This window comes from Simochromis diagramma, unplaced genomic scaffold (genome assembly GCF_900408965.1).
Source record: "Simochromis diagramma unplaced genomic scaffold, fSimDia1.1 OVJJ01000715.1, whole genome shotgun sequence".
Lineage (NCBI taxonomy): Eukaryota > Metazoa > Chordata > Actinopteri > Cichliformes > Cichlidae > Simochromis > Simochromis diagramma.
In genome coordinates, this window is record NW_024387128.1 from 2,233,876 (window position 1) to 2,305,964 (window position 72,089).

The window sequence follows — 72,089 nt, forward strand, 5'->3', positions numbered from 1 at the left end:
TATTATCAATAAATCACCCTCACACCTGAATAAGTGCTGCACTTTGAGTCCTCCTTCCACTCTCCACACGGCCGCTGCCCCGGACCGTGACAGTATGACGCGAACACAAGATGGACCCAGCAGCGCTTAATCCATCCAGGGAGCTACGGGAGACGCTCATCGACGCCACACAGGAGCTGATCGACCTGTGGCTGGAAAGCCCGGGTGGCACGTCCCAGCGCGCTATAGAGAGGCGGCTACAGCGTCTGGTGACCGGTCTCCCATGGCTTCTGGACTCGCTCTGTTCGTGGGAGCGGGAGTTTCTCCTTTTGGACCTCGGACTTCACCCCCCGTCTGCTTTTACTTTCGAGCAGCCCGAGGCGGTGAGCGAGCGACATGTTCTGGCTTCCCCAGATTCCGAGACTCTGTTTTCTGGCGCTATTCAGAGCGGGATGGGAGACTGTTCGGATCGCTTACCTACCTTCGTGGTAACGGATCCTTTGCAAGTGGGCGTGTACAGACCCTCTGTGAAACCGAGAGACTGTTTCTCTGCCGCTCCTTCTGAGCCAGGACTTTATCACCATTCTCCGGCTCAGTTCTGTGTCCAGCCACAAGCTTCCCAGTCTGTAGCTCAACCATTAGCCTCCCTTAAGCCACAATTTTCACACTGTTTTTCCACCGCTGTTTCTGAGCAGGGAGACAAACTGTTTCATTACGGGCCTGTTCCTCAACAGCTGGCAACATTAGTGACTGTTACTCACTCCGGGGCTTCCCCAGAGGTGGGGTTGCTGCCCTCAGCTTACTCTGGACCCCTGGTGGCCAAGATGCCAGCTGTGAACTGCACCGGGCTGTCACTGCCTAAGCAGGGTCAGTGCTCTGCGCAGCTGCAGCCCTCCGTATGTGTGCCGGAGGCCCACGTGCCTACTGGTTTTGTTTCATGTGTGCCAGAGGCCCACGTGCCTACTGGTTTTGTTTCAAATGTGCCAGAGGCCCACGTGCCTACTGGTTTTGTTTCAAATGTGCCAGAGGCCCACGTGCCTACTGGTTTTGTTTCAAATGTGCCAGAGGCCCACGTGCCTACTGGTTTTGTTTCAATGTGCCAGAGGCCCACGTGCCTACTGGTTCTTTTTCATGCGTGCCGGAGGCCCGCGTGCCTCCTAGTTTTGTTTCATGTGTGCCAGGGGCCCACGTGCCTCCTAGTTTTGTTTTGTGTGTGCCGGGGGCCCCGGTGCCCGCTGGTTCTGAGGCTGTTTTTGCTGGGGGGCCCGAGGAGCCCGTCCAGCCTCCTGCTTCGCCTGCTGGGGGGCCCGAGGAGCCCGTCCAGCCTCCTGTTTCGCCTGCTGGGGGGCCCGAGGAGCCCGTCCAGCCTCCTGCTTCGCTAGCTGGGGGGCCCGAGGAGCCCGTCCGGCCTCATGCCACACCGGCTGCCACGTCGGCTGGGGGGCCCGAGGAGCCCGTCCGGCCTCCTGTGGCTGCTTCTCCACCTGTGGCTGCTTCTCCACCTGTGGCTGCTTCTCCACCTGTGGCTGCAGCGCTGCCTCCTGCAGTACCACCACCGGCAGTGCTACCGCCTGCTACGGCCACACCTCAGCCTGAGGACGCATCATCGCCTGGCCCGGCTTCATCATCGCCTGGCCCGGCTTCATCCACGCCTGGCCCGGTTTCATCCACGCCTGGCCCGGTTTCATCCACGCCTGGCCCGGTTTCATCCGCATCGTCTGGTCCAGCATCATCCGCATCGTCTGGTCCAGCCTCATCCGCATCGTCTGGTCCAGCATCGTCTGGTCCAGCCTCCTCGTCTTCATCGTCTGGTCCAGCCTCCTCGTCTTCATCGTCTGGTCCAGCCTCCGTGTCTTCATCGTCTGGTCCAGCCTCCGTGTCTTCATTCACACCTGGTCCAGCTTCAGCTTCAGCTTCAGCTTCGCCTGGTCCAGCCTCCGTGTCTTCATTCACACCTGGTCCAGCTTCTGCTTCAGCTTCGTCCACGCCTGGTCCAGCTTCAGCTTCAGTATCCTCATCAGCTGCTTCGCCTGGCCCAGCTCCATCGTCTTCCTCGTCTGGTCCAGCCTTCGTGTCTGCATCCTCGTCTGGTCCAGCCTTCGTGTCTGCATCCTCGTCTGGTCCAGCCTTCGTGTCTGCATCTTCGTCTGGTCCAGCCTTCGTGTCTGCATCTTCGTCTGGTCCAGCCTTCGTGTCTGCATCTTCGTCTGGTCCAGCCTTCGTGTCTGCATCCTCGTCTGGTCCAGCCTTCGTGTCTGCATCTTCGTCTGCAGTAGAGCCTGCAGCATCCGCACCATCGCCTGCAGCAGCGTCTTCCGTGCCTTCAGCCTCGCCTGGCCCAGCCTCGTTTGGGTCTGGACCTAAACGGCCGTTTTCTAGACCGCTGGCTAGGCTACTGGCCGGGCGCCGTCGCCTGACTGGCCGCCGTTGCCTTCCGCACGGCCGGCCCCCGGACCGCCATCGCCTGAGCGGCCGCCGTTGCCTTCCGCACGGCCGGCCCCCGGACCGCCATCGCCTGAGCGGCCGCCGTTGCCTTCCGCACGGCCGGCCCCCGGACCGCCATCGCCTGAGTGGCCGCCGTTGCCTTCCGCACGGCCGGCCCCCAGACCGCCATCGCCTGTGTGGCCGCCGCTGCCTTCCGCACGGCCGGCCTCCTGAACTCTTTACGCGCCGCCGTTGCCTTCCGCACGGCCGGCCTCCTGAACTCTTTACGCGCCGCCGCTGCCTTCCGCACGGCCGGCCTCCTGAACTCTTTACGCGCTGCCGCAGCCCCTTTCGCGGACGGCCTCCTGACCTTTTTACGCGCCGCCACGACCTTCTTCGTGGACGGCCTCCTGAGCTGTGCTTTGGACTCTGCTCCCCTGTGGGTTTTGTGTTCATCTTTGTTTTGGGACTCTGGGGCCTCCGTCCATGGTCGTGGCCCGGTCCCTCCGTCCTGGGCCCCCTGCCGCCCGCCCGGATCTGGTGTGTTTCTGTGGCTGTCGGGGGCCAGCCCTTGAGGGGGGGGTACTGTCATGGTCCTGCGACCATGACTCAGTGACTTTGTGTTTATGTACTTATTGTTATTACTTTCATTATTATTCATGGCTGTTTTGGGATGGTTTGTGTTTGGGATTTTAGACACTGGGTTCTGGGTTTGTGCTCCCTCTGTTGGTCCCTGGTGTTAGTGTTCCCCTGTCTCGTCAGGTTAATCAGGTCCAGCTGTTTCCCCCACCTGTGTGTGATTTCCCAGTGTCTCTTTGTGTATTTATAGTGTGTGATTTCCTCCGCTCCTCGTCGCGTCGTCTGTGTACATACCCTGTGTTCATCCTCTGTGTTATCCTGCGTACTCTGCATCTACCCTGTGAAATCCTCTGCGTGCTCTCCCTGCTGTTCTCCCTTCGTGTTCAGGTTTGCCACTCCTTTGTGTAGTTTCACCCAGTTTAGTTCATCCGTAGTTCTGTTTTGCCATCTCCTCTTTATGTTTGTTATTATCAATAAATCACCCTCACACCTGAATAAGTGCTGCACTTTGAGTCCTCCTTCCACTCTCCACACGGCCGCTGCCCCGGACCGTGACAGGTTTAGGAATGGATCAGGTGAACTTAAACCATTGTATAGTTATGCTGCAAGGCAGCTGGTAGCGATAGCCAGCTCTGCATCCCTGTTTTTGTTTCCTCTCTCTCTGCCGTCTGCATCGCTTGCTGTTCCAGACAATAACCCACAAAGCACCCAGTTGGGTAGGATACTGTCAGTCCAATCCCAAGTCAGGGTTCAGGCTGATGTCTATTAGTTCGACGACTGTATGTGATCAGCACGTTAGGTGCACAGTAGTTAGGGACGCTGTGCTGCTGCATACATCTGTATGCGCTGCTATCTTGTTTCCATCAAGATTGCAGCAATAAATGCTTAATTTACTGCTGGGCTGCATATGAGAGAATTTACTTTTAAAAACCGTTAAAATGTGAAAGTTGTCTTTGAGCTTCCTGGGAGTTTCCAGGTTCAGGACAGAGAAAATAAAAGGGCCAAAACATAAAAGAGATTACGCCCATGGCCTTCATCCCACACTAAAACATGATCTGAAAGAACTGTGATGACATAAATGCACAAAATTAAATTACACATGCAGAATGCAGAATTAATTTTGACCGTTTTTTTTGTAATAAAACAAATATTGCATCACTCCACACAGGATGAACAGCAGCATTGTCAAATGCAAATTAGCAAATGACTTGTACTAGTTGCTGTTGTCTGCTGTGTTTCAGGTATCATACACACACCACAGCATGTATGCTACACTATCTGGAGAATTTTAACTGTGATCTCACCATTTTGTGAGGACTGCAGTTCCCCTCAGTGTGATTGTCACTTCAGATGTCTGCTAGTCTGTGTGATCCTTAGACATGTAGAGAAGTCATGACCCCTGCAGGTCCACATGGATATGGAGGTAGAACTGAAGAAGGTTCTGCAGCCTCCACGTGGTGGAGATGTTATTTAGTATCTGTGATAGTGACAGTAAAAATTAAAGCTGTTCTGAGTTTGTGCTACACTCTGCATAGCATAAAATGTAGTAAAAATAAATAAATAAAAAAGTGTTGCTATATTTAGCAAAGGCAAACTGCATATCAAAAAAGATAATCAGAACAGATTATCTAGCATGTTAATTTTGGTTGGTGTAGTTAGATATTTGGTTTCTGATTGTCAAGTATTGTTAATAAAAATATAGACCATTTAAACACTCTTCATTTTAGAACAAGCACAGATTACCTTTATATAGGTTTTTTTTCCTATAGGTTAAATCTTCATTAATAAATCCTACACATTTTTGTATTATCATGCTAATTGGTGTGCCTTAATAGTAAGTTTTTATTCCAGTTGCAGAAAACGCAGATCAGTCTTTGTGGCTGTTTTCTGTCGTTTTTGGTTTTGTTTTTATATGTAGATTTTAGATCATTTTCTGGCTGCTACAGGATATTCAGCAGTAGCAGCATGCTTGATGCTGACAACCTCAAGACATGTGATGGACTTTTTTTGTTATTATTTTGCATGATTCAAAACAATACAGTAAAGTGATTTGCATTTGAAATTGTATTTTATTTAATGGCATGGATAATGCTTTTCAGATATGCATCAGAGGGAAGCATTATTAAAGTAATTAGCGTTAATTAATTGCATTTAATACTGTCAGGGTGGGTGTGCCAGTAGCGCCATGAAAATTAGATTAACTGTTTGTTCTAATATGACAGCATATATGGAGCAATGCACATTTTTATTTGAGGTGGTATCTCATTGGCAGTATTGTCACTACAGCCGCTCACACTACTTCTATTTAACTTAACATAGGTGTGACTTAAAATTGAAATTAAAAAGCATTAATGAACTGGATCCTAGCATCAATAAGGCTGCATTATTATTCTGTCTTAACACTCATTTAATTTTTCCTTTATGACATACTGATCATTTCTCTCTACTCCCGCTCCCCCTCTTCCATTTTATCCATGAGCCTCTCATCCATCAATGCTTGGTACCATAATTATGCGAATACTGCTTGTTTTGACAACACCAAGTGTGCTGCATTGGCTGTCCACATATTGACTTAATGAATAATCACTTTTGTTGAAAGGAGCATATTCAATCAGTTACCACAGTCCTGAGCTCTTTCAAGCAGCTCTATTGTGTTCATTACAATAGCTGTTTCCACTTTCTTTTTTCACATACTGACAAAATTGTAATCATCTTTGTAAAGGATTTAGATCTTTTTAAAACATTATACAATTTAATTTTATGAAATAGATACACACCTTTTTTTACATTAAGACATAAAAGCACAAAACTTAAAATCAGTTTAGAAGAGACATCTATTTGAGATGACACAAGAATATTCACATGTTTTCTTAATTGTTATGAAATATTAATAGTTCTTCTGATCTCCTGACTTATTAACATTATTGCAATGCTTAAGAGCAAAGGAGGCCTATTAACAGCACCTTTCCACACCAGTTAGAGGTCGTCCTATGTTGGGGGTATGGGCAAATCAGTTACTCAAAGAGCCTTACAAAACAACATTACAAAAGACAACCAAGATATTCGTCCCAGTGATGAGTGAAATGAAAGTGTATTTGATGGACCGGCAACCTTTCCAGCCTGCACCTAGCCTCTTACCCAGTCTCTCCCTGACCCTGATGGGTGGGGGTACCATCAGATGCAGATGGGCAGCTAAAGAATTGCCCGAATTACTACACTATTTTAAAATAGTAGCCTTTGTACTTCATTTCCCTTTTTGGCCATAACGATAAACTCTGTCAACAACCACGTCAAAGTGTACCATACCTTTCTCCAACTAAGAGCTTGGATAGCCTAAAGCCGCCCACATCGAACAAGTGGTTAAGAGGATTGATGGACAGACAAAGTAGCAATTAGAGTGGTTAACAAGGAAATTTTGTTGATGTTACTATAAAACGTCTTCTTTTTTAATGATGTCCAATTGATTTCACATTGCCAGTGTAAACCCGAGGTATTTTGGTATACTTTTATTCTGCACTCCTAAGTAGTATCTGTAACCTGCATCAACACCTATCACCAGTTTAGAATCAGTAGTTAACCAAAGCATGCTATCGAACTATGGAAGGAAGCCAGGGTACACATTGGAAACACAGATCAGAGATTTACATCCGGAACCTTCTTTCTGTGATGCAGCAGCTCTAAGTATTATACCATAGTTCACCTTGTTTCCACTGAAAGGTAGAACTATGTCCACAATTCCATGAATTCTGTTAAAGCAACAAAATCATTATTGCTTTAATCCCCATGCTTTTGACTTGATGACCTTGACCTTTTGAGCTGTTGGTCACAACATATATTTGTTTTTTGTTTTTTTGCCATATAAATGAAGAGTCATGAAACTTTGAGATCACGCCTCATATTTGGTCATAATCCAGAGAGTATACACAATATATAGCTGTGTTTACAGACTAGATTACAATTATTAAAGGATCATAGAGGGATTAGAATTCATCCTGAGGTTAACATGAGTGGACCATGTTTAACAGTAATCCATCCTGTTGATGTTGACATAATTCAGCCTGGACAAAACTGAGGACCAATAGTGAGACAGTACCATCCCTAGAGCTCTGTTTACATGGTAAAAACTGTCAACTGCCCCTATGCCTGGCTGATTCCAGACACTCCCAGGAGGTTCCTGGCACCTGCCCCTGCCCCATTGTCTCCTCTGGGATGGCCCTAGTGGGCAAAAGCTCTGCAAAGCACAAGGATCCTACTTTGTCTCAACTTGTCTCTCTGTCTGATATGTATCCCTGCAGACCCTAAATGGTGATGTGGTTTCTCCAAACAGACAGGCTTTTTAAAGTAGGGAAATGTTAAATAGGTATCTCTTTAGCCTTACACTGCGCTTTATTGATCAAAAATACTCGCACTCACAACTGTGTGCGTCTGAGATACTTAAGGGTAAATATACTGACCTTCCAATTAGTGAGCAACTCACTCCTTTTGAGCTGTTGCTGCACATGGCTAAAACCCAGCTGGTTTTGTAATACTACATCTAGCTAGAGAGTTGCTGTTGTACTGTTTCCAAACGTAAATGGGTTTTGCGTGAGTTAAGGCAAAATGCCCATGGAAAGCAAACACTGATGTTAAAATGAAAAAGAGTTGCCTACTGCTATTCCTCCACTGGGTGTATCTCCGTCTGTCCCACTCCTCTCTGTTCTGGCCTGTGTGTCTCTCTGCCCTGGGCTACAGTTGCTTTGATGGGCAGCATGGGAGGGGGTTGGCATATTTAATTCCCAGATGAGAGGTTTGACATGGGATGGAGGCAGGGTGAAGAAAACGAGACACTTCAATCATAGACTGACAGTTTTCACTATTGTGGATTTGTATACGCACATTCTTAGGGTGTGTATGTGTGTGCATGTGCATGTGCAGCATTAGCTGTAGAAATTCAGTGACATGCTTAAGCTTTTCTAGTATCTTCAGTGTCTTGTTTTGAAAGCGATGTTTTGAAGTATGTATTTTAGTTTTCTGCGTGCATTGTCTTTTTAGGGCCATAAATAAAAGCTATCTGTTCTAGCAATCTGTTCTTAAAAAATATAATAATAATAATTATTATAATAATGATGGGGCCCTTGCACCCCAGGGTTCAGGGCTTTATGTATCCATTCACATGGGTGTCAATTAGAAAATGTATGCGTGACACCTAATTTTAAATTTTATGATTTGAATTTTTAAAATTTGCTGTGGTGCACTACAACAAAAGCTACACAATTTAGCATGGCTGAGGTCTGTAGTTCAGCCTGACCAAATTTAAAGTTGAACTTTAAAGGGTTCACCACTAGATCACTTCACCACTAGATCAGTAGATTGCAGCCTAGTGAGAGGAAAAACAGTGTAATCAACATTGTACCACTGTGCCCCACAATGGCTGCAGCCACCAGGTTTCCATTACTGTTTGGATCCTCCTGGAGTTTTTCCCCTATCCGTAGAAAGCTGTTTACTCACTGTTTACCTCAGCTATCAATGCCGGGTGAGAAGCACCAAGTTCTGTTTAGGCTATAAGACTTCTGACCAATGACAGCAATATAGCGATATCAATACAATGATAGAAAATTGCTCCCAGCATGACCTGGAAACACCTTCAAACACACCGTTCCTGTTCTTCAAATTAAGTCTTGCCACAAGAACTCTGTGTTGCTTGGTAGACCACAATAAATTACTTGTTGGCACAATACCAGCCTTAATTTAGCTGAAATTCTGAATGTTATCTAATAACCAAATAAAAATGGTGAAATTTAGCTTTGATGACTTCCTAGTCCCAGTCTTGTTACATTCTTGTGTGCAGGTATTCCCCCATGCTCCATTTCTATGTAATCTGATTTTAGAAACATTAACTTTGTGGTTAATTTATAAGTTTTGTATCAGGACTTATGGTGAGGCCATATTACAGAAGACCATGGGTGGGCCCTTAATGTCTATTGACATGGTCCCTGGGATGATTAACGGACAAAAACAGTGGATAGCGGTGCCTAGCCCATTAAGCTTGATCTTAAATCATTCACAGAGAACTTTGGCTAAAAGAGGATTACAAATGTCCGTTATTTAACTATGATTATTCTAGGTAATTTCTTGTGGTGTGAGTTTTTAATTAGTATTCAGGGATTTGTATTTAAAATGACTTGCATTTATACATATAGAAGGAAATCATGGGTGGCTCCTTTTAAATATTCAGGTCATCTGCTTTCATAATCGCATCTCAGTGTATGCAAGCAAACACTTCAGCATTGACCCTCCAGTTTATGAAGTTTGAATGCCTACAGTCACCCCGTCCACGGACCACCCAAGAGAAAAGCCTGACAGTTGCATAGACTCATCTCATTCAAACCAAACTAACAAATGAAGGGATCTCTGTATGTCTGTCTGACATCTGTCTAGCCTATCTGTGTAGCCTATCACTACAACCGTTCATTCAATTCTATTCAGACTTCAAAGGTGTGTTACTAAAGACGAAAGAAGTGTGTGGATATTACGCTCCTCTGTGACCTCATTAAAATCTCAGCAGTTTGGAAGTTTTTATATAAACCTCAGATGACGGTGACATCTCCCTTTGCCGATGCCAACAAAGGACAGTGTAAATAATGGCTATTGCAGAAACTGTTGGGAAATGCGATCTGATAGTGAGACAAGCTCTTATAGATACACAATTTATGTTTCTGCTGTCTAAAAATGGCATTTGGCCATAAAAAGCTAGACCATATTTGTAACACATTATTGTTTTATTACGCTTTTTCTGGTATATCCATGCATGATAGAAATTGTTCACTTTTGGAAACACATTATTGTTAAAATATATTTTGTACTAAATGTACTAATTCAATTTAGAGATACAAAACAGTTTAAAAGAAACCAGATTTATGTGCACTACACTGTACATCGCTTTAATTGTTTATCCAAAATAACAACAGCTAAGGAAAGAAACTGTTGTCTTGATATCAATCGCAGAGAGAACAGACACACTGTGACTTTGGTGGCACTTTGACCTGGTGCATCTAGAAATTCCATTACATCCCATAAGTCACTCCAGGTCCTCTTAACTAAAGCTATTCATCTATTTGGCAGTGTTGAAATGCACATGTGTGCAAGGTTGCCTTGGGTCAGGAGATACAAGTAAAAGAGCATTAGATACCAGTTGGCTGGAAAAGGGAGAAATTTACTGAGGCTTTGTAACAGCTACAGCTGGAATAAAACAACTGACACCAGATAAAGGAAAATAGAAATAGTTGATGTTTAGCATAGGACAGTTACTAGTTGGAATACTAACGCATTTTTAAGAAGTCCTTTGCATAATTCATTTTTCCACAAAGGGATATACTCATTATGTACACCCTTCACCCCAATTTCCATGCCCCATACCCGATTCAGTTGTACATGGTTCCCTATTCTAAGCATTGTCTAATCATAGAAGAGGATAAAGGGTGAATTGCTTGTCTCATTTCAGAAGGAATGAGGCAATGAACAGTTTATACTCTTACCTGAAACAATGTCTAAACACAGATAATTGAATAATTACAACATTTTTGTTTGGCTGTAGCTTTATAGCCATTGCTGGCCTGTGTGCACAGGATTATCTCTGCTGTTGAAGGCAGAATTTCAACCCTGGATTCCTTTTCCTACTTGTACTGTTATTTACAATAAAATATAACCATGGTTGCCACAGAGCCAAGCTCATCTGTAACCGGAAGGTTGCCGGTTCGATTCCCCTGCTCTCTGTCCTGGTTGTTGTGTCCTTGGGCTAGACACTTTACCCTACCCCCTACTGGTGTTGGCAGCGATATGGCAGCCTCTATCATTATTATTATATTTTGAATACTATTTAAAATGTTAAGCCTAGAAGAGAGAAAAACAACACGTTTATCTGTGGAAACATCCTGCAGTGAGGAGCAGAGAACTCTTTTCCAGTCCGATGAGCTCTCTTGCTTCTGTGCAAAGATGAGACCCATGGGACGGCAAAGGTGGCAGTGGGGTGAGAGAAGCATGTATGTGGTGGTGTGTGTAACTTACACTAAAAGGTATACTGTAATAATATGGACAATCAATACTGAACACAACAACTGTGTGTTCACTGTTGATGATTTTCTTGATTTTCGTGTTACACTTAAATTGTCGGGCTGGGTGTGGTTCAGATCTACCACTCAGGCAATTTGTTTTTTGACCTCTGGCTCCTCCTCTTTATGTATCAAAGTATCCTTAGGCAAGATACTGAACCCTGAGTTTCCCCGATCCATCTGTCAGAGTATGAGAGATGAGATGAGATAGCCTTTATTTGTCAGTTGCAGGTCTTTTGCAGGTCCTAACCCTAGAGTATGTTTGGATGTTAGATAAAAATGCTTAAAAGGTACAGATAAATGCACCACCTGAATGTTTGTATGATTGGGTGAATGAGACTTGTAGTAGAAAGTGCTTTGAGAGCTCAAATTCAGTAGAAAGGCAGTATATCAGTACGAGTTTTCATACCTTTTCTTTTGTGCATACCCCTCTCATGTTTGTAAGCAAAGACTTTAAAACACACAGGTTATTAGGGTTCTTGGCAGAGAGAGTACTCGTATCTCATGTGAATTAGTTAAAATTAATTCAGTTCACCATATCACTGGATATTTCCACTGATCCACTCATAGCTTGTTTTTGGCCTTGCTAAAAAGGGTGTAATGGCCGTACATCTATTTTAGTTTGCTTCATCATTTCCCCTTTTTTATAAGTAAACATCCACCTGTGTCTGGAGACTTGTTTTACACCATGTAGCATTTTGAGAAGTCATTTTCACAGAGCTTTCATAGTACAGATGTCTTTGAGTTATTGCTCAGCTTAGTCAAATTATCTCTAATTGTATTTGTAGGAAGACAAGGCTACTTTTTAATGGAAGTTAATTCACAAGTCCTAGTGATGCATAAAAAATTTCCTTGTACCTGTAATTTATTCTGACTCATTATGTGTAACAGAGCACTATCCGGGGCCAGTAAAATTCACATTTTTTGGTTGAGTTTTACATGATCTTTTCTGAAAAACATTTGTGCAGTTTTTTGTACTGTATGTAATCATAAACATGTATGTTGATATTGAATGTGTCTTCCCTCCTCTTTTCCTCTCCTCAGTCTTTATGGCAGACACATGCAGGCCAACCCAGAACCACCCAAAAAGAACAACGATAAGAGTAAGAAAATCAGCCGCAAACCACTGGCTGCCAAAAACAAGTGAAGAAGAAATAAGAGGATGGAAAATCAACACTTATTTAGCAGCCAGATTCACTGCATGTGCCTTTTGTGCTCCTTTTTTGTTAAAACCCTGTATTGCAGTTAAATATATGAAGAGTGTTTCTGCCTACAATGTGTCATTTGGGCTTGTTAACTCTCAGAGTCTCTGATTTTATGATTTGTTACTTACAGGAACTTGACATGTTACAATTGATAAAGATTGCAAAAATGCGTAAATTGATTTAAGTACAAAAAAAATTACTGTAATGTTATCTTTTAGGAAAAAAGGATTTGCTATATACCAAAGGAAAAAACTGAATTAGGATGATTCTACTTTTGTGTGAAAAGAGCTTTTAGGTATTTCAGAAACATTGTTAGGAGAGTTCAGATACACATGTTCTGTTACTTTCAAACTTTCCTATTTAATTATTATAATCTAGCGTAATATTATGGTGCATATAAAAAATGCATTAACAGCTTATTTAGATGTTGTCATACATTTCGATACATTTGTTTTTATTCGTGCCTAAACTACGGAAACCGGTTAAGCCATTGTCAGTATATCTATCATGTTGCCTGTTGTTTACCAATGCCTTGTAATGAAGCATCAATTTTTTTTCTGTAGCCATCTTCATCTTTGGAAAAATGACATGACCTGCAAAGGAGATCTAACTATGAAACTGAGAGACACTGCAATCATGCATGCCAGCCCAAAATCACCCCCTGATTTATCATGCTTTTTACAGTATTAGGGACCATAATGTACAAAATTAACACCGTGTTATAAGACTTGAAATTAACAATTATTAGTGTTAAAGGAAATGTTGGCTGAGGATATCTATCAAGTGATCAGAATGATCATGTTTATGATCTGGCTTCTCTTTGCAATCTGAGGACCTGATGTCCATTAGAAGGAATACAGATTTAAGGTATACACTAGCTTTAGCCTTGGAATTATCGTCCGTCCACCTATGGTGAAATCTGCCATTAACTGTGTTCATTCCACTAATGAGAAGAATTTCAAATGAACATGAAATATTATGTTTGAATCCCTCTGTGCTTTCCGTTTTTCACGTTTTCTCTCACATTCTGTTTTTCAATGCCAAATATTTCACGATCTTTCTGAATGTGTGAATGTAATCCATGTTAAGCTTTTATGCCAGTTCAAAACATGCTGGTCATTAATTGTACTCACTGCATTTCAGCATTTGCAAATAAAAAAGGGTACTTTTGTATTTTTCATTTTAGATTTGAGTACTCTACTTCCTACAAAATACAGTGGAGGTGCAGATTTCTTTGCATGTATTTCTTTCTAGAAACAGCAACGGCAATTGAGATAAAGGAAACCAGCTGAAAAAGAATCTGTGTTTTTGATGCAAAAGTAAAATCTTTTTGCCTGTCTTCTGAATGTGATCTGTTGAATTGTTTTCATTTAATTTCATTTATTTATATAGCGCCAAATCACAACAGCAGTTGCCTCAAAATGCTTTATATTGAAAGGTAAAGACCCTACTATAATAGAGAAAATTTCCCAACAGTCAGATGACTGTCTAGGAGCTACAGTGGGAAGTAAAAACACCCTTTTAACAGGAAGAATTCTGTTAAAAACTTTGGGACTCCAGCAAATCAGGCCGAGACCTGAAATCTCGCCGGCTACTCCGGCTTCCTCCCACACTCCAAAGACATGCGGTTTAGTGGGGAAAGGTTAATTGGAAACTCTAAATTGCCCACAGGTGTGAATGTGAGTGCAAATGGTTATCTGTTTCTATATGTTAGCCCTGCGACAGACTGGCAACCTGTCCAAGGTGTACCCTGCCTCTAAAGTAAAGGTAAGTAAAGAAGAAATGCTGGGTGGGAATCCCCCAGCAGCCTAGGCTTATTGCAGCCTAAGGGTTCAGCATCATCTTATCCAGCCCTAACTTAAGGAAATTTTCAGCCTAATCTAAAGGTAGAAATAGTGTCTGTCTCCCAAATCCAAACAGCAACCTGGTTCCACAGAAAAGGGCCTTGAAAGCTGAAGGTTCTGCTTCTCATTCTACTTTTAAATACTGTAGGAACCTCAAGTAATCCTGCAGTCTGAGAGTGAAATGCTCTATTGAGGTGATATGGTAACTTGAGGCCTTTAAGGTAAAGTGGTGCCTAATTACTGAAGACTTTGTATGTGAGGAGATTTTAAATTTGATTCTGGAATGAACAGAAATCCAATAAAAAGAAGCCAGTATGAGACAAATGTGCCATTTCTTTACTCTTGTTGCAGAATTTTGGATCAACTGAAGGCTTTTCATGGAGTTTTTAGAACAACCTGATAACAATAATAATGAATTACACTAGTCATGCCAAGAGGTAATAACTGCACGAAGTAGGTTTTTAGCATGACTCTGAGACACAAGTTTGTAAATTTAGACATCTTGCAGCTGGTCATGGAAGTCACCTAGGCATGAAGACAGCTTCTACAAACATTTGTCAAAAAATGGCTCACTCTGAGGAGCTCAGGGAGTTTGAACTTGGTACTTTGATAGGATGCCACTTGTGCAAGAAGTCCAGTCGTGAAGTTTCCTCACTATTATAGATTCTACAGTCACCTGTTAGTAATAAAACAAAGTGGAAGCAATGTTGCCTTAAGATAAGCTCAACAACAGCTTCCAAGGCGAAGTAGTTGCATCCAAGCCTTACTTCACCGAGTGCAATTCAAAGCATCAGATGCAGTGCTGTAGAGCACACTGTGTCTGAACGTTAAAGCAGTGGAGATGTGTTCTCCAGAGTTACACTCTTCTGTCCAGCAATCTGATGAGCTAGTCTGGGTTTAGAGGTTGCAGTAACTGCAAGCATGTTAGTTTTTGATCCAACATCAAAAATTCCCATAAAGACAGCTTTAAATTGGTAAATTGGAAATTGGTATAGGTGCAAACCCCTATGTATTAAGAATGGGGACTCCAAGATTCTTCACACTGTTACTGGAGGGGAAGGTAATGCCATCCACACTAAGTATCTAAATAGACAACATGTTTCTAACTACAATAACCAAAAAAATTTTTTATCTAACTTTAGAAGCATGGAAATTAGAGGTAATCCAAGCATTAAGGCATTCATTATTGACGTTTCACCTGATTTTCATGGGTATCATCTGCACAATAATGAAAATGCATACTACGGCTTATAATAATACTGCCTAAGGAAGCATGTGTATATATATGTATATATGTATGTGTGTATGTATGTAAATAGAATTGGCCCTAGCATGAAAGCCAGTGGAATTTTATAGGTCAGTGTAAAAGTTTTTATGTTTCAGTGGGTAGCTTTAAATTACAGAAGCTAGAATTTAGGGGTTCCTCCTGAATCTGTCCTTGGTTCACTACTCTTTAACTTTAAATGCTCTTCCTGGGTGGGATAATAAAATTACCTTTTTGTTCTCACAGCCTTACAATTAATAAGTGTGCATTCATGATCATTTGTGTTTTACCTTCTTTTGTTTTCATTCTAAACCTACACAGGTTGTTTCTCTTTTTATCTTGTCTTTGAAGTACAATGAAATGTGCTATATAAATAAAAACCACGGGGACTGTCCAAAAATCTGATGACTCAGGTGGACCCAAGGACTCAACCTAAGAAGGGAAGTATTGTCATAAAGTACTTTGTCAGTACAAGAGAAAGTTTGCATGTGTGTCCTCACTAGAATAGGGATTTGTGCTGGTGCGTGTAACTGTAGCCTGTGATTTAAATTTGTTAACTGGTAATTATTTGACAATGCATTTCAGGTCAGTTTATGAAGTAAAGAAAAAGTAATGTATTGAATGGTCTAAGTCAGCGGTCCCCAACTCCCGGGCCTCGGACCGTTACCGGTCCGTGAGTCGTTTGGTACCGGGCTGCGAGAGTTGAGGTTCAGGTGTGAAATGTATGGTTTTCAGGGTTTTTATCGGTTTTTAGCGTTATTTTGTTATCGTTTTTATCGTTAACTCGGTTTTCCTGGGCCTTTCCACGTGTGTTATGAATAAATCTTCTTTTTTTCGGTACCAGTACTAGTTTTATTTTGTTCTATTTATCCGCGACACCTTAAAGGCCGGTCCGTGAAAATATTGTCAGGCATAAACCGGTCCGTGGCGCAAAAAAGTTTGGGGACCGCTCTAATGAACTACTTTCTACAGGAAGTAATTTAGTATTACTTTGAAAGTAATGTATTTCTTTTGTTGATTAATGACCACAACACTGTACATGTATGACATCCAGCTGTATGAGTAGGAATGAGCAATGTGATTTATGTGTGTGTGTGTGTGTGTGTATATATATATATATATATATATATATATATTAGGGGTGCAACGATATTCGTATCGATATTGAACCGTTCGATACAGTGCTTTCGGTTCGGTACGCATATGTATCGAACAATACAACATTTGTAATTTATTTTATCAATTTTCCTTCTGACGATGCTGTCTGTGTTGAGCGCTCAGTGAATCTGTGTTCGACTACTCCGCCTAGGGTCGACAGTGCAGCCTAGGCGGAGTAGTCGAACTGAGCGCTCAACACAGACAGCATAGTCAGAAGGAAGAGCGCAGGGCAAGCTAGCGAGACAGAAGTTAAGCTCTACTTGCAACATTCAGATCTGGCGTTTGGAATTATTTTGGTTTTCATGTGACGTATGACCCTGAAGGTAAGCGAGTCATGGACTAAAGTAAAACAGTATGTTGGATGTGCCATGCAATGCTCAATTACATTGGTGTGAACTAGTGTGTTAGCGCAGTTAGCTCGTTAACGTGTTTGCCGTCTAGCCCCATGCACGGAGCGATCAGCGGTAGCTCGTTAACGGAGATTTGCCGTGTTGTGGCGTTAAGGTCATTTCAACGAGATTAACCTGAAAGCACTAGTGGGAACACAACGAATATGACTGCACATTTACGCCGACATCATCCTAGTGCAAAGACAAGTGGAAGCAGACAAAAAAAAGCAAGCATGCTACTAACTTTAGCCGAGTCATTTAGACAGCTGTTAGCACATGATTCTCCTTATGCTGCTGAGAATATAGCCCAGAAGAAGCGGATAGTATAGCTTTTATTTTGGAAAGAGCCATTTCTCTGTAATAAACTCTCTTTTCCAAAGATGAGTGATTCCTCAATCAGATACAGGGCTTGCAATATCGCTAGCCCGACGTCCCGGAGCTAGCGATTTTTTCAGTCGGGCTACCAAAATCTATCTCTTCCCTGCCCGTCGGGCTATTGTAGGAAAAATATATGTCAATGCTTTTGCATTCTTTCAGAAATGTAGCTGGGTAATTATGTCATTGGCATCGGTGAGCCACTGTCAATATGTGACATATTGAAGTCGCGTTTGAATTTGCGCTTGTTTTTTTGCTTTCACTTTGCAATCGAGCGAACTGTGTATAGAGAGCGACAGCACTGATCTGTGAGTGATGATAATTTGTGCACCAATTCCTCTGACATCGTCTTATTAATCGTTAGCTTACTATGCAAACATGACAAGTGAAATCTCCCGCAGCAAGCTTAAACATGTGAGAGGTTAATCGCGCAGAGAATCGCTGAGCTTATGTGAGTGAGCGTGTAAAAGCATTTCAGTTCTGCTGAGCCAAATAAGACAGGTCAGGGTGAAGAAGTGACAGCCAAAGAAAAGCTTACCACAAAACGGAGAAGTTATGACAAATCAGACTATAAGGCAAAAAGAAAGTGCAGCTTTATGGTTTCATGGACAAAAGAATTTCTGTGGCTGCAATATGATGAGCTAAATAACCAGGGCTGCACATAAGTGGTCCGCAGGTGCGCATTCGCTGTCAAAATAAAAAACACGCACAAGGGTTAGGGTTAAATTTAAAAACTGTACTTTTGAGTTAAAATATATATTTATAATTTTAATAAATGACAAATTAAAAATGCATGAACATTTTTTTGTATCGAAAAAATATCGAACCGTGACACCAAAGTATCGAACCGAACCGAACCGTGAATTTTGTGTATCGTTGCACCCCTAATATATATATATATATATATATATATATATATATATACATACATACAGTGGGGCAAAAAAGTATTTAGTCAGCCACCGATTGTGCAAGTTCCCCCACTTAAAATGATGACAGAGGTCAGTAATTTGCACCAGAGGTACACTTCAACTGTGAGAGACAGAATGTGAAAAAAAAATCCATGAATTCACATGGTAGGATTTGTAAAGAATTTATTCGTAAATTAGGGTGGAAAATAAGTATTTGGTCACCTCAAACAAGGAAAATCTCTGGCTCTCACAGACCTGTAACGTCTTCTGTAAGAAGCTTTTCTGTCCCCCACTCGTTACCTGTATGAATGGCACCTGTTTGAACTCATCATCTGTATAAAAGACACCTGTCCACAGCCTCAAACAGTCAGACTCCAAACTCCGCCATGGCCAAGACCAAAGAGCTTTCGAAGGACACCAGGAAAAGTATTGTAGACGTGCACCAGACTGGGAAGAGTGAATCTACAATAGGCAAGCAGCTTGGTGTGAAAAAATCAACTGTGGGAGCAATCATCAGAAAATGGAAGACATACAAGACCACTGATAATCTCCCTCGATCTGGGGCTCCACGCAAGATCTCATCCCGTGGGGTCAAAATGATCATGAGAACGGTGAGCAAAGATCCCAGAACCACACGGGGGGACCTGGTGAATGACCTGCAGAGAGCTGGGACCAAAGTAACAAAGGTCACCATCAGTAACACACTACAACGGCAGGGAATCAAATCCCGCAGTGCCAGACGTGTTCCGCTGCTGAAGCCAGTGCATGTCCAGGCCCGTCTGAAGTTTGCCAGAGAGCACATGGATGATACAGCAGAGGATTGGGAGAATGTCATGTGGTCAGATGAAACCAAAGTAGAACTTTTTGGTATAAACTCAACTCGTCGTGTTTGGAGGAAGACGAATACTGAGTTGCATCCCAAGAACACCATACCTACTGTGAAGTATGGGGGTGGAAACATCATGCTATGGGGCTGTTTTCCTGCCAAGGGGACAGGACGACTGATCCGTGTTAAGGACAGAATGAATGGGGCCATGTATCGTGAGATTTTGAGCCAAAACCTCCTTCCATCAGTGAGAACTTTGAAGATGAAACGAGGCTGGGTCTTCCAACATGACAATGATCCAAAACACACCGCCCGGGCAACAAAGGAGTGGCTCCGTAAGAAGCATTTGAAAGTCCTGGAGTGGCCTAGCCAGTCTCCAGACCTCAACCCCATAGAAAATCTGTGGCGGGAGTTGAAAGTCCGTGTTGCTCGGCGACAGCCCCAAAACATCACTGCTCTCGAGAAGATCTGCATGGAGGGATGGGCCAAAATACCAGCTACTGTGTGTGCAAACCTGGTAAAGACCTATAGTAAACGTTTGACCTCTGTTATTGCCAACAAAGGTTATGTTACAAAGTATTGAGTTGTATTTTTGTTATTGACCAAATACTTATTTTCCACCCTGATTTACGAATAAATTCTTTACAAATCCTACCATGTGGATTCATGGATTTTTTATTTTTTTTTTTTTCACATTCTGTCTCTCACAGTTGAAGTGTACCTCTGGTGCAAATTACTGACCTCTGTCATCATTTTAGGTGGAGGAACTTGCACAATCGGTGGCTGACTAAATACTTTTTTGCCCCACTGTGTGTGTGTGTGTGTGTGTGTGTGTGTGTGTGTGTGTGTGTGTGTGTGTGTGTGTGTCTGAAATGAAAAATACAAAAAGAAAAATTGACAGTTCCCAATAGTGCATTATTACTATTCCTCAAATTTGTAAAACTGAAGATTTGTTACTAAGGATGTGTTACAGACATATATCCTAAAGCCCACTCTATTTACAGTCATTTCTCCTGCATCTCATTTGGTGGATGTTGTACCAGTTTTGCCCTTACTTCATCTCAATTCATCTCACACTTTTCCAAGGATACAATAGTCCCAGGCTTACTAAAGCCCATTGATTTTCACAAGGTGATTTATAGGTGGCGTGCACGTTAGGGCAGACTTGATTGTATAAGGGAGGCTGCAGAGTGCCACTTTAATGAGGATGGTGACACAGGGTTGAGAAGTAAGCACCCAGCTTACCACAGGATGAACCACGATTATATAGCTGCTGTTTTTCTTTAGCTTAACAACCAAAGGTACAAAGCATGTTCTAATACAGTTAGGTTCATAAATATTTGGACAGTGACACACTTTTTGCATTGCTTCCTCTGTACATCATCGCAGCGCACAAAAAAAAAAATCGAACCTAAATTAAAATTAAAATTAATACTTCAACAATTCTGTTTTGCAGTGTTAGTCAGTAAGTGACTGGCTGCTCCCGTATGGGATTAGAACGATGCCACCTTATCCCATGGTCCAGCCAATGATACAATTCACATTCGTTTATACGTCCATATTCGTCCTTATGTGCCAACACCGGTGTTTTAGCTAGCAAAGCGGCGTGGCTGATGTGGAGTGAAGCCACGTTAATGACAACGTGTACAACCATTGGAGATGTGAGCAGGACAGACGGAACAATTGACGGAAAAAGTGTGGACTTTATACCAGTTTTTAAATTGTGTTGATCAGCCACGTGAAACCAGAGTTATGATAAAAATATCTGCAATGTTTGGTTTTCTTCCTGAATACTGTCGTTGTTTATATTTACTGCGGGAAGAAACGGTAAAAACTGCGTTTTATAAGGAAAACGCTCAAAAACACTCTCAGCAAAAACAACGCCAAAAAAACCCCACCCTTTCCTATTGGTCGAAAAATGTACCATGTCACCAATCAAAAAATGATATGGCAAAATGGCATTTAGTTGTTTAGGAAGGGGGAGGTTTTAGGAGTGACGGTGGTGTTTTGAGATGTGAGAGATTTGCGAGGTTTAGCGCAAATCTTGTGTAGTTGTGCCACAAATAATTTGTGTGACATCAGATTTGATGCAGAACAGCTGATTGTTCTGTAAATAGTTTGAAATGTTTATTTTTAAAAAACGCCTTGGATGCATTTTTAGGTAAACAGCTGCAAAAAACTTTGTCGTTTGCATAACTCTGTTTCTTTTTTGAAGAAGTAACTATATAATTAATTGCCCAACATTGGTCATTATATACTGTATTTTGCAGACAGAGAGTTACAGACTCTCTCCCAGACCACAGACTCATAATACAAGTCAGAGCTTTATACAAAAAAAAAAAAGAAAAGAAATGTGTGTTTTCAAAATTGGAGTTCAAGTTATTTTTTACTTCCAATAGTGTTAACATGCTACACAGGTCATGAACAAGATTTTTTAAAATTGTCATTGTAAGTGGGCTAAAGCAGTTAATTAAAAGTAGTCTAACATAAATGCTGTAATTTGATTATTTTAATAAACCATGTAACTTGGATGGATTCGATGCTGGCGTGACCACAGTGCACACGTCTGCTGTTGCTCACAGTGGTCCAAGGGACCGCTCAGGGAGTTTGTGTGTTCGCTCAGACACATGAAAAATTAGAGGTGTGACAAAGGGGATGAGCAGTTGCAATACTCTCCATTTGTCCCATATGTGTTGACCTTTTTTTTTTGCACATTATACACATTATTCTGTTTCTATTTATTTGCTATGATTTGCTATTTGTCAAGTAACATTGCTGCACTCACTATCCCAGGTTTGTTTGTGTAAGCGTTCTGTTGCCAGCAAATCAAACATTCTGCAAATTAAGGCAAATACTCAGGTAGATGTTTCTTTATATTTTATTATGTTACAGATTAAGTCATTTGTTCATACTTAATTTGTTCTGTCTTTTCAGTTTTCATGAGGGTCAGGTGTGGGGAAACGCCTGCCTAGCATTTCCTCATTTTAAAGTCCTGATGATGTCACACATGACATCAGCAGGTCAAACCAAGGGGAGGGGTTTCTTTGTCAATAGAAACGCTTCCTTTTGTTTGTGTTAAGGTTTAAAGGGATTTGTTGAATGTTTTTCTTTTCATTAATACCGCCATTTAGTTGTGTAAATGTGCATATTAGAAGTGTGAAGAGATTTTGTGTCTTTTTAATCATCTTTGTAGAGTTTTAGATCCCTCAGTTTGAGAGAGTGGTACTGGCTGGGCTAAGTGAAGGGAAATTGATGGCCCTATTTAAAGCCAGTCTCTACCAGATTCAAGAGAGAGGAGAGGTGAGCTGTGTCACCAGATCCATGGTCTGTTGAGTTTTGTTAACTGAGTTAATTTGGGGGAAGTTTTGTTAAGTTACACATTAAATTAAGTTCACTGTAAATAAATTGCTCACCTCTTGAAACCTGAAATGTTTGCGTAGTCTGCTTCCCTACCACCTTCCTTGACGTTCGAATCTGACTACTTCACAAGAGGGAACACTGATCAAGACGTGATTGAATTGCAGACTTAATGAGCTTTAACAAAAGGATTGCAATTGTTTTGAAATTACAGACATTTTCTGAATTATATGGTCCCCAGTTTATAGGGAGTGAAAAATAATTGGACAATTGACTAAGAAGACATATCATGGCCAGGTGAGGTGTTTCACCTTGCTATGACATTCCACATTAAACAGATAAAAGACTTAGAACTGTCCCTTTGCTCACTGGAACTTTCAATATAAGGTCCAAAACGAATGTCATTATAAAGCAAAAAAACCTATCAGAGAAAAACTAAAAATGGTCAAATCAACAACCTGGTGGATTTTTAAAAAGGAAAAATACACTGACCAGTGTAACCAAGTGGTTACAGTAAAGATTCCTGAAAAGTTAATTCAATTTTTTTATTACCCCCCCCCCCCCCCCCCCCTTAAATTAAAGCTGAAACTTGGGACTTCAATTAAATTTTCATTATACCAATATTTACATGTCAGCAATTTGCCATATTAAAGAAGACTTGGAACTCTCAACTAATGATCATTAGGTCATTTATTCTTAAGACACTTCAACTTAATTCAATTCAACAATCATATTCACAAACTTGGACATGTCCATTTTATAAAATATTAGCTCATTTTGAATTTGATACCAGCAACATTTCTCCAAAAGTTGGGATAGAGGCAACAAGCCTGAAAAAGTAAGTGATACTTAAAAGAAACAGCTGGAGGAACATTTGGCAACTGATCAGGCTAACTGAAAACTGGTCGGCATAACTGGTATAAAAAGAGCATCTTAGGGAGACTGTGTTTCTTAGAAATAAATTTGAGTAGAGATTCGTTAATTTGCGAAAAGCTGTCTACAGATTGTGGAACAATTTAAAATGAAGATTGTATCGTCAAAAGATTTTGAGAATCTGCTGAAATCTGTGTTCAAGGGACAAGGCAGAAAATCAGTGTTGGATGGCTGTCATCTTCAGGCCCTTAAAAACAGGCATGACTCTGTCAAAGAAATCACTGCAAGGGCCCAGGAGCACTGTCTGAAAACAGTTTGTCAACTCAAGTGATGACCTGTAACAGTCACAGCCATCAGGTAATGAGACAATGGTAATGGTATAATGAGTTGCCTGGAAAATTATTCCTGACAGCTCTTTGGAACCAACAGCTGGGTGTTTTCTTCCCCATTGGAAGTGTCACAACTCAATTGAAAAATTCTGTCCCACTCATTACAAAATAGGGTTGTGTCTGCATACCATTTGGCCATCATCTCAATGTCAACATTTGCTTGAGGGCAAACTCCAGTGAAAAATTTCTCGTCTGTTTCCACGGGCCTCACGTACCTTGAGCCTTGCATCCATGGGAAGAGGAGCCAGTTAAATATTGCCTTCAGTGTGCTGCTAGCCTGAGGCTGCAATAGGTCCTGCTGCCTCAAGTCCGCCACTGCCTGCTTCTGATGCATAGCTGCCAGATCTTCCATCATTTAAACCAAGGTTGGCACCAGCTGTACAGGCTGTGGGTCTGACAGCCTTGTGGGAGGCATTTAGCACCAGTGTAGCAAGTTACGATGCCATCTCTAAAACTTTGGGACTCCAGCAAACCAGGCCGAGACCTATTATCTACAAATAGAGGAAACCTGAATTTTTGACCAGGACATGTCCTTCAACGCACATATTAAACAAATATGTAAGACTGCGTTCTTCCATTTGCGCAACATCTCTGAAATTAGAAATATCCTGTCTCAGAGTGACGCTGAAAAACTAGTTCATGCATTTATTACTTCCAGGCTGGACTACTGTAATTCATTATTATCAGGATGTCCAAAAAACTCGCTGAAAAGCCTTCAGCTAATCCAAAATGCTGCAGCAAGAGTCCTGACAGGGACTAGAAAGAGAGAGCATATTTCTCCTGTTTTGGCTTCCCTTCATTGGCTTCCTGTTAAATCCAGAATTGAATTCAAAATCCTGCTCCTCACATACAAGGTCTTAAATAATCAGGCCCCATCTTATCTTAATGACCTTGTAGTACCATATCACCCTATTAGAGCGCTTCGCTCTCGCTCTGCAGGCCTACTTGTTGTTCCTAGAGTATTTAAAAGTAGAATGGGAGGGAGAGCCTTCAGTTTTCAGGCCCCTCTTCTGTGGAACCAGCTTCCAGTTTGGATTCGGGAGACAGACACTATCTCTACTTTTAAGATTAGGCTTAAAACTTTCCTTTTTGCTAAAGCATATAGTTAGGGCTGGACCAGGTGACCCTGAATCCTCCCTTAGTTATGCTGCAATAGATGTAGGCTGCCGGGGGATTCCCATGATGCATTGAGTTTTTCCTTTCCAGTCACCTTTCTCACTCACTATGTATTAATAGACCTCTCTGCATTGAATCATATCTGTTATTAACCTCTGTCTCTCTTCCACAGCATGTCTTTATCCTGTCTTCCTTCTCTCACCCCAACCGGTCGCAGCAGATGGCCGCCCCTCCCTGAGCCTGGTTCTGCCAGAGGTTTCTTCCTGTTAAAAGGGAGTTTTTCCTTCCCACTGTCGCCAAAGTGCTTGCTCATAGGGGGTCATATGATTGTTGGGTTTTTCTCTGTATCTATGAAGCGCCTTGAGGCGACTTTTGTTGTGATTTGGCGCTATATAAATAAAATTGAATTGAACTGAATTGAATTGAAACTGTGGAGAACCTTTTCAGGAGTGGTACCAAATCTTATTCAGAGTGCATTAACAACTCGTTCAGGACGTCACAAAAGAACCCAGAACAACATTTACACAACTACTGGCCTCACTTTTTTTCTGTTTAGGTCAATGTTCAACATTCAACAGTAAGAAAGACACTGGGCAAAAAGGGCATCCATGGAAAAGTTCTAAGGCAAAAACCACTGGTGACCAAAATAACACAAAGGTTTTTCCCATATTCGCAAGTGAACATTTTAATGATGAATCACAATTTCAATCACTATCAGAATACTTCATTAATCCCTAAGTTAATTATTATGCTCTCTACCAAAAAATCCTGAATGTTCTGGCTCTGAAGCTCAAGTGCACTTCAGTTATGCAGGAAGACAATGGTCAGAAACATACCAGCAAATCCATCTCTGTATGTTTCTGTCAACAGATGTATTCTAAAGACATTTGGAGAGACCTTGTCAACTCGAACTAAGAAATAAGATGTAATAATGTGGTAATTTTCAAGTTATTATAACTCAATTACCAAAGTAATAACTTATCAATATCAAAGTAATATCATGGTAACAAAAAAAAAAAAGTTGGCAGTTGACGCCCAACTTCTCCTTTGTCTTTATCCAGGAATAGAAATAGAAATTGCAGAATCCCAGTAGGTAGTAGTCTGCCACCTATCTATTATAACAGAGGCTAACTGCTGAAAATTGAGCCTATCCTATTTGAAACTTCACATTGTTTTCTGTGGTACTTTCTCAACACATCTCCATCACACAAAAGGACAGTAAGTTATGCCCTTACTCCAGTATCCCAAGATTCTTGTTTATATGTTGGCCAGAAATAACTCTTCTTTTTGCTTAAGGAATGGTGTCCACAAATGCAAGCCCTTAACTCGGTTAAACTTTCTGCCTTGAAGGCTTCATATCTAGTAGCTAATACTATTACCAAGGGGTGGAAATGCCATTAGATATTGGAGAGAAATAAAGGACATATGCCTGGAAGCTGCAGCTGCTAAAGCTGGGCAAGGTGCAAACTGATAAGGCAGCTGAAAATGTTTTTACTAGGTCCATCCTTATGATATACAATTTATGTTTATGTGTTCACAGATGTGGAAATTAGGCTTTCTTGTCTATGTGTAGTGCATCAAGATGACTTGCAAGAAGATTTATTGTTTGCCTTAACATCACTATAGGGAAAATATTTAAAGCAACTGAAATTATGAACTAAAGCTTTGAATTTGGTTTTTGTGCTTAGACCAATGGCCTTCTGCAGTGAGAAGCCACTTATCTGGCTTGACTGCAGAGAAGCTGAACACAATACTGTGAGGCCACCACTTTTACATTCCTCATAAAATGGTGGCCAGTAAAAAACAATCACTGGAACAAATTAAGGTTATTTTGAAGTTATTAAAGCAATAATTAATTTTAATTGTTTTTTCATCAACACATACTTAGTGTGGGACTAGGTTTTCAGCTTTTACCACTATCATACAAAAGGTGTCACACCAGATTGTAGGGGCTGAAATACACTATATCAGGGATGCCCAATCCCGGTCCTCGAGAGCTACCGTCCTGCAGCTTTTAGATGCATCCTTGTTCCCACACACCCGAATCAAATGAATGGCTTGTTATCAGGCCTTTGCCAAACATGATGGCATGCTGAAGAGGTAATCAAACCATTTGATTCAGCTGTGTTGGAGTAGGGATGCATCTAAAAGCTGCAGGATAGTAGCTCTCGAGGACTGGGATTGGGCAGCCCTGCACTATATGAAGGAACTCAAATCTGTCTCAAGGTGGAGAATGAAATCCTGGACTTGAAACAGAGCTTAGTCAAAGATTTGATCTTGATGTGCTCATTTCTTTGAACCACATTACCTGGACAGTTTTGTGGGCTGTGGAAATAAGCCAGGGATTTGAAACCAGTATCTTAATTATTGTGCCACTGTGCTGGCACACATACTGAGTGACCACTCTTCTGTACCAAGGACAGTGCTTGTGTTAACCACTGTTCATAATAGTATTATTTTTATCCATTCCAGATTGCCAATCTTGGTAGCTGAGGATTGGTCTGCCAGGAACTCCTCCTGCAGGAGGATGGGCCCATGTCACCTTTTCGGGCTGTGCCCGACCGGGCCCCGTGGACAAAGGCCCGGCCACCTGACGCTTGCCCTTGGGCTCAGGCCTAGCTCCAGGGCGGGGCATACTCAGCAACCCTTTCCCTGGAAGGGTGAACCATGCCCTCGATCTTCTACTCATCGCTCTTTGTCTGGTCACTCACCCAGGACCAATTTGCAATGGGAAATCCTACCAGGGGGCAGAAGCCCCCAGAAAGCATAGCCCCTAGGATCCCTGGGACACACAAACCCCTCCACCACGTTAAGGTAGCGATTCACAGAGGAGGTAAACCATGAAAGTTCCTTTTTATAATTGTCATTGAAGCAGAAATTAGCTTGACGCAGAAGTGAAAACACACATTAAATCTGCTAAATATCTGCTATAAATGACAAATGAAATGGTTTAAACTCAAATAGAAATGAAAATATATTATATTATAATAAAATAAAATATATTATATAAAATATAATAAAATATATTATATTATAATAAACAATAATTATAATAAACATTAAATTAAAAATTAAAGTTTTATTTGTTCATTTTTTCAATTATATAGAGACACTTTCCAATAATCATGTGCCTGGTGTCTATGTAGATGATTTACATATATCTGACTGATGAGTTTCTGTGAAGAGTATATAAGGGGGAAACAGGAAAGAGACTGAAACAAGACTGAAAATGCCCATCCAGTGATTCTCTGTTGCCTTCACAGGTTACTTTCAAAAAATCTAGAAAAGTGGAATTTTGGAAGCCTAATAAAGCCAGAGAAGAGAAGCTAGTTTGATTTTAATTGCAAAATACCATCTATGTCACATGATCCACACGACAGTTAATTGAGTTCAAGATATACAGGGAGTGCAGAATTATTAGGCAAATGAGTATTTTGTCCACATCATCCTCTTCATGCATGTTGTCTTACTCCAAGCTGTATAGGCTCGAAAGCCTACTACCAATTAAGCATATTAGGTGATGTGCATCTCTGTAATGAGAAGGGGTGTGGTCTAATGACATCAACACCCTATATCAGGTGTGCATAATTATTAGGCAACGTCCTTTCCTTTGGCAAAATGGGTCAAAAGAAGGACTTGACAGGCTCAGAAAAGTCAAAAATAGTGAGATATCTTGCAGAGGGATGCAGCAGTCTCAAAATTGCAAAGCTTCTGAAGCGTGATCATCGAACAATCAAGCGTTTCATTCAAAATAGTCAACAGGGTCGCAAGAAGCGTGTGGAAAAACCAAGGCGCAAAATAACTGCCCATGAACTGAGAAAAGTCAAGCGTGCAGCTGCCAAGATGCCACTTGCCACCAGTTTGGCCATATTTCAGAGCTGCAACATCACTGGAGTGCCCAAAAGCACAAAGTGTGCAATACTCAGAGACATGGCCAAGGTAAGAAAGGCTGAAAGACGACCACCACTGAACAAGACACACAAGCTGAAACGTCAAGACTAGGCCAAGAAATATCTCAAGACTGGTTTTTCTAAGGTTTTATGGACTGATGAAATGAGAGTGAGTCTTGATGGGCCAGATGGATGGGCCCGTGGCTGGATTGGTAAAGGGCAGAGAGCTCCAGTCCGACTCAGACGCCAGCAAGGTGGAGGTGGAGTACTGGTTTGGGCTGGTATCATCAAAGATGAGCTTGTGGGGCCTTTTCGGGTTGAGGATGGAGTCAAGCTCAACTCCCAGTCCTACTGCCAGTTTCTGGAAGACACCTTCTTCAAGCAGTGGTACAGGAAGAAGTCTGCATCCTTCAAGAAAAACATGATTTTCATGCAGGACAATGCTCCATCACACGCGTCCAAGTACTCCACAGCGTGGCTGGCAAGAAAGGGTATAAAAGAAGAAAAACTAATGACATGGCCTCCTTGTTCACCTGATCTGAACCCCATTGAGAAACTGTGGCCCATCATCAAATGTGAGATTTACAAGGAGGGAAAACAGTACACCTCTCTGAACAGTGTCAGTGGCTGTGGTTGCTGCTGCACGCAATGTTGATGGTGAACAGATCAAAACACTGACAGAATCCATGGATGGCAGGCTTTTGAGTGTCCTTGCAAAGAAAGGTGGCTATATTGGTCGCTGATTTGTTTTTGTTTTGTTTTTGAATGTCAGAAATGTATATTTGTGAATGTGGAGATGTTATATTGGTGTCACTGGTAAAAATAAATAATTGAAATGGGTATATATTTGTTTTTTGTTAAGTTGCCTAATAATTATGCACAGTAATAGTCACCTGCACACACAGATATCCCCCTAAAATAGCTAAAACTAAAAACAAACTAAAAACTACTTCCAAAAACATTCAGCTTTGATATTAATGAGTTTTTTGGGTTCATTGAGAACATGGTTGTTGTTCAATAATAAAATTATTCCTCAAAAATACAACTTGCCTAATAATTCTGCACTCCCTGTACATTTGGGTGTGAATAGTAGAAACGTGTGAAGAGGCTGAAGCTTCTGAGTTGCTGCTGCAAATATCTGTAGATCTCTTGGCTGCACAGTTCTGTAATCAAGGGGAAGTTGAAAAGCTCAGTGGGCAAGACTGTTCAGAAGGAGGAATTGAGCAACAGAATCATTGGGGAAGGCAGTCCAGAAGTGAAAAAGAATTGAGAGGTGTGAGAAATGGCTAAAACTATGTGGAAGCAGAATTTACAGGAGGCAGGGCAGAGTGGCAAAGCAGTTCTGTAGGATTCACAAGCTGGCCTACAGACACTCAAAGCAACAGGCACAAATGGTGCAAATCATGGAAAACATCATTAGATTGTTTAATCATTTTACAATCAGTCCAGTTTCACTATTAATTTTTAAATACCATTGCACATATTTATTTAATCTAACATTGCACTGCAGCAGATAACATACAGTGGTGTGAAAAAATATTTGCCCCCATCCTGATTTCTTATTTTTTGTATGTTTGTCACACCTTAAATGTTTTAAATCATCAAATAAATGCAAATATTCGACAACGATAACACAGGTGAACACAAAGCGCAGTTTCTTTAATGAAGGTGTTCAGTATCTGGAGTTGACTCTGGACAGGTTGCCAGTCTGACGCAGCTGGAATCGCCATCTACCCAGAGGTAATTGGAGAGAGCATGATTTGAACCCAGGATCTCCTTGTGCTGTACCACTATGTTGGCTATAATCTACAAACCATGTTTTGCATTTTAGACTTTGATTGGAGTGCTCACCAAGGCTAGTGCTTATTTACTCCAAATTTTGACCCTAGCGTCTAAATGTGGGACCAGCTTAATTAATGTGGTTTGTTGAGCCTGTCCAAATTGAAGTTCACTGTTCTTAGATGACTGAAGTGGCACCTAGTGTGGACTTTTATGACTCATCTGCTTAAAGGTTTGATGTGTTATGCATTCACAGATGCTTTTCTACATACCTTGGTTGTAACAAGTCATTATTTCAGTAACTTTTGCCTTCCCATCAGCTTGATGCAGTCTGTCCATTCTCCTCTGACCTCTTGCACCAACAAGGCATTTTCGCTCAGACTGCAGCCTGCTGGATATTTTCTCTTTTTCAGACCATTTTCTGTAAACCCTACAGATGACTGTGTGGGAAAATCCCAGTAGATCAACAATTTGTGAAATACTCAGCCCTCTGGCACCAACAACCATGCCATGTTCAAAGTCACTTAAATCCCCTTTCTTCCTCATTTTGATGCTCAGTTTGCACTTCAGCAGGTTGTCTCTAAATGCACTGAGTTGCTGCCATGTGATAGGCTGATTAGGTATTTGTGTTAACAAGCAGGTAAACAGACGTGGCTTGTGAGTGTATGTGATACACTTGATTCTGTATGTGACAACATGAGTGTAGAAAAAAAATTCTACTGAATTTTATGTCTATAAAGTTCTTTCATGATTCATACATTGTTATAATAAATGTATCAATGCAATTATCAGTTTTACTTAAGAAGTTAATTTGTTTAAATTGCTTACATGTTTAAATGATTACATTATAGTTGACTACTAAATATCATAAACGTAAAAGTATAAAAATATGAAAATGTACAAAATATTCACATGATATAAATCTGCTATAAGGTAGGTTAAATAAGTCTACAAAATAACTTCTTTTGATTTTAAATCATGATGAAATGTTTCTGACATTAAGATCTCCCCAAACTTCGATTTATTACATTCTGTTATCCATATGAAGGAATTTATATGAATTTTGTGTTCAGCAGCTTAAATTAAATGTTTATTAAGATGGCAAATATAGACTATTTCTTCTCAAGCTTGTACAGCTGCTGTTTCATTCTCTGGGTTATGGAGGACGATTACTGATTAGATAAAATTCATGAAATTTTCAGAGCAGACTAAACAGAAGGCAAATGACAAATCTCTGGATTACATTTGATCTAGAAAGAAAAAAAATCGGACATTTCTTTTCTTTAAACAACCTTCCCTATTCCTATTGGATAACAGAACATCTCCCCCCTCCCCGGCGCTTCTGCGTGGACTCTTGGAGCACCCTGCAGACGCTTTAACTGATCCTGATTCACCTTCAGTTTGAGGTCTGTGGATCAAAAAGGAGCAGACCGCGTATCTCTCTTGGACAGCGTGTTGGAGATGCTAAATCAAACGGTTTGGGAAATCGCAAACTTCTAAACGGACCAACTTTCTGAGAGACTTGAATAATCAGTGCATCAGCAGGAAAAGTGTGGAGAGGGGAGAGGTGAGGATACAGAGGGGAGGGGGGCTGTACTTTAAAAGTTAATTAACATTAGCAAAAAAGTGTAGCTGTGCTACATTTTTTTTCTTTATAAGGGTCTGCTACCTAGCCAGCAAAATTTCACCTAAAAGCAGACAACAGGATCGTCCTGCGCTGACGCGGCTGGTCGGCAGGAAGCGGCTGGTGGCGGCGGGGGTCCTGGGGGTCGTTATGGTACTGGTTTTGGTCATTCTCATCCCTGTTCTAGTCAGCTCAGCGGGGACAGCTGCACACTACGAGATGCTCGGTACTTGTAGGATGGTGTGTGACCCATACGGCACCAAATCTCCAACTAGCACTGCCACAGCCGATACCGTGCGCGACAACAGCTTAATGCAGTCTTTACCCACTTTTATCCAAGGTCCGAAAGGAGAACCGGGCCGTCCGGGTAAGGTAGGGCCAAAGGGATTGCCAGGTGAACAGGGACCACCCGGTCCAGCCGGCCCACCTGGTGAAAGAGGTGAACCCGGCAGACCCGGTTTACCGGGACCTCCGGGACCGAGCGGTGCTGCCAGTGCTATTAGCGCGGCCACCTACAGCACCGTACCCAAGATTGCGTTTTACGCAGGGCTGAAAAAACAGCACGAGGGTTACGAAGTACTCAAGTTTGACGACGTTGTGACCAACCTGGGAAACCACTATGACCCGACCACCGGAAAGTTCACGTGTTCCATCCCTGGGATTTATTTCTTCGCTTACCACGTCCTGATGCGCGGAGGGGACGGCACAAGCATGTGGGCTGATCTGTGCAAAAACAATCAGGTAAAACAAACGGCACGTAGAAGCAAAGATTTAAAGCAAACTCTGCAGTTCCACGAGGTTTCCATTGTTAGGCGTGCGTGTCCACAGTATCTGACTTTAATTTAACACGTCACATTTTGTTAGGTACATTTGATACATCTCTGGACTATCTACAAGTTAGCAGCCATATATATCCTAATATAAAAACATTTAAAAGTTCTCGACAGCAACTGAACTAATGTAAAAGCCGTTCCTATTGATAGACCTGCAGTATGCAAATAACAGGTGAACAGGCGTGCTGTCAGTCAATCTAACAGAGAAACAGTGGGACTAAACGAAGTGAAGTCTGTGGTTTTTGGTGAAACCGCAAGGCAGTGATGCTTAGACTGAGCAATGCATTTCTACGAGAGGCAAAATACAGTGTTGGCCACCTAATAGGACAGAAGAGAAGATGACACTAAGTAATATTTATGCTAAGTGCAATGGTTAGAGAAACAATAAAGAATTCGACAGGATCTTTGTACAGCTTCTCTTTGAAATGCTTTTTGACTGATTAAATGAGAACAAGAGTGTTTTTTATCATCCAGTAGCCACATATATTTAGGAGTACAAACAAACCCACACAACTTTACCAGTGTTCTTTATAATGATATTTAGACAAGTCTAATATTCAAACTGGCTAGTGAGTTCTATTCCAAACAATAGAGTGCCATGGTATTTGTGCATTTGATTAATTTTAGCTGTTTAGGTAGTAAGATATGTAACCGTAGTTTGTTTAAACCTCTACATGTTAGCAAAATAAATCACTAAAGAATATACATAATAATAGATTTTGCACTCACTGTCCAACATCTCAAGTAATATGGATTCCAAATCCACGGCCTGAATAAAGGAAATAAGAAAGGAAAATTAAATATACGACAATAATTTACCCCAAAAGTACATCACATAAAGGTATTTTATGATACAACAACAATAATAATAAAAGTAGAAAAATAATAATGACGATAACAATAATAATAATTACAGACCGAGTGAACTACAGAAGCCATTTACTGCTTCTGTTTCATCTGGTATGTGTTTGTTCCATCACGGTGTCCTGCTCTCTGTGCGTCTCTGTAGTGATCAGGCTGTCAGCGATAGATCTAATCTGTGGGGCAAACCAGTGTTGCAGCACCGCTCCACCAAGCACATCTCTTCTGCCTGTCAGCCGACTACTGTAATACTGCTGCAAAGCACAAGGAATACAGCAAACATCTTTGGGATTAATGCAGTAGAACTGCACACCATGACAAATCAGATGCTGAAATACATATTTCAATTAGGGTTACTGGTATTGGGATTTTTGACCATATATTCAGAGTGTCATGGAGGAAAATAAGCAAGACCTGCTGAAGTGATTGTTACGATTATTCCTAAAATGTTGTCAAAAACAAATATACTTGTGAAAAAGATTAAATCTGCCTTATCAAGTAATTTTGTCTCTGGAAGGTACTACAACTCTTTGAGACATATTTTAGATTGAAAAGGAAATTCTGAGGAGACTGTTCAAAAACTCAAACATGATTTATCTTCAAAATGTAAAGTGGCCTTACATCTTACATATAACTATGTGTGTTAAATGTGGACTGCATAGTGTGACTGTCAAGTAAAGGTGAAGCTCTCCAGTTCTTGATTTTCTCAGATTCTGCAAAGAAAGATGCATCCGTCTTTGCCTCTTCCTCCATATGCAGGCTCTATCAGGCTATGAAAAAAATTCTTAGATATCATTTGCTAAATACTGATGAAACCACTCCATATTTTAAGCCAACTTATTAAAAAAAGATAGAGTTAAGATTTATCATATCCTAAGTTCTGTGGCATTCTGTGCACTAATCCTGGTCTGAGTTTCAAGTTTGTTTTTTTACATTTATGTTTTGAGACAATTTAAGTTCACTGCATATGTGTCATCCCACTAAGTCAGTTAATTTAGAAGAAAAGTAAGTAAGCACAGTTTATTTATATAGTACTTTTCACAGACATATGTCACAAAGTGCTTCACAAGAAAGGTAACAAAACACAATACACAATACAATACAGTCATAAATACATCATAAAAACCCTGGTCTAATTAAATGCTTTTTGAAATAAAATTTCTTTAGCTGCTTTTTGAAGGTCTCCACCGAGTCCACCGTAGAAATAGTCCACAGTCTGGGTGCAACAGTATGAGAAGCAGAATTAAACTGTGAGTGCATTTCATTGTTGACTCTGTAAGATTAAATTATTATTTTTAAATTTTCTGTTGTTGCCTTTTCTCAATATGACTTTTATATGACCGAATAATAAAACAAGCTTTAAAAATGTAAATTGACACCTAACAGTAACCACAAATAAACAAGATGTTACAGTGATAGTCGTAAACCAATTATAAATATTTATGTACTTTTCTTTAATTCCATGCTGTTTTATAGTACATTAGGTATTCCATACAATAATAATCAGGCTCATCTTATCTTAAAGACCTCATACGTATCACCCCAAAAGAACCCGCTTTCAGACTGCTGGTTTAATTGTGGTTCATAAGGTATTTAAAAGTAGGATGGGAGGCATCGAGCTTCCAGCTCTCAGACACCTTCTTTATTTTAAAGATTAGGCTTAAAACTTTCCTTTTTGCTAAAGCATATCGTTAGGGCCTGAATCCCCCCTTAGTTACACTGCAATAAGTCTATCCTACTGGGGGCTTCTCGTGAGGTACTGAGTGTTTCCTCTTCACTGAACTTTATCACTCACTATGTTTTTGTACACCTCTCTGCATTTAATCATAAGTTATTATTAATCTCTGGCTCTCTTCCACAGCATGTCTGTCCTGTCTCCCGTCACCCCCAACTGGTTGTGGCAGATGGCTGCCCCTCCCTGAGCCTGGTTTTGCTGGAGGTTTCTTCCTGTTAAAAGGGAGTTTTTCTTCCCACTGTCACCAAAGTGCTTGCTCAAAGGGAGTCATATAATTGTTGGGTTCTTCTCTGTATGTATTATTGTAGGATCTTTACCTTACAATATAAAGCACCTTGAGGCGACTATTGTGTGATTTGGTACACAAATAAAATTGAATAGAATTATTCTATTTTACAGATCTATCCATGTGTTTGGACTGTGTGAGAAAGGTGGAGTACCCAGAAAGAACATTTCGATCCCACAACCTTCTCAGTGCTAACCACTGTACCGCCTTCTGAGTTTAGATAGATATTTTAAATGTTCTAAACTTTTTACTTTATATGAACGCTCAAAGGGATTTTTTTCTACAAGTAATATTCAGACACACACCTTCAAACAGTTCTGTACTCTATGCATTTAAGGGATTAATTATTATGCGACAGCAGTGAATCCAGTGGGAGCAATTTGGGGCCCTGTGACAAGCAGAATAAACTAGCCAGCTGTCCACCAGCTTAGAATACAGGACCGTTTTGCCATAAGGTGATAAGCAATAACCACTGTAGCATCTTGCTGCCCACACTACTTGTAACGCTGACGTTATGCAATATATATATACAAAACCTTTTATTCTTCTCAAATAACACAAACATACTTTACCTATTGTAATGCTGAACAGCCAACAAATACAGTAAACCTGTATGGTTAAGGTAATATCAAAGGAACTAAATCCACTCATTTTATATTCATAACAATAACAATAATGATTAAAGGAAACCACGCTGACTCATAGAAGACAGGATGTCTTCCATTGAGTTCATATGCATGTGGAAATAATCTCATCTTCTAGTAGTTTTCTAGACTAACGCATACAAAATAAATAAATAAATAAATAAATAAATAAAAATAAATACTTCTTGCTGGAACTGCACTACGCCATGCTGCGTTGAAGTTGCAATTTTTTGCTGTTTTCAAGTACATAAAAAATATGTTTCACTGAAGGGTTTTGTGATGCGCTTTCATACTATCTTAATACTATCTAAATCTGCTCTAACCACAGCCATCTCATAGAGATTAACATTTTAATGGATTCCTCCTTTAGCCACACTCCCTCGGTTTTCAAAGTTATGCAAAACAATAAAAATTCGATGTACACTCTACAACGACTCCACTAGTGTGGCCTTTTGCCCTTCACCATCCCGGTCTTTTGAAACTGTGACATATTTATTCAAATGAGAGATGTGAAGTCAGTAAGTTAATGCTAACAGGAGATAGCTGTGTTATTAAGGTGCATTCATTAATCTCTATGCTATTAATTAAAAATCTAGTCAAAGTTAGTGAAGAACATTTTGCATCTTGTAGTATAACTGCAGGCTAAACAAGCAGAGGTTTGACTAGCTGGTGGACTCTGCATTCATAATGTAATGAGTTGTCACTCACAAAGTTGCCTAAAGCATAATTTAATTGTAGTATTTTAATTTGATTGGAACCATAATTTACAAATTGTACTTTATTTTGTATTATTTTGTATTCAACAACAGATACTTCTTAATCAGGAATTTATCCACTTACCTCATTTTCTCTCAGATGCAATCAGAATTTTATTTTGAAATGAGAGGCGCGTTCCTCTGGGTATTCAAATGGACACAGCTTTTAATCACTCTCTGGTGGCTCCATGCATATGTTACATACTGCACACTCCAGTGGGACACGTTTGTTTGTCCAAAAATATGTCTAAAAGTAAGAGCTAAGAAGAAAAAACAAACTGGCCTAATATTGGTGACCACAACATATAAAGAGGATGCAAACAATTTGCAGAAAACACACCTCTGTCGTACTTCAGAAGTACTGTTTTAATATTAACTATTCACAAAACATTTGTGACTATTTGTTATGCTGAACCTCCACCACAGCTGAAAAAGCTTTAAGGAATGATTAAAGCAATATTGTTGGCATACTTGGACAAAATGTTCACTTTTGATCATTACTGTAGAATTTATCTCTAATGTGACTGCAATTCAAAGTAAGAGTCCAGTGAATTCAGCTGAAAAGCTGAGCTCCATGTTTTCAGCAAAAGGAACTTCTAATTGTGCATGTGGAGCCTCGAGAAATATTTAAATGTGACCTGCTCTATTCTGGATGGAAATAGCTGGACTATCTGCAAAATAGAATCAGCATGGACTAGACTAACTGTGTATATTAAAATTAGGGCTGTAAAGTTGTGGAATATTATTTTGGAACAATTAAAGTATATGCAGTGCATACAGACTTATATACATTTATTTACTGCTTTTTCTAGTATTACAATGTACACTGCACAGGTAACCCAGCATATTTGTAAAGCAGTAAGAGTGTTTAAGTGTCTGGTCACACATTTAAATATCACTTTATTTGGCAGCACTTTATAATAATGGCACACTATTAAGTAGGGATGGGTACCGGTATCATGGCACCGGTTCTAACATAAACAGTAGTAACCAGACCGAAAACCACCGCACATTTCGGTGCTTTATTTCGGTGCTTTTTTTTCCTGAGATGTGATACACTTCGAATTCTAGGCAATCATTTTACGTTTCCGAGGATAGTAGGCGGGTCCAGGTACGTACGTTCTTTTAGAGCAGAGCTACAGATTAAAAATGCCCAAGGCAAAGCGGTCAAAGTCTGGCTGTACTTCAGAGCAAAATATGCAAACTCAGCAGCCTGCAACAAGTGCTTAAAGCTGATACTGTGATACTGTCAAAGGAGGTAACACCTCAAAATCCGATGAAACACCTGGCGACGCATAGCGTTTTTTTTAAAAGCCGAGAAATGCACCGTATTTGATAGCTTGCTGCGAGACCTCACACCGAGCGCATCTACTGCGGGTGTGGTGCCTGTTATCAGACCCGGAGTTAGCAACATCCCCAAAAACACGAAGAGGAGAGTCCTGGCCCCTAGCCCTGCCAGTGTAGCAGAAATGATGAGGATGATGATGCAGCAGCAGCCGTTCTTCTCTGCGTGAGTAGCTTAATGTTGTTCGTGTGTAATTCACGTTGAGTAGGCTAACCACGTTATTAAATTAATGCATGTAAGGTGAACTAGCAAACACCGTTGTAGTTACATGCGGCTGTCTTCTTGTTTGATGGCAGATACTCCCTTCACCCTGGCCAAAAAGGCTAAAATGACCAAACAAAAAGTGGAAAACAGTTAAACATGAGAGGTTTTTGGACAAAGTTTGTGTTTTTTCCATTGTTTAAGCACTGCTTCCAGCCAAGAGTGATACCATATATGCCCTATAGCTGCAGAAAAGGCTAACATTGTTATCTTTTTACAAAAAAAACAGCTGAACATGAGAGGTTTTTGGACAAAGTTGGTGTTCTCCATTCTTTAAGCACCGGTTTGAGCACCGTTTAAGCACCGGCACCATTTCAAAAGTACCGGTTTGGCACCGGTATCGGATAAAACCTAAACGATACCCATCCCTACTATTGAGTATTATTCAAGTATTAGCAAGTGCTTACTTCATTTATATAGCATTACTCCTCTGTAGTATGCCATTTATAAATACAGGTATATGAAATCTAACTATGATCATGTAGATGTGATGTAGTAGCAGTTATAGCAGTGGTTAAGAATAACATATGTCTGTTGTTATAAATGACATACTAGGGAGAAGAAATGATATATATAATTGATTGAGTACTTGCTAATATCTTACTAATGCTTAATAGTGTGACAATATTATATAATGTTATGTTATATAAAGTGTTACCCTTTATTCTACGCCCTTATGTACTTTACTTTTCACTCTATAGCCATACAATATAACAACATCCACCACACACCATGAACGTCTGTTCTGTCATATCCTTCTCTGTTTTGTGCCATTGCTCACATTTTGGACTAAGAAGACAGGATCTTATATTGCGCTTTTCTACACTGAGGACTCAAAGCGGTTTTATACAACTTGCCTTAGTTGCCCATTGACACAAGCACTTCTTTTTTCTATGCTCTTTCTATGTAAGTGCTTTCTGTGTAACATTCACACACATTCTGATGGATTCATTGGAGAGGAACTTGGGTTAGCATCTTACCCGAGGATATTTGGCATGCAGACTGGAGGGATCAAATCAGAGAGGAGCAAAGGAGGCTATCTATGTCCACTGTGTATGACCATTGTTGAAGTGAGGTCATGGTTTACAGCACCAGCTGTCAGTCACCAACAATTGAATCCCGAGATCCCTTCCCAGGAATTTCAACTCTCACTTACTAGTAGCCTCAGGTGACCTCAATAGCTCAAACAATGGTGGGGTGGGGTAATGTCTCACAGAATATTAACCTGTTGGCTCAGGTGATGGGAATGACATCTTTTTTTCACACATGCCTCATGTGAGGACATGGTCAAGTTGTAGGTTACCAAGTAAATGGTTAACAACCCTCAGGAATACCTCGAATGGGACAGTCCAGACAAGTGGTTTACTACCTGGCGCTCTCCACCAGTTCTTCTATAACCAAAGAAGCTTCATGGAGAGGTGAGAGAGGTAGAAAGTGTTCAAAAAACCTAAAGAAAACCAGCTGCCTTCTTTTCAAGTTCTCAGGACTACCATGACCCAGATAACCAAGAACCACACAGACATAGAGAAAAGGAGTTTAACTAGAGTTACTCCTCTGTTTTTTGCTTCTCTATCAGTAAATCTTCTTGTACTGTCTTTGTGGATACCTATTTGAACAAGAGTAGTCAGTGACGATGGAGTTATGAATGGACAAAATTTATTTTGATTAAAAAATGCAGGCTAAAGGATCAAAATGAGCTTAGACACGAGCTGTGGCACAGGCAAATGTTCTATTATGCCATCTATTACCCACTGACTTAACTGCTTGTCCACAGGACAACACATCGGACAGGAGACTGCCAGACTAAAACAGGAAAAACACACTAAAGGGCAGACTGAATAAATACAGGGAACAGAGGGAAGAAACAGAGAGGACTAGAGAGCTAGGGATGAAGAGAGCAAGAGAGTGAGGGCAGGGAGGGTGAGAGAGCGAGGGACAGAGAGGATGAGAGAGTGAGGGACGGAGAGGGTGAGAGGCACACATTTCATAACAGTATGTCTTTCAGAAAGTGCTATAATTACTAATCAATTACTTACTGAGAAGACTTTCTCTTACTCTTGGTGGTCTGCGGATGGCCTGGATCTCCTAGATCCAGGATCCAGATCCACATAGACTGCAGCTTCCTATCCTCATTTTCAAGTACATTTTGTGACAAAGTCACATACACATATATTTATTTCAGAAACTCTTAAAAGAACAGTTTTCAAAAAGTTAACTAATCCAAGGAGCTTGGAAAGAAAAGCGACTTGACTTATTTAAGTTTCTTGAAAACGTTTCACCTCTCATTTCAGAAGCTTCAGTTCTAAGACCAAATCGGGGATTCCCAGATATTTAAGCCCTAGTGGGAGTTGTCCCTTAAGAGGGTTGTTGATCATGTGCCTCATCAGATAAGCCAAGGTGTGAAAAAGCTTCTCGGACAAGAGGTAGTCTTCGAGAAACTTAAATCTTAAATCTTTCGAAGCGCCTTAGATTACAATGACCTGGATGACTGAGAACCTTCACCCTCCTGCCCTCTGGGAGGCGCTACAGGAGCCTCCGGACTAAGACCACCAGGTACCGGAACAGCTTCTTCCCCACAGCTGTCAGACTCCTGAACTCTGCCTCCTGACATCTGACCTACGTTAAACTCATGGACTGAACATACACACACCCACAATGGACAACTGTACCCTCAAACACACAATAATAACATGGACTGAACCACCACTCACAACCACTAGCACTTTATATAGCCTCTGTAGAAACTATCTACACCCTCACTTATCTTAACTGCACTACTGTATAGCTCTGTGTAAATAATCATTCTGTACATTCGATAATCTTTAATCCTACAACTGTTTACAACTTGCATAGTTCCCATTTCTGTATAGCTGTATATCTCAAATTCTGTAAAGTTATTTATTTCATATTCTGTATAGTTTTTCATATTTATATCCTGTTCATAGCCTGTACATAGCTTGTACTCACTACAGCCTGTACATACTTATAGTTATAGAATATTCACAACATACTTCATACCGTGTACATTATAACATACCATAATAGACCCATTTCTGTAATATACTCACATATCTATATTATTGCTAATATATATTGTAATATATCTATATCACTAAAGCACTTCTGGATGGATGCAAACTGCATTTCGTTGCCCTGTACCTGTGCATGTGCAATGACAATAAAGTTGAATTCTATTCTATTCTATTCTAACCTACACAGTTACCGTATTGTTTATCGGATTATAAGGATTATAATAACCGGATTAAAAGGTACATTGTCGATAAACCGATCTGTTTTCATACATAAGGCTCACCAGATTATAAGGTGTATTAAGCGAAACAAAACAGTCAGATAAGTCAAACTTTGCTCAACTCATTCTTTTTGCTTCCTCCACTTCTGTACCATTGATTCAGTAATGTTGAATAGAGCTACTCTATTCCCATGTTGCCATTAATGACTAACCTCGTATTGTGGATGGATTATCTCAGTTGTTCTCCTGACTGAAGTTTGTTCCCTTTAAAGCATCCTGCCACGCGATTGCATTTGTCCCTAACCATCAGGAACCCTCACGTTAACTTTTATCGAGTGGAAAAAAGTTAGAGTTCATCCTCCAGCTTCACTGTGTTTATATTATGCTAACATAGCTGTGTCGCTAGCAGTCACGTAGCACATTATTATATACCAGCTAACCCAACTTCAGTAACCCTACAAAAGTCACTGTTGTTTAGTTTTCTGTCTTCATTTATGTTGGAAGTGATAGCAGAGCTGTGCGTTTTAATTTTTTCAGAAATTTCTCAGTCAGAACATGGTATATGATGTTTAGGTGGAAACTAGCACGCTAACTTCCTGCTAACTTCTAACTCTATTAAATGTAATAAATTCTGATTTCATGGATGCCTGGATGTTAAACTTAATTGTTACATCTGGTAAAGCAGCAACACTGATCATTTTATTAAAGATGAAAGAATTTAGACAGTTTTTAACTCTCTGTGATGCTGCAGTGTTCGTTTGACTTTGGGACCTGAAGCGGAGTTTGGACCCAGATTACTCCACAAGACTCCTGACTACGGTAGCCGTAATGCTCCAACAATCCATCAAGTGCTGCGGCTTCATAGCTTACTAACGTAGTACTAAAACATTTTTTGACAGATTTTTGAGCGCTGTGTACCACATAAAATCGGTTCAAGGTTGGTAAGCACAACCAGAATTTATACATGATACGGATTTTAAGGGGCACTGTCGATTTTTGAGAAAATTAAAGGATTTTAAGTCCGAAAAATACGGTTACTAATTAATTTGTTAGGATCCTGTGTTTTGGACCCAGTGCTTTGTGTTTGTAATTCCTTCACCTTGTCTGTCTGGTCTCTCTGTTTTGTCTCCGTGTCTATCACGCTGTCAGGTTTGCATGTCCTAGTTGCAGTATTGGCATTAATTTATTTGTGCTGAGTCTAACTTCCCTTGTCTTGTTATTCTTGATTTGCTCCTGGCATGTTTTCCATTTGTTTCCCCTTTCCGTAATCACCCTCCTGTGTATATGTTGTCCCAGTCTCTCCTTGTCCTTCATAATGTTCAGTTACCTAGTGTTACTCTGCTTTCTGGTCTTTGTGCCCACTAGTTACCTAGAGAGTTTATAGTTTGCATTGTTTTTTTTGGTTTAATTTGGTGCTTTGCCCTATGTGTTTTTCTTTCACAGTCTTCTGTTAAAATGTCTGACTAACATTGGAATCAAGGACACAGCACTTTGACACAATTAATATCAGTTAGTATATCATCAATAATCAATTTTATATGTTCTGTATGTTTTATATTTTTATTTTCCCCATCTTTTAATTAGAGATTGCACGATACCACTTTTTTATGTCCTTATATTTTACATAAGATTAAAACTTTGGGTGTAAGATTCAGATAATTATTTATTAAAAGCTAGACATTTTAAATGAGAATAAGAAAGAAAAGTATGTCTTTGTGCCCCCTTTTCCCTGTTCATGCCCTATCGGCCCCCCTGGCTAAACTTTGCTAGATCCGCCCCTGCACAGTTACAGCCGTCAGCTGCGTAGAAAAGGATCCTGGTGTAGAAAGTAATATTAAATAAATTCTAACAACAGCTTATCAAGCTTAAACATGCTGCTGTTGTTCAGCCGCTGGTGTCCTCTTTCTGGCTCGAAGTGGGGTAAAAACAAACAAGAGAGACAGACTTGCGACAGAAAAGCCGATCAGCTGATCATTAATCAGTTTTACGATTGAAGTAGCAGCAAGAAGAGGCACTGGCTCCATATATTGGTTGTTAAGCTTAATGTGGGAATGCTTTACAAACATTCAGAGATGAACTTACACACTTGCTTTACTTCTCTCTGGGATCACTTCCTTGGAGATGAAATGCTGGTTTGCTAGAGGCTACAAAAACTCAAGAGGAACTTCTATCCCCAAGCCATCCGGGCCCTAAACACACACACCCGCCCTCTCACATCATCTATAATTGACTGAGACAGGACTCTCTTCCAAACACTCTAAACCCAGGCACAATGTACATTCCAAATTCCTTTAATTTTAAATATGTTTATATTGTCTATTCTGTAAAATAGTCAGATGTCTATTCATATTAATGTACAGAATTCACCTGCTTGCTGCTACTACTGCACATTCACCCAATGTATATACTATATATATATATATAATGTTCTTCCTCTCCCCCCCCCACACACATTTTTGCACTTGTCGAGGAGCGTGTCAGGCTACATTTCACTGTGTGTTATACTTGTATAACTATGCATGTGACAAATAAAGAACCTTGAACCTTGAAATACACACAGCCGCTCTATCACGTGAGCACACTGCTCCGACGAGCCGAGTTACGCCGTGTCGCAAGTTTTGTGAGGTGCTTTTTTGATATTTAATGGATCGGATTACATTTTTTATTTCTCTCCGATATCCGATCCAGTAATTTAGGTCAGTATCGGACCGATCCGTCCATCTCTACTTTTAATATTGTTCGTGTTGCTTTTTGTTATAAGGTGATGCCTTATAACGGCATCACCTAAAGCTCCAACAAATAAAATGTATGCTACGTCTACTAATAATAATAATGAACTAAATTTAGCACAAAAGGTAAGGAAATTGGTGTTTGATGAAATATTTCTTTATTGTAACAATGCTTCTTGGCAACAAATCTAGGAAAGCCTTTGTTTTCTGTAACTAAAATGCATTTCTGGGTTGAGCAAAAGAGTTGAGCATGGGTGGGTTGTACCCATGAAAAACTTGCCAGTTCTTCTTTGCCAATGCCAAACAAACAGCTTGTTCCCCTATTGACTCTCGTTGGGTATCATTTATTAGGCTGAATGACTAAAGTCTGAAGAAACACTGGCAGTTTACAATTTCTGAGCTGGGGGTTCAGTTTATGGCTGAAATCAGATTTTTTACTCCTTCTCTTCCTCTCAGAAGATTGGACAAGAAAAACAAGTAAACCCAGCTCACACGAGACAAAAGACTAACAAAATAAAACAAATAACAATTACTTCTAGGCTGGATTATTGTAATTCATTAATATCAGACTGCTTAAAATGCTCCCTGAAAAGTCTTCAGTTGAAAAGTTGATCCAGAATCCTGCAGCAAGAGTAACAACTAGGAACAGGAGCCCATATTTCCCCATAACTCCTGAGTCCTGTTCATTGTCTCCCTGTTGAGTTCAGAACTGAATTCAACATCCTTCTCCTTACATACAAATCTTGAATAATAAAAACATGTCAAAGCCTAAAGATCTAACTGGACTCTGTTATCTTAACAGAGCATTTAGCTCCTAGACTGGGGACTTGTGGGTGGCATCAGTGTTATGCAGGGGCCTATGGGGTCCAGGCCCACCCAGTAAATCTACGGATATATTTCAACTAGAAGTTTCACTTATTTATAAAACTTAGTGATGGTAAACTTAAACACCCATATTAATGATAAGTTATTATAGCGCAAGCTCAATTTCAAGGTTCAAGGTTCAAGGTTCTTTATTATTTGTCACATGCATAGTTATACAAGTATAACACACAGTGAAATGTAACCTGACACGCTCCTCGACATGTGCACAAATTGGGGGGGGGGGGGGGTGTAGAGGAAGAACATTATATATATATATATATATATATATATATATATATATATATATATATATATACACATATAGTATATACACTGGGTGAATGTGCAGTAGTAGCAGCAAGCAGGTGAATTCTGTACATTAATATGAATAGATATCTGACTATTCACGACTTATTTCATTGCTGCCAACCCTATTTAGAAAAAAAATAGAATTGGAGGAGGAGCCTTCACCTGGTGGAACTAACAGTTTGGGTTTAAGATACAGGACCTCTCTTCTTTTAAGGTTTGACTTGAAACACTTGGGGCTGAGCATAGCCCTGAAAGCATTAACAGCACCTCTTCTAAAGTTATTCACGATATTTTTGAGCAAAATTAAAATAAAATATCAAACACTCTAAGTATTAGGCTGTCTCTTGCAGAATTCTACTGAAATAATACAATCAGTGCGATTTAAATTCTTCAGCATTGTTTGCCAACTTTACCAGAGCTTCTGCTTCTATGGTGTCATAATGGGACCTTTTAAATGTGGCCATCTCTGTCTTGTCTTTTGAATGTTTATCTTTTCTTCACCTTTCCTGCTCTTTTGGTATCAATCTGCTGCAATTTTAATCTTCACTGCTCTCTCATCCCCTTCTCTCTCCTTTCCTGGGTATAAAAACAATGCAGTAGTCATGTGCCAATTAATTATATGTGATGTGATGATGAGATATTTAACGACATCTGCCTTCACAGCCACATCGCTGTTGTAGAAAAATAATTTGAGCATTGAAACCCAACTGATTTTCTGAGATTTATTGAAAGAAAGTTAAAACCTTTGCAATGGGATCAATACAGCATGAACAGTGTTCGTACCAGCATTGACAAAAAGGCAAAATTGTAACAGCTCCTGTCGTGTCGATGCAATCTTTGTCTATTCGCTATTCGACAGTGAGTGAAGTGCTCACTGTCATGTCGGCACCAGCTTGGTAACGAAGTGTGTCATGGCCTTGAGCAAAGCTTAGAGTCTTCATACAAAAGACAATTTGTACAAAATATACATTAGGTAAAATAAATTTTCCATGACAATCACCTCTGTTTTTGTAAATTTATATTTTCCTTTTCACTTTTCAGTATACTGTTTTGGAGTAATTATTCTTCTTCCACTGTTATTGTGACTACATTTTAATATTTAATATTTAGTGTGTGAATGGGTGGATGACTGAATGTAGTGTAAAGTGCTTTGGGGTCCTTAGGGACTAAGTAAAGTGCTATACAAATACAGGCCATTTACCATTTACCATTTAATTTATTTCACACAAAGAATTCTATGTATTGTCTTTAAATGTCCACTGGAGTTCATTAATCCACAGTCAGTGTTGGGTTTAAGGCCTTCCAAAGTAATGTGTTACTATATTTTTCAGTTATACAGGGACTAAACCCAGTAATTACATTAAAGGTACAATTATATCATTACCTGCGTTTCAAAGGCTCTTTAGTTACAAGCACACATGGTGGATAGGAAGGGGAAAAAAGAACTCAAACTGACTCTTGTTTTTTTCTTTCTGCCTGGTTGGGCTACAATCAGCTAATGTCAGTTCACGTGCCAAGAAGAGGAAAATAGCAGAACAGTTTTTGATTGGATATTGTAGTTTTATTCCAAAGGTTGTATTGTGGAATGCAAAGTGTGTATAGGACAATAGGAACTGCATAATACTGCTAACACAACTCGAACTCTTTGGAAGCATGTGCACAGACAGCAAGCTCATGCAAAGGTAGTCAAGAACCCAAAATGATGTTAAAGCTGAGTGAATTAGACCCCATTGCAGCAGCCAGACCATGAACTTGACTTACAATGATGAGCAGTCAGGCTTGCAGCATTTTGGCCTCAGGGCACCAGTCATTTAAAAGCTAAAGCTTCTCCTTTGTTGCTGATTACTTCTTTAACAGACAGAAAATTAGATATATTGTTGTTGTGTATTTAAAGACAAAAATCAGGGTGTGTGTGTGGGTGAAAGAGAGAGAGAGAGATAGGGGAAAGTGTGTGTATAGGGGGAGGAGGGAGAGGGTGAGACATGGCTCGTGTTATTTTGAGGAAATTAAGAGAAATTACATTTCAGTAGCAAGATGTGCTTTTTTAAATTTTTCTTCTGAATTTTCCTGGTAATGAACTTTTTTTGTTCATGATCAGCTTCCGTTAGAAATAAATTCAAATCCTCAATGTAATCTGCATTACGTTTGTGGTGAATTTCACTTGATATCCGTTGAATATTCCTGGAAAATATTATAAACGATTATTTCAATTTATTTCAATTCTAATTGTACTGAACAAAGTGAATTAACCTCATGAGACCCAAACTCTTCCAGGACATGCATTTTTAGTTTCTCTTTGATATTTGGGCATAGAATGACTTTTTTTTTTTTTTTACCTAATTTTTTTTTCTAAGAAAAATGAGAGCCACATATGAGGATATTCGTTTAAAATTTCAATAGAACAGTGGCAGTATAATGTCCTCGTAAGTGGATATCAGGTTCTTGTAGAGTAAAATTGAGTAATTTGGTCTAAATAACCCAAAATGTGATGTCCACATATGTGGACACCAGGTCCAGGAGGTTAAATAAGACTAGACTAAAAAAAATCATCCTTGATAGTTGACATGAAATTCTCACATTCCTATACACTGTGTGCTGAGTTTCATCTCAAGCTTCTGCACTTTTCGTTGAGAAAAAACGGACAATTCTGCTCAAACTGAACAAAGTTAATGAAGTATAATAACACCCATATCAAAAATAAAAAAATTATTACGAATCATCCTTGATAGTTAACATGAGATTCTGCCCAGATTCCTCTTCTGACTCTGCTCTACATGTGTGCAGTTTAATCTCAAACCACTGCAAAATCTCCTAGAAAATGCAGACACCAGATTTCAGAAATTCATAAAAGATCATCCCTGATGATTCCTCATTTTATCCAAAATGCCATCCAAAAACTTGCGTTCTCGGTCAGCAGTGGTTTTCCCCTTGGAACCTGTCCTGACCTTAATGTAGACCATACCTTCATACAATTCAGATGTTGTTCTAGGTTCTTTTGTGATCTGAATTAGTTGTTGATATGTTCTTGGAGTAATCTTGGTAGGCTGCCACTCCCGGGAAAATTAACTACTGTTCCCGGTTTTCTCCATTGTGTATAAGCTATAACATGCCATCAGTCAGATTTGGATTTCTGTTTTGATTTTAAAACCATCAGTTGAAAACAAGATCTAAAAAGTGCAGGCCTTACAGTTAGGGTTACTAACTGTAAGGCCTGCACTTTTTTCAGTTAGGGTTAGTGGTCGTGATTATACCACAAAATTGGGGAAAAAATTTCATAGGAGAGGTTCTACTGATCTTTTTGATGAGCAGAGCCTGTTTCAGTTTAAGTGTTGTTTTCAATAAATTGCATGCTCAAAAAATGTTTTGTCTCACTCCCATTTCTTCTTCTTCCATGTCGAAGCTCTACTTGGAAGCTTGTTAAGATCCAACCATGCAAAATATGGGTTTTTTTTGGCCATTTTTTAAGTGGTCTTAAACTTTTGATCATAATTGTATTTACTGGTCTAACTGCTAACTGTTAGAGCAAAGTGGATATCTAATGAGGTGTTGTGGGTCCAGGTAAGATCGGCAGGGATAACGGTGCCCAGAAACCTGGAGGTGTAGACAGATTCCATATATAATAAGAGGGGAGTGGGAGTGTCTCCTGAAGTCCATTATGAGTTCTTTTCTTTTATGGATGCTCAGCGTCAGGTTATTTTCTGAGCACCAGTGGGACAAGTTCTCTACCTCCGCCCTGTACTGAGGCGACTGTTGTTGTGATTTGGCACTATATAAATAAAATTGAATTGAACTGAATTGAATTGAATAGATGAGCCCAGCTGTATGCCATACTATATGTACTATATTACACTATTTTATAATGACATGATTTCTTGGAATAGCTAGGGCTTATCCTCAAATTATCCACAGGTACCACAACACATGGGGTTGACTGTTCTATTGTTTTAAAGCCAGTAGCTCCCCTCTAATTCTTTTGAGCTTTTATGCTCACTTAATATGTATGCTTCTCTATTTTTTCTTTTTCTTATTACTCATGTTGTTGACATACATCTTTTTACACAATCACATTACAGGGGACCTGCATCCATTTTGGGGCCAAACTAAAATTCCTCTTAATGCAAATCATTACATTTACACATTACATTTTGAAATAAGACTTGATTAAAATCAGGGGTAGACAAATAGTAGTAAGTCTCTATGAAATATAATGTAAGTCCTTTTATTGTCCTCATGATGAAACACAACTCTGTCTGTTTGTGTGTGTATCTGCATTTCACGTATTTCTGTAGGTACGTGCCAGTGCCATAGCCCAGGATGCAGACCAGAACTACGACTATGCCAGTAACAGTGCTGTTCTGCATCTAGAGCCAGGAGATGAGGTCTACATTAAACTAGATGGAGGAAAAGCTCACGGAGGCAACAACAACAAGTACAGCACATTCTCTGGATTCATTATCTACGCTGATTAAACTATAATTACTACATTTTGGCTTTCAATTATTGGCCTTCTGGCTCAGCGCTTCCACAAATCATCTTCTTCAAATGTAATTTTTTTAAAACTTTTGTGGAGAAACCAAGAGAAAGCTGCATAATGTATTTCCTATGTTTTGCTATTCTCATGATACTTGTTGAAAGTATCTCTCGACAGGAAAATTAATTGTTTAACTTTTTTTGTAAACATTTCCTGCCTGTATACTATCATGTCATAATTAACACTGACATGCTTGTTCCAATAGTAGAACTTGTGGGGTAATGGTGGTTAGCTCGGGGGTGGAGGGCGTTTCAGGGGTTGGAGGTTTGAAGACAATTCTGTCATGAATCTGACATCATCACAGGCAGCATGTCAACAAATCCAGCAAACATTTAAATCAACAAAGTAAATGTGGAAAAGAGGAAATCAAATATAAACATGACATTAAGAAAGTTGTTTGTGAAAACAACAACTAAGGCCAGTTAAGTCTGCTGATGCAAATTTTTTTGATTTGATTGTTAGTTTTTTTGGTTTTACAAGTTGGAACCATTTAATTGTTTATATAAAAAAATAAATAAAAGCAATTTAATGGAAAAATGAAATGGTATATACAGCACAATCAGAACAAATATGAATGCAAATGTTTTTGCTCCATATACAGAAGAATAGTAGTTTGTGTTTCACTCCTAGTCACCTTAAAACTCATGTTTGTCATGTTATTTCCCATTTTTGGACCCAATATAATGCAACACTCAGTTAAATATATACTATCTGATATACCTGGCGATGGGAATGTTGATGTATAAATGTAGGATTGCATTTACTGGAAGACTTTTGACTCAAAACTTCATGTCATGTCCCAGTCTCTCCAGTCTAATGAGGAGGTCAGTTTGATGTCTCTGCATCTAGCATAGATCAGTTCTGTCCTTACAGTCTATACACAAGCTAAAAGCCAGTGGAAATTATTTTTTTGTTTTTTGTAATTTTAACAGCAGTTTGTATGGCTGCTATTGCTTGTCTGGTGTAGGTGCAGTGACTATGCACAAACTCTGAAAGGTTTTGCAATTTCAGAACAGTTTTAACAGTGTACAACTGATTAGTCTACAAATGAAGATGACCGAGACAGCGCAGACAAATGTTCACAATTATATGTTTATGCATTTTGTCTTTTTCAAAGAGATGCTGGTACTGATTAGTCAAATAACAGATGGTAAAATGTCATACATGATCTCGATACACCATATTTCACAGTATAAGTCACTTTAAAAAGTATGTAGACTACAACATATTTTAATGGGTTGTTGGCTGACATATGGACTTGTGTTTGTACCAGCAGAAATAATTGCTTGACAACCGTAATCTTATCAAAGAATTGTATTAAAAACTGGCAATATTAGAGGTTCTTTACATTGAATAAAGTTTAAATTAAAGGTGTAATCATGAATATGTATAAAATCTTTTTGTAAATTGCTTTAATATCCTTTCACACTACATTACTGGCATGATAGCCTTAATGAAATTATGGAATAGACCTTCTCACCAAGGTCTTCTCACCAAGACCTTCTCACCTAATTCACACAGAAAGTTCTCTGCATATGCTTAAGGGGACCTAGAATAATTGTTATTCTGTGTATCAATTTCTTTTTTCTTTTTTGGTTTGGCTTTTTTTTGCACCAAGGTTTGTTTTTTTTTAAAACACAGTGAAAGTAAATTTAAAAATAAAATCACAAACTGCAGGTTTGCAGGTAAATGTATGCTGGCATACTTGACCCATCAATGTTCAGCCTGCAAGCAGGGAGTTTTCGGGTGGTTGCGAATCTCCCTGGAACTTCCTCTTTTGGCTTTAGAGGAAACGTAGGGTGCCCTGGTAACCATGTTTGCTAAGTCTTAGTCAGTCAGTTCTCATTCCCAAGGGCGTCAGGCAGCTGTGATACAACTGCACCTGTGAAGGACCCTGTTGCATTACATTTCAATAAAGAGAGAATTTGGAAGAAAAGATTAAACATGAAAAACTGTGACTGGTCAATCAAGAGTCTAATTTTTTTTTTTTATGAACTGCCCTGAGATGAGGTGGAACTGGAAAGGAAGAAGATGCATGGTACATTATCTAAACGGCAGCATAAACAGATCAAAATGAAATTCAGAAACAGTGAATAAGGAGTTGCTAAAGACAAACAAACGTGTAATTTGGAGATGTCGGCAATCTAACAAAACAGTATCTGACACCCTGGAATAGAAATGCATCGGTGCTTGTCGTATCATAGCCTCACTAAAGCTGCATCTTTCTCAATCAAATTAAGATTTTCTGGTCTACCAACTAATATCATAGCCATAAGTGCTGAACACAACTTATCATGGCCTATTTTCTAACAAAACCTTTGTATTTATATAGCATGTAAACAAGTGTCATACATACCTACAAATATTAATATGGTGTTATCAGCATCAGTGGTATCCAAGTATTTAAAAACTGTCATTTCCTGTGCCTTTGTCCAAGATCACTTTTCTTTCTAGTGCAGTTTTTACAGTCCCTGAAGTTAGTACAAATGTGAGTGCATACTGCTCATATGGTATATTTGAACTGCAATGTGAACTGGAACTACTATGCAGACATAACAAAATGACAACAATACGGTGTCATGCAAGGACTGTCTGAAAATGTTGCTCATACTGGAATCTTCTGTAAATGCTGTATTGATATAATATGTTCTTGGTTTTCTGGAAGAGTGTAGATGAAATGAGATGCTTAGTTAATCCTCTTATTAATTCAATAATTACTTATTGTAAAGTCATAGCCTGACCATTGTATTGGTGTGAAAGGCATATGTGTGGTAGATAAAGTGTGTGCAATATTATGAAAACTTTGCACACTCCTCCTGTCTTACAACAGTCCCCTGTGTAGTATTACTTCAAAAATATCTCAATAAAATGGATAGAAATAACACTGTGTCTGTGTGTGAATTTCAAAGTATTTGAGATATCACTATTACATGTTTTGCAACATAACTGTCTTTATAGGTCAAATCCTATTCTTCATCAAAAGCCAAGGCCATGCATTTAGTGAGAGTCCCCAGGCTCTGCCACCTATGCTACCCCATGCTGACTTTACCCAGCTTAACAAGGTCCACATCAGCTGTTGAGAGAACACATCTTGAGAACATACTGAATGAAAGTGGGCTACTGGAACAAGGTAGGAACACATGGACAAGGACTGACAATATGGAATGGATGGAGCGTTACTTGAACTTCCATTTTCCAACATAATGGAGTGGCTCTACCTGCAGCAAAAAAACCTTCTTAAATCATAACTGGCAGCCCTTTATACCCATCTGCTGATAAGCCACATCCTCCTCATAATCTGCCATGGGTGTTCCCACACTCTACCAACAAGACCATTCGCCATTTTATATATTACATTTTATAGCTAAATCTATCTATAACACTTTTTTTTTTTTTTTTACATATAAAACAAATAACCCTACAAATCCCAAATAACACCTAGGAAAACCCCAAGCATTTCCCTCACTCAACTCCAAGAACCTTCAAACAGTATTCAGACCTGCAGGGACACATTAGCTTGAACACTCTGAGAGGACAGGAAGGAAGGAGAAGGAGAAAAGAGGTGAGTGGTTGCTACACTATAAATCATCATCCACAATTCACAGTTGCACAAATACAGTCACACTTATGTAAACCACAACAATCAATCACATTTGCAGCTAATATTATTATTTCCTACAGCATCTGTTCCACCATACACCCGAGTACCTGCTCAAGTACCCGGAAGAGAGAATTACAAATCATTACAATTTTCACTAAATGATTGATAAATATTTGAGTTCAAGGAGGTTGGTTGTCCAATATGATGTTTGTTGGTTAATTTGGATGTCATGGTTGAATAGAAATTACAACAAGATTGAGGCTCTAGAAATGGCCAATCACAGGCTCACAACTATGGTCACTTGGCTGTAGTGATATATGAGAAAAGTGCAAGATAATAAATGCACTGCTCTTCAAAGGTCCACCCAGGGTGTACTCTCTGCTAAAAGGGAACAATGATACAACAGCAGCCCCACCCAGATCTAAAACTGGGCAATACTAGAAAAAACCTCTGTGAAAAAAAATGCCAGGTGGCTGACTTAAGAGCAGACCACAACTTCCCAGAAGAAGAACCAGTCACACGCAGACATACAGTGAGTCTCTAGAATGAAGAGATGGAGAGCACCAGGACCTGATATGATCCATGCCTACTGTCTGAAGAAGCTTATGGATGCCTGGCAGCACAAATAAGGGTGGTGTTAACAGCAGGTGCTGATCCAGACTGGCTATCACAGGGCAAAACAATTCTGATTATCAAAGATCCCAGTGAGGGTACAACACCATCAAACTACTGGCTGAGTCTCCAAAACATGGAAACTCCTCTCAGACATTGTAGCAACCAAGCCAACACCCTGTCATTAAATGATAATTTGCTAAAAATGTGAGTTGATTTTACTTGACACCAAAAAAACATGAAAAAATATTTGCAATCTAATAGGGTTCAAAGTATTTATAACTAGGTTTAAATGGATTTTTCTTGAACATATATCAGAAATAAATTTGTCATTTGAAAATGAAAAAACATAAAATAATGAGGGTTGGACCTGCAGTGGCCCCCCCAAACCAGACTGGCCACCCCAGGTGCCACCCCAAAGGCAAAACAATAAAATTAAATCAAATATCAAATGTCCGATTATGTTTTCACGGCGAAGCTCAGATATCCGAGTGTAAGTGAATGCAGCATCGGCTTCTGCGCTATGTGCATCATGTTAGCAAAGGTAGGAGAGCCAAGCACGAAAGACGGCACCGCAGGACACAATTTTTCGGTGAAAGAAAATGAGGACAGAATAAATGTCCCGGTAAGTAATATTAAGTTTGTTGAGTTTAGTAAACTTCGGTGAAATTAGAATACCAAAGAAAAAATAACACTTAAAGAATTATTGCAGCCGTCGAATATATCAGACAGTATGCTACTGAGGGGAGCTAACATAAGAGTTATGAGTTATAAGATATAATCTAAGTCGTAACATTGCTGTATGGAGCTGCAGATTTGGTTGCAGGTTAACATAGCTGGACTGGCCATCGGGCATACCGGGCATGTGCCCGGTGACTTATTTATTTATTTTTTTTGTAATGGCATGAACAATGAGAGGTGGTGGATTGGCCAGATGCAGGTCGATGTGTAAAAATAACTCAGTTGTTATTGGCGGGGCTTCCACAGAGGCCAGCAGGTGGATGAGGGAAGGGGAGGCAGGAGGAGAGCCCCGAGGCAGCCGCCAGTCCGAGTGTCAGGTGAACTGAACTTCAGGTAAGAAGTTATGATCTGCAGTCTATCTGGGTCAGATATAAACCAAGTTTAGGTGTAGTTTATTTTCGTTGTGCTGACTTTTTACCCTCAGTTGCAATAACTCGTACTGCGTTCTAGCCAGCTTCACAGAGTTTTTATACAACTGGGTGGGTGCTATGATGTTACTGATAGTGAACTTTATTTTATTCATAAGGTTAGTTAGTAGAGTTGCCAACGGCTCCTTAAAAAAATGGAATGGTCCCTCATTCAGAGAAAATATTACATACAATATTTCGTATTGAGCTGAGAAGAGACGCAGTTTGTCCCGGACTTTCGCTATAATGAAAAAAAGACACAAAGCTGGAGTTATTCTGTCGTTACGCTGCACAGCTGCCTCTTCTTCTCTCGTTCTCTCCCCCTGCCTCTCCTGTTGCTACTTCAATCATGAAACTGATCAATGATCAGCTGATCGGCTTTTCTCTCTTGTTTATTTATCGCCCACTTTGCGCCAGAAAGAGGAAACCAGCAGATGTCGCGCTAAACAACAGCAGCACGTTTAAGCTTGATCAGCTGTTGTTAGAATTTATTTAATATTAATTTCTAGTATCAGCTGATGTTTGCTGGAGCCACAGCTGTAAAACTGCAGGTCATGATGTCGGTTTGGATATGTGGTGAGAGGGAAACATGAAGATGAAACCAGGAGATGTCCTTACTGAATCATCAGAGCTGAACAGGTGATGGAGAAACAGGTTTACCTTTTAGGTGACATGAATGAGTTGAAGGGAAGTTATGAACTGTTTCTGGGAGACAAATAACACCAGGATCCTTTTTTATGTAGCTGACAGCTGGTAACTGTGCAGGGGTGGAGCTAGGAAAGTTTTGCCAGGGGGCCAGGTAGGGCATTAACAGGGAGAGGGGGGCACAAAGAAATACTTTTCTTTCTTACTCTCATTTAAAATATCTAGCTTTTATTAAATAATTATCTAAATCTTACAACCAAAGTTTTTATCTGATGTAAAATGTATAGAAATCATACATATACCAACAAGACTGTGTACATCACTGTCACAACAGCATTTGTTTTCATTCAAAGGCTTTATGGCTTTAATACCTGGTGGGCCGGTCTGTAGTCAAAATGCCCGATTTTCTTCCCAGTCCAGCCCTACAGGTTAATACTGGCAGTGTCACCATGCCAGCTGACTGTATTTCATCATCAGCCAGTGTTGTTCTTGATCAATATTACCAAAGTTTACCATAAGGCAGCATAGCAAGTATTTACTTGCTTTCAGGTTTTATTCAAATGTTAGTCTTTTCAGTTGTTTCCCCACTTTTTTCCTGTTTCAAAATCACCAGTTTGTGAGAAGATTATCTTCTTTTTTAATAGGCACAAAGTTTTGCATTGGCATTGGCTAATTTGTCAATTGTTTGTTACAAATGTTCGTATTTTAATATTCAAAAATGTTTTTGCCCAAAACATATGTGCACTACATGTCAGTAAAAATACTATGCAAATATTGCTGTCCTTGAATGCTGAGTAAACACTGACTGATTGTATCTCTTGTACTTTATCAACGCAGTATCTAAAAACTTTGCACCATAGTGGTTAAAATCTCATTCTAATAAGAGTTAAAAGCGCATTCGGTTATTAGGTTTATAGGATTATTGAATTATGGTTAACGGTTGGTAGAATTTTTTTTAAACATTATCTGCCACCCTTCTCCAAATCTGTGCCCCTACCAGGCCCCCCCAACAAAAATTTTCTAGACACGCCACTGTGGACCTGTGACAATAAGAGGCCCTGGATGAAGGAGGGCAGCCATCAGTTTCAATCATTTGTGCTGACTGGAAAGTGAAGAGAGAAAAAAAGAATTTTGAACATTTCAGGCAGAAACATAAATCCATTTTTACACAACTTATTGAGATTCAGACTCCAATGACACTGATCTCATTCTTTATGGTCCAGGCAACTTACCATAGCACCTTTTCTAAAGCGCAGCCTGCGGTGAAGGGCGATGAAGGAGACTGTTGATATCCATGTTCACACCTCTGCTAGTTATCCAGATGGAGGCCTGGGGTCTGACTGACAGCACAGCAGCACAAAAGCCAGCAAACACCAATCACAGGTTTATAGGGAAGAATGGGTTAAGATTAGCCTGTGGGTAAGCTGAAACAATTTCACCTTAAACTTAGTTATTTTCCTTTTTCATTAAGTTGTGTTGTTGCCTGTCAAACCTTTTTCTGGCATCACACATGTTGTTAATTTCACATCAAAAGCTGTTTATCTCAGTAAAGTTTTATCATGTATTTTGATCAAGTAAAACCAAACTGCACATAGACTCTGTTATATCTTGGTGTACCATATAAAGAAAAAAAAATCATTAGTTGACCTTGTTGTGTTTAGAGATTTTCACTTTAGTCATTGGGTTTATTTAAATGCAAAAGATGTGCAATTTTAAAAACTGAGCTAAAAGGAAAAGTTGTAAGAAGAGTTAATAAATAAAGTGAAGTAATTATACCATAATGTATACAGTGGGGCAAAAAAGTATTTAGTCAGCCACCGATTGTGCAAGTTCCCCCACCTAAAATGATGACAGAGGTCAGTAATTTGCACCAGAGGTACACCTCAACTGTGAGAGACAGAATGTGAAAAAAAAATCCATGAATTCACATGGTAGGATTTGTAAAGAATTTATTCGTAAATCAGGGTGGAAAATAAGTATTTGGTCAATAACAAAAATACAGCTCAATACTTTGTAACATACCCTTTGTTGGCAATAACAGAGGTCAAACATTTACTATAGGTCTTTACCAGGTTTGCACACACAGTAGCTGGTATTTTGGCCCATCCCTCCATGCAGATCTTCTCGAGAGCAGTGATGTTTTGGGGCTGTCGCCGAGCAACACGGACTTTCAACTCCCGCCACAGATTTTCTATGGGGTTGAGGTCTGGAGACTGGCTAGGCCACTCCAGGACTTTCAAATGCTTCTTACGGAGCCACTCCTTTGTTGCCCGGGCGGTGTGTTTTGGATCATTGTCATGTTGGAAGACCCAGCCTCGTTTCATCTTCAAAGTTCTCACTGATGGAAGGAGGTTTTGGCTCAAAATCTTATGATACATGGCCCCATTCATTCTGTCCTTAACACGGATCAGTCGTCCTGTCCCCTTGGCAGAAAAACAGCCCCATAGCATGATGTTTCCACCCCCATGCTTCACAGTAGGTATGGTGTTCTTGGGATGCAACTCAGTATTCTTCGTCCTCCAAACACGACGAGTTGAGTTTATACCAAAAAGTTCTACTTTGGTTTCATCTGACCACATGACATTCTCCCAATCCTCTGCTGTATCATCCATGTGCTCTTTGGCAAACTTCAGACAGGCCTGGACATGCACTGGCTTCAGCAGCGGAACACGTCTGGCACTGCGGGATGTGATTCCCTGCCGTTGTAGTGTGTTACTGATGGTGACCTTTGTTACTTTGGTCCCAGCTCTCTGCAGGTCATTCACCAGGTCCCCCCGTGTGGTTCTGGGATCTTTGCTCACCGTTCTCATGATCATTTTGACCCCACGGGATGAGATCTTGCGTGGAGCCCCAGATCGTGGGAGATTATCAGTGGTCTTGTATGTCTTCCATTTTCTGATGATTGCTCCCACAGTTGATTTTTTCACACCAAGCTGCTTGCCTATTGTAGATTCACTCTTCCCAGTCTGGTGCAGGTCTACAATACTTTTCCTGGTGTCCTTCGAAAGCTCTTTGGTCTTGGCCATGGCGGAGTTTGGAGTCTGACTGTTTGAGGCTGTGGACAGGTGTCTTTTATACAGATGATGAGTTCAAACAGGTGCCATTCATACAGGTAACGAGTGGGGGACAGAAAAGCGTCTTACAGAAGACGTTACAGGTCTGTGAGAGCCAGAGATTTTCCTTGTTTGAGGTGACCAAATACTTATTTTCCATCCTAATTTACGAATAAATTCTTTACAAATCCTACCATGTGAATTCATGGATTTTTTTTTCACATTCTGTCTCTCACAGTTGAAGTGTACCTCTGGTGCAAATTACTGACCTCTGTCATCATTTTAAGTGGGGGAACTTGCACAATCGGTGGCTGACTAAATACTTTTTTGCCCCACTGTAAATAACACGAGTTTAGTGGCAGAACCAGTCAGATCACACACACCTGAGGTTATCACCATTTGGCCAGAGGTGTGCCACTTCCCTTTAATATTTGATCTAAAAAGATTTCAAATGCAGCACCACAACATGCTGTCAATTAGAATAAATAAAATATTCTGCCACAGTAGATTCTATCATGTCAGCCTAAGAAAGCAGTCTGTGTTGATGCCCGATTGTTTCATTCAACTTTTCTGAGGAGGTCTCATCTGTAATGTGTCACCTCAGGGTGGCTGTGCCTCAGGAGAGGACTGTCTACCAGTCAGAAGGTCACCAGATGCTCAGTGGTGCTGTATCTGCATGTACATGCAAGTACACCAAATACTCAGTTGCTGTAATTAGAGTGCGAGAATATGATGTTAGATAAAAGCCATAGCCATAAGAAAATCATGTCCTTGTAGGAATATATGTTTAGGTGAATTAGGCTCATAGGAATGTTCAAATAGTATAGGATAGGATCAAAAAAGCATCAGCCATTTACCCTCATTTACCATCATGTTTACAAATCTCTAGACAGAGAAGGAGACAGAGAAGGAGACAAACAGACTTCTGGACTTTGGGAATTCATACATATGTAAAAAAATGACTCTGTAAAGCATTTTACAGCAACCTATTTTTGCAGCTTTTAGCGTTAACACTAATCACTTTATGTTACCCAGTGACTTCCTCATCAGCTGCAATGCCAATGATGTAACAATGTAACATTTCCTCACAGATGCCCTGCATATCTAGGCTTTGTAGCAGTAGGTCACAAGTAACAGACCTGCTTTCTTGCTGCACTTCAAGAAATTGAAACATGACTTTGCAGATTTCATCTTTGTACAGACTGGTCATGTGATTGTCACTCAGTAGTAATATTTGTCAGATGTTTCTTGTGAGGCTCTTGTCAGTCGTGATGTACCCTCAGTTAGCAACTGGGTTTTATTAAACCTTAAAGCCAGGGGCTTTGTTTGCAATTTGCACAGTCCTACAACTGTTAGCTAACAACTTCACCCTTTCATCGTGCTATGGCTGTGTGTGGATTTTATCGTAGTCTTTCTGACATACTGAGAAAACCACCAGTGTGACTTTTCAAAAATTAATTTGAAATGGGTTTAAAGAATAGGTTTGGACTGAGCAAGATTTTGGAACAACTTTCTAGAAAACATCTCAAGATTTTGTATTCAGCTGGGACACTGATGTATGTGACATATCTTCCTGAAAAAGGGATCTGAAGAACAATGGCCAGAAAGCAAAAGCACAAAATATGTAACTGGATGCAGAAGGCTAACTAGCTTTTCTTGAAATCACAAGAACTGTTAGTAAAACACATTTTCACAGCATGAAAACGGGAAACACTGTAGATGAATATGGTCGTAGAAAAGTTTCAGTTATAGCAAATATTTTTAACATAAATTTTTCTTATTTATATAAGCATATATTTGAAATCTGTAACCCCTCCTGTGTTGCATCTTTTTAAAAGGTTGTCCTGTCTCCTCCTTGAATCGCTACCTTATCATGGTGGAGGGGTTTGTGTGTCCCAGGGATCCCAGGGGCTATGTTGTCTGGGGGCTTTTGCCCCCTGGTAGGGTCTCCTATGGCAAATTGGTCCTGGGTGAGAGACCAGACAAAGAGTGATTCAGAAGACCCTTATGAAAAGAACATCGAGGGAACAGTTTACCCTGCCCGGGATAGGGTTACCGGGGGCCCGCCCTGGAGCCAGGCCCGGGGAGGGTGCCCGAGGGCGAGCGTCTGGTGGCCGGGCCTTAGTCCATGGGGCCCGGCCGGGCACAGCCTGAAGAGGAGACATGGGCCCATCCTCCCGCAGGCCCACCACCCGCAGGAGGCGCCATAGGGGTCTGGTGCATTGTGTTCCGGGTGGCGGCCAGGAGCGGAGGCCCTGGTGGACTGACCCCCGGCTGCCAAGACTAACAATAGGGACATGGAATGTCACCTCTCTGGTGGGGAAGGAGCCTGAATTAGTGCGTGAGGTTGAGAGGTACCGGCTAGATATAGTCGGGCTCACCTCTACGCATGGCTTGGGCTCTGGAACCAGTCTCCTGGAGAGGGGCTGGACTCTGTCTCAGTCTGGAGTTGCCCCTGGTGAGAGGCGGCGGGCTGGGGTGGGTATTCTAATATCCCCTCGGCTTGCTGCCGGTACGTTGGGGTTTTTCCCGGTGGATGAGAGGGTTTGTTCCCTGCGCCTTAGGGTCGGGGAACGGGTCCTCACTGTCATCTGCGCTTATGTGCCGAGTGGCAGTTCGGAGTACCCAGCCTTCTTAGAGTCCCTGGGTACTCCAGGTGGAAGGTGCTCCACCTGGAGACTCTGTTTTCCTGCTGGGAGACTTCAATGCTCACGTGGGTAACGACAGCGAGACCTGGAGGGGCGTGTTGGGAGGAACGGCCTCCCTGATCTGAACCTGAGCGGTGCTTTGTTATTGGACTTCTGTGCTAATCACAGTTTGGCCATAACGAACACCCTGTTCGAACATAAGAGTGTCCATAAGTGCACGTGGCACCAGGACGCTCTAGGCCGCAGGTCGATGATCAATTTTGTAATCTTATCACCAGACCTGCGACCATATGTTCTGGACACTCTGGTAAAGAGAGGGGCTGAGCTGTCAACTGATCACCACCTGGTGGTGAGCTGGATCAGGTGGCGGGGGAGGACGCTGGACAGACCTGGTGCACCTAAACGTGTAGTGAGGGTGTGCTGGGAACTGCTAGCAGGGGCCCCAGTCCGTAAGATCTTCAACGCACACCTCCGGCAGAGCTTCAACAGCATTCCGAGGGAGACTGGGGACATTGAGTCCGAATGGACCATGTTCAGCGTCTCCATTGCCGAAGCTGCTGCATTGAGCTGCGGCCGCAAGGTGGTTGGTGCCTGCCGTGGTGGTAATCCCCGAACCAAATGGTGGACACCAGAGGTGAAGGGAGCCACCAAGCTGAAGAAGGAGTCCTATCGGGCTTGGTTAGTCTGTGGGACTCCGGAGGCAGCCGACAGGTATCGATGAGAGCAGTGCTCTACCTGCACTGTGTATAGTGCTGGCGGAGCGCTGCTGACGTCGACTGAGAAAATTGTCAGGCGGTGGAAGGAATACTTTGAGGACCTCCTTAATCCCACTGACACGTCTTCCGAGGAGGAAGCAGAGTCTGGGGGTGAGGGGAATGACCCGCCAATTTCCGGGGGCGAGGTCACTGAGGCAGTTAAACAACTCCTTGGTGGCAGAGCCCCTGGTGTTGATAAGGTCTGCCCCGAGTTTCTGAAGGCTCTGGACGTTGTAGGGCTGTCCTGGTTGACACGCCTCTGCAATGTTGCGTGGAGATCAGGGGCAGTACCTGTGGACTGGCAGACCGGGGTGGTGGTCCCCATCTTTAAGAAGGGGGACCGTGGGTGTGTTCCAACTACAGGGGGATCACACTCCTCAGCCTCCCTGGGAAAGTCTATGCCAGGGTGCTGGAAAGGAGAGTTCGTCCGCTAGTCGAACCTCGGATACAGGAGGAACAATGCGGCTTTCGTCCTGGTCGCGGAACACTGGACCAGCTCTTTATCCTCTCGAGGATACTTGAGGGTGCATGGGAGTTTGCCCAACCAGTCTACATGTGTTTTGTGGACTTGGAGAAGGCATTCGACCGTGTCCCTCGGGGTGGCCTGTGGGAGGTGTTGCGGGAGTATGGGGTGTCTGGCCCATTGCTACTGCACAGCAAAATCTCCAGTGTTAAATTAACACTAGAGAGTGTCTATATGGGTCCACACCTCTGAGTGTTAAATACAACACCGTTGAGTGTTAAATTAACACTTTTGACAGTGTTATATGTTTAAAAGTAACCTAGTCAGTTTTGAAGATTAACAATGGCTAACACTGAGCAGTGCTGATTTTCTAACACTGGAATATTTCTAACATTTTGAGTTATTTTCCAGTGTTAGAAAATCAGCACTGCTCAGTGTTAGCAATTGTTAATCTTCAAAACTGACTAGGTTACTTTTAAACATATAACACTGTCAAAAGTGTTAATTTAACACTCAACGGTGTTGTATTTAACACTCAGAGGTGTGGACCCATATAGACACTCTCTAGTGTTAATTTAACACTGGAGATTTTGCTGTGTGGCCATTCGATCCCTATACAACCGTTGCAAGAGCTTGGTTCGCATTGCCGACAATAAGTCGGACTCGTTCCCGGTGGGTGATGGGCTCCGCCAGGGCTGCCCTTTGTCTCCGGTTCTGTTCATAATTTTTATGGACAGGATTTCTAGGCGCAGCCAAGTGGCGGAGGGCTTTCGCTTTGGTGGCCTCAGAATCTCATCTCTGATTTTTGCGAATGATGTGGTTCTGTTGGCTTCATCGGGTGAGGGCCTCCAGCTCGCACTGGAATGGTTTGCGGCCGAGTGTGAAGCAGCGGGAATGAGGATCAGCAGGAGCAGTTTGCAGATGTAAACTTTCTTGGTACAAACAATTTATCAGTGACTGGTCTTTTAATTATTATGTTAAGCTATGTGCCCTAAGAAAAAAGCTGTATACAGCACATACCATAAACAGACAGAAAACAAAAAGCTAAATTGAAATCAGTTTTCACACCTAACAAACTCAATCAGCTAAAACTTTTTTATTTATTTGTTTATTTATTTTAAATATTGAAGGAGCTTCTGTCAATGAGAATATAAGCCTAATACTCAAGATGTGAAACTAGAGACTCAACCAACCATAGTTGATTGTCCTCTAGGGCCTAGAGCAGGTGACACTGAAGAAACTCAAAGTGCAGGCTAGGAATAAACATACATTTCATTAAATTCTTATCATCTCGGCAGTAACGACACCTGGCTGTGTCAGTAGGTTTTCAAAATTAATACTGAGTCGGTGTGTAACTTTATTAAACAAGTCGGACTCTGTAGTTGTCACTTATCCACTCCTCAGTTGGATGAGTAATGCCGTGTTTAGCCGCATGTTTTCCATTAATTGCTGTCTGTCTGTGTGGTGTCCAAAAATGATGTGGGCTTTATAGATGACTGGGAAACTCTCTGGGAAAAACCTGGTCTTGTTAGGAGAGTTGGCATCCCTCCCACTTTGGAAGCGGCAGTTCTCATTTCTAGAAATCTGGCCAAATTCATCAAAGTGAGGACCATTTATAAAGAAAACATCTATAAAAAGTCTTATTAAACTTTTCAAGAAAAGGGTTAGTTTCAACCTTCCTCTGATTTGTAGTCAGTTAGCTTTACTCAGATAAGCCAATCCAATCAGGTTCAGCTCTAAATTGCTCCTGAATTAAACAAATAAGTTAGGTTGTTTGGTGCTGTGCTTTCACACAGGTGAACTCAGGTAAATGATGAAAGAAAAGGGCATAGTCTCCTCTTCCTCTGAGCAGCTCCTCAGGATTAGAAGGTGAAAAAAAGCATGGGTCTTCTTAATCATATGGTATTTTCATGTTACCAGCCTGTATGAAACAGAGATGTTATTGCATTAAATCAATAAATACCAGTATTCAGTGGCTATTCATTTAAAATGAACTATCAAAATACTTCTCTAACACATTAATAAATCTATACTTTAATGCAATGCCTATTTTAGTGCTGCAGTTTTCACAGAGTATCATATCTTTTTATATCTTATATATTGTGACTTTTTGAGGTTTCATTTAATCATCAGTTATGCTTGTAAAACATCAGCCATATATATTTTAACATGGATTTTATGTGTGTTTAGCTTTAAAGTGAACTCTAGTGAATAATAGCACATTATCATACATTATAGTTTACTTGGTACATCTAGCCTCATAATTTTAAGTGTGTGTGATTTTAGACATACTACAAAGTATAATAGGCACTGATGGTGCATTGCAAGGCAGCACCTGCAGTTGTACACTAACACAGAACAAAAGTAACCAACAAAAACAAACAATTCAATTCTCTTTCAGTTTATTAAAGCAATAAAGGTTTAAAACAACTCATAATAGCACTAATTACAATGTAAAGTCAAGTTCATCTAGCAACATTAGAAAAATAGAGGCTGCCATGCTAATGCATCAACAGAGAAACTGGCTACAAGGTGAGCCACTTACAGAAAACTGTGATGTTATTTAAGCTGGACCAGTGAAACTCCCTCTTCTGCCAGTGTACAGAATTTACTTACACATTTAATTAATGAGATATTTTAATATAAGAAAAGAAGCACAATTACGACAGTAAATCCCAGTTATCCTACATTATAAAGAAATTCTGTTGTAGTAAATGAAAGAAATCTGTGTACATGACTCTTTGAACTTAAATTGTAGGAAGTAAATCTGTAAATCGGGTGCCCTGTCTTGTTCTGCCATGATGGGTCATCAAAGTCTAATAGCCAAAAACATTAATTTCTCTGTCTCATTAAATCATGTTAAATCATTCCAAGTGATCTCTCCCTACTGAAATGATTTTAAGGCAATAACATATCTGTTTTATATAGGCTGGGGTTTTAAGATTCCATAAAATGCTATTTACTTTGCAATTCTTCACTGTGTAGGGGATGTTGGAGCACCCCAAACCTGATCACCTTACCCTGAGAAGCTGCTCTGAGTTTCCACTATGCCAGAGGAGGACATCGTGTCCCTTTCCTCCATCAGTCACTTGAGTAAACTTTTGTGGAATCGCAGCACTGAACTCATTTGTTTAATTCGGGAGCACCTAAGATCTAAACCTGAGCAGGCACCAGCTAGCTGCAAATGAGAAGAAAGCTGAACCTTAAGAGTGCACTTAAGAAATTCCAAAAACTACTAAACATCCCAGGGAGTTTTTCCTGTATTATCAGTTTTACCCCCTGTGACAAGGGGCAGCCTAAAGTAGCTTTTAATATCGATACTTTGTGGTGTTTACACTTGTTTGTTGAGCTCAGTCAAAAATTTTCCATTGCTTTTTTTTAAATGACTTTATTCATATTGTATTTTAAATGCAGAAACTTCAATATACTGTATTTAAGTTAAAGTACTTAATCCCTACTACACATTTAGACTCTGGTCTCAAGGGAGTTATAATTGCAACAAATATATTTAGAGGAAAAACAATTATTCCATTATTCCAGAACCATTATTTCCAACCAGTGCTTGTTCCACATTTTGTTATGTTACCGCCTTATTCCATATTTTTTACTCTATACAATACCCTATACACACAATATCGCATAATGAAAAAGTAGAAAAGGTTTGCTTGAAATTCTTGCAAATTTATTGAAAATAAAAAATATATAATATATCAATAGCTCTAAAGAAAGAAATATAAAGAAACTTTATATTTACCACTTGATAGACTCCAACTGTTCCTGTAAATGGAGAGTCCTCTTTACACACTAATTATGGAGTTCCACAGGGTTCAGTGCTAGGACCAATTTTGTTTACATTATACATGCTTCCCTAGGCAATATCATCAGAAGGCATAGGATACATTTTCACTGCTATGCAGATGACAAGTTTATCTATCCATGAAGCCAGATAACACACACCAATTAGTTAAACTGCAGGAACATCTTAAAGACATAAAGACCTGGATGGCCTCTAATTTCTGCTTCTAGAATCAGATAAAACTGAAGTTATTGTACTCGGCCCTGAAAATCTTATCCAGAGTAAGAATCTGGTTAGATACCAGATTCTTACTCTGGATAGCATTACATTGGCCTCCTGTAACACTGTGAGGAATTTTGGAGTCATTTTTGACCAGGATATGTCCTTCAGTGCACATATTAAAGAAATATTTAGGACTACTTTTTCCCATTTTTGCAATATCTCTAAAATTAAAAATATCCTGTCTCAGAGTGACACCGAAAAACTATTCATGCATTTATTACTTCTAGGCTGGACTACTGTTTTAAGATGTCCTAAAAACTCCATGAAAAGCTTCAGTTAATTGAATTCAAAATCCTGCTCCTAACATACAAGGTCTTGAATAATCAGGCCCCATCTTATCTTAATGACCTCATAGTACGATATCACCCTTTTAGAGCACTGCGCTCTCATACTGCAGGCTTACTTGTTGTTCCTAGAGTATTTAAAAATACAATGGGAGGCAGAGCCTTCAGCTTTGAGGCCCCTCTTCTGTGGAACCAGCTTCCAGTTTGGATTCAGGAGACAGACACTATCTCTAATTTAAGATTAGGCTTAAAATTTTCCTTTTTGCTAAAGCATATATTAGGGCTGGATCAGGTGACCCTGAATCCTCCCTTTCACCTCTCTGCATTAAATCATACTTGTTATGAATCTCTGGCTCTCTTTCACAGCATGTCTTTTGTCCTGTTGTCCTTCCCTCATCCCCAACTGGTTGCGGCAGAAGGCCGCTCATTCCTGAGCCTTGTTCTGCCTAAGGTTTCTTTCTGTTATAAGTGAGTTTTTCCTTCCTACTGTCACCAAAGTGCTTGCTTCTAACTGAAATTTTCTATTATTTTCATTTAAGTTGTAAGCACTTTTGCGTATTCTCAGTTGTGACACTGTAACGGAAAACTTCTACTGGATAGTCTAGAACTAGCTGAACTTATTTCGGCCTCAGTAGTTGAAGAAAACAACCCCCCTTCTTCAGGTGCTGATAATGGCAAGGGCATGAAACAGCATGCCCATTGTAGTGGAGTGTTTCGCTGGGTTTTATAGCGGGCCGTGTGTTGTATGGTATGATCAGTTTGTAATTTCTTCTACTTCCACTTCTGTCTAGGAGTCTGCTTGACGGACTTGCTGGATGCGCGCTCTCTCTTTCATACGCCCATAATAATAATAAAGAGTGTTGATTGCAGTTGACCATGTCTGCTGACTTTGTTAATTAAATTTCCACTACATTCTCATAGGGGGTCATATGATTGTTGGGTTTTTCTTTGTATGTATTATTGTAGGGTTTACCTTACAATATAAAGCACTTTGAGGCGACTGTTGTTATGATTTGGCGCTGTATAAATAAAATTAAATTGAAATAGCCAAGGAACCGCAAGTAAGCCAGCAGTCTGAGCGCAAAGTGCTCTGTTGGGGTGATATGGTACTATAAGGTCTTTAAGATAATATGGGGCCTGATTATACAAGACCTCGTATTTGAGGAGGATTTTAAATTGGATTCTGGATTTAACAGGGAGCCGATATGGTCTTTGCCTAGTCCCTGTCACTACTGTAGCTGCAACATTTTGGATCAACTGAAGTCTTTTCAGGGAGTGTTTATGATAATAATGAATTACAATAGTCAAGGCTAGAAGAAATAAATGGATGAATATCCTGTCTCAGAGGAGACAGGATACTTTTTAATTTTGGAGATGTTGCAGAAATACAAGAAAGCATTCTTACTCATTTGTTTAATATTCACATTGAACGACACAGTCTGGTTATTTTGATTTGGTTTTATATAAATAAAACTGAATTAAACTTAGCTTACTCTTACTCGCTAATCTCCCTTTTTCTCCCTTCTTCTTTTTGCCTCAGCCCTGGTTTCTTCTTTCTCATTGCATCCACTTTCCCTCTTTCACTTCATCTTCTCTATTGTTACATTCCCCCCTTCCTACTTTCCAACTTTGGACCCCTGTGTTGCCTTTCTATCATCTACCATTTACTCTCTTTTTGCATCCTGCATTACTGTTCTTCACCTTGCCCAAACCAACCACTGTCTACTCCTCAGTTACTGGATAATTTTGCTTTCTCCAAGGCATCTCTGTGCTAATTAAATGTGGTGTACACTGTCAGGAGAATGTCACAATTGATTTTTCTTTTGACAAGAAAGCGATAAGCCATTTAATTTTGAGAAACCCACCACCATCTTGTCCCCTCCCAATCAAATGCACACAAATTTAAAGACACACACATACCAATCTACTTTTGTCCTAGGAGACACTCTGTTTAACAAAGCCTAACTCTGACTACTTACCCTGTTGACATCATGACAAGCAAGTAAAGACTGTTCCCATAAAACAAGAGTGGACCTTGTCTCCTTTTCCTAAAGCCTACGCAATACACAATACACATGTTATTGTGATTTGACTGACCCTGGATGTTTCAAGACCCATTTTTACTTGGATAAACAGCAAATACACATCATCCTGAATAACTGGGACACTGTGTCTAGAAATAAACATCTTTGAGGAGTGAGACATCAATATGTCCTATATAACACTGCAATGTTTCTAAGTGTTTGCTCTCAAACATATATATATTTTTGAGCTCTAGATAGCTCACAGTAGAAACAGTGGAATGCATTGATTTCACTGTCACTAAAGAAACATCCATCACGTCCAAACCATCAACTGAAAGGACAGAGCCCCAACTAAAGCATGATGAACAACTTTGCCAGCCCTTTACCTCATATTTGTTTTATTCACCTCAGTGCTCTGCTGAATATTTTCTTACATCAGACTAAGACTTAAGCATTATCCACATTTAAAAGACAAATAAATTATTATTGTTGTTGTTGTTATTAATAATGTTATCATTATTACAAAACATGTATCCTTTTACATCAACTCTCTTACATGCATTAAACATCTTCTGTTATAATGTTTCCTTTTATGTAATATTTGTGAAAATACCATATATAAGGGGTAGATGTCAGGTGATAATGGAAAAGGTTAAACCCAGGTGGATCCACCACTGGAATTTTGGCATGCCAAAAAGTTCCCAGCTCATAATTAAAATTTCTATCATGTATTACATGCGCTGCAGTGACTGCCTCGAGTCCACACTCCATGGACATCATGGGCATCAGTGTATTGTTTTTTTTTTTTTTCTTTTATCATTCTTTGTCAAGCTACTGCAGCTGTGTGTTGTTTGTTCATTGTGCTTTCTACCTTTACTTTTAAGGAAGAGAAATGCATACTAAATAAGTGTTGTCACAGTGAAATCAGCACTGTCAGTCAGATACAGATGTAATACGATGACAAGCTCGTAAATATTTAAATAACTTGCATGTACTGCATCAGATTAATGACTGAGTTCAAATTCAAATTCAAATTTTATTTGTCACATACACAGTCATACACAGTACGATATGCAGTGAAATGCTTACACAACTGCTCGTGACCTAAAGAAAAATGAAAAGGCTATGAATAAGATAGGAAATAAATATGAAAATTAAAAAGGGTAAATTTAACTAGGAAGGAATAAAATAAAATAAAATATAAAAATTAAAGTTAAAAATGAAATAACTGTACAGCACAAATTAGAATGAAGGGTAAATGCAAGAGTTGAATGCAATATGGTGAAATGTGTTTTTTTTTTCTGAAGTACATATATAATCTTAATTCTTATGCATGGTAGAAGGCGTGTCTTAAAAAAAAGGACAAATTATCTTAAAATGTTCAATAAAACATTATGTAGAATTTTGGAATAAACAAAAACAAAAACAACAACACTGAAAAAGTAGGATAAAAAAGGGGAAAAGCTGAGATAGAGGTGGAGAGACAAAGACTGTGACAGATTGTGTGCTTTTGCTATCAGGCTAACCAAAATGAGTCTTTTTACACTCTGTCAACAAACTGAGATATCACAGTTATTAAAACAGACAAGGATCCCTTTAACCTACTTGGCACAATTTGCTTGGAGTTAATAGTCTGTTGTTGGAGATTTGATCAGCAGTGAGCCAAGTGGATCACATCCAGTCCAAACAGTCCATAGTAGCTGTCAGTTCTCATCACATCCTTGCAGCAGGCTAATTCAGAGAGAGGAAAACTGCTGCTAAAGGAGTGGTGTGAGAGTCTGTGCCTGTGTGTTTGGGTATGAATGCAGTCTTCTGTCTGCTTAAGTCACAGCAACAAACATTTGGTTTTATGCACAGTCTAAAATACACCTTTATATTAACTATTAAATATTAAACAAAGGCAATCCAAGGGAGATTACGTGTTTTAAACTTGTGATAAGAGTATCTTCATTTATGATAGTGTGCTATTACTCAAACTAAGCATTCTCTGAAACCCTTCTTCATATCTCTGCTCTACTGAGATCACTGGATGTATGATATTAGTTATTATCATTTTGTATTAATGTTTGTATGCATCTTGTCTTTCATAGTTTCAAGCAAAAAGATACACATACACAGAAAGGAGGTAAATGCTTGCAATGCTTGAATATATTTTCCACATGTATGGGTAGAAGCAACCCTGTTTACAACCAGACTCACAGCACAGAACAAGAGGACCACACAAAATGAACTTACAGATGACAAAGGCTGTACAATTCCAGTGTTACATTGTCTCTAGTGCAATGACACCTTTCGCATACATGTTA

At 40.2% G+C, this 72,089-nt stretch overlaps 2 protein-coding genes across 3 annotated transcripts in view; both read left to right on the forward strand.

The window, feature by feature from the left end:
• The window catches only part of rsu1 (Ras suppressor protein 1), a 42,888-nt gene extending 29,429 nt beyond the window's left edge, over positions 1-13,459 (forward strand). The window contains exon 9 of one of the 2 annotated variants that reach the window (XM_040047078.1): positions 12,114-12,216. In XM_040047078.1, the coding sequence (XP_039903012.1) occupies positions 12,114-12,216 (103 nt within the window). Of the gene's footprint in view, positions 1-12,113 lie in introns of both variants that reach the window. The other variant, XM_040047079.1, reaches the window with a different exon arrangement.
• An 18,011-nt stretch (positions 13,460-31,470) lies between these two features.
• Positions 31,471-53,340, forward strand: c1ql3a (complement component 1, q subcomponent-like 3a). The gene is made up of 2 exons (XM_040047117.1): positions 31,471-32,810; positions 50,231-53,340. The coding sequence occupies exons 1-2, from the start codon at positions 32,220-32,222 to the stop codon at positions 50,408-50,410; spliced, it is 771 nt and encodes a 256-aa protein (XP_039903051.1). The 5' UTR covers positions 31,471-32,219; the 3' UTR covers positions 50,411-53,340.
• Positions 53,341-72,089: the final 18,749 nt, after the last annotated feature.

Excerpts from the sequence above, each read along its gene's own strand:
- c1ql3a (XM_040047117.1), top strand. The coding sequence starts at position 32,220 with ATGGTACTGGTTTTGGTCATTCTCATCCCTGTTCTAGTCAGCTCAGCG. Across the intron at positions 32,811-50,230 it reads ATCTGTGCAAAAACAATCAG|GTACGTGCCAGTGCCATAGC; the intron begins GTAAAACAAACG and ends GTATTTCTGTAG.